The sequence below is a fragment of the Puma concolor genome, chromosome E4 (genome assembly GCF_028749965.1).
Source record: "Puma concolor isolate L17-30 chromosome E4, mPumCon1.1.hap2, whole genome shotgun sequence".
In the NCBI taxonomy this organism is placed as follows: Eukaryota; Metazoa; Chordata; class Mammalia; order Carnivora; family Felidae; genus Puma; species Puma concolor.
Genome location: NC_141683.1, coordinates 46,797,270 through 46,865,282, shown reverse-complemented (window position 1 = coordinate 46,865,282; position 68,013 = coordinate 46,797,270). Strand labels below are relative to the sequence as shown.

The 68,013-nt window shown below is 37.5% G+C and overlaps 1 protein-coding gene and 1 non-coding gene across 5 annotated transcripts; both read right to left on the bottom strand.

The window, feature by feature from the left end:
* Positions 1 to 11,889: 11,889 nt before the first annotated feature.
* Positions 11,890 to 60,788, bottom strand: RNF2 (ring finger protein 2). Of its 4 annotated transcripts, none has more exons than XM_086693376.1 (7): positions 60,705 to 60,788; positions 24,833 to 24,921; positions 20,729 to 20,889; positions 19,887 to 20,102; positions 15,029 to 15,301; positions 14,027 to 14,198; positions 11,890 to 13,735 (listed from the first exon to the last, which is right to left on the bottom strand). In XM_086693376.1, exons 2-7 carry the CDS (start codon positions 24,917 to 24,919, stop codon positions 13,634 to 13,636), a joined length of 1,011 nt encoding a protein of 336 aa, XP_086549502.1. In that variant the 5' UTR covers positions 24,920 to 24,921; positions 60,705 to 60,788; the 3' UTR covers positions 11,890 to 13,633. The 4 variants fall into 4 exon arrangements, with proteins under 4 accessions (XP_086549502.1, XP_025776852.1, XP_086549504.1 ...); XM_025921067.2 differs by lacking the exon at positions 60,705 to 60,788 and adding an exon at positions 60,113 to 60,252; XM_086693378.1 differs by lacking the exon at positions 60,705 to 60,788 and adding an exon at positions 59,257 to 59,281.
* On the bottom strand, positions 24,347 to 24,419 carry TRNAK-UUU (transfer RNA lysine (anticodon UUU)). The gene has a single exon. It is a non-coding gene; the product is annotated as a tRNA-Lys (tRNA).
* Positions 60,789 to 68,013: the final 7,225 nt, after the last annotated feature.

Sequence of the window (68,013 nt, the reverse complement as noted above, 5' to 3'; positions counted from 1 at the left end):
AGTCAGGAACTCTGTTAAGGTAATGTTATCAACCTAAAGAGGAAATACTTTTAAAATTCCAAATAATGCTACATTAGCGCCTTGTCCCCATTAACTACTGTGGTAGTTTGGGGCATGCAGATGTTGAGTGCATTGTAAAATAGTATCAGTTGTACTGCTCCATTAAATTTTGATTAATACAAGCAGCCAGTTTTTACTCTACCATCAGGAAACCAGTATGTTGACTCTGCTAGCTGCTTACGTCACTACTCTAACCATACACTCGAGAAATAGAAGAAGGAAGGAAGGAATGGGGTTGGGAGCCAACGTGGTGGATTTGGGTTAAAACCCCGTTTATCACCTGAGTTCAACCAGACTCCACTCTGAATAAATGCATGATGTTCTGGTTTCCAGAAATCAGAACTTAAGACCAGTTCAGTAATCCCAAAAGGTCTAGGAATTTCTTTCCTCGGTGCATAATTGCTCTGGCAAATGGCCCAGGTTACTCTGGAGAAGGCTAAGAGGAAAATACCTATCATAGCCTTGTGATGTTTTGGCAGGGTCCTTTCTCAAAGTGCTCTGAAAATACGAATTAAATCAGGCCTGGGAATTGCTAAGGTATCATGACAACTATTGTGGCTCAAGTCAGACCTGTAGTTTTCAGTTATATAAATCAAGTAGGGCCACTCTGGCCCTTTACATCACATGACCAATTAGCCAAAGCCAAAAAAATCCTATGTCAGACTATACTGATCATCCTGTCAGTCCTACTGGCTGACAGTAGGACTCTAACTATGTACACCTCTCTGGGCCAGCAGTTAAGGGAACTAAGTTTCTGACACACTGCTGCTTGGGCAATGTCCACTGAATAATCATCTTCCACAGGCATCCCTGGCCAACTGACACACTATTCAAGGATGCCCTGCTCACCACTGTATTTCCCAAGCCTAGGTAAAGAGAGCTGACCAGGCTCTTGTGAGATATATAGTGAGACAGTGGTGAGCAGATCACACATAATACATTCTCTCCAATATTCCCCCTTTTAAGTCTTTGATTTCCTTTCTCTACATTATATCACAGCATTTCTAGCATCTTCCCTCCAGTTTAGATGAGCCAGTCCTGAGTTTTTCTTTCAGTCAGTAAACAGAGCCACATCCCACAACATCCCACAAGCTGACAACTGAGCCAGAATTTCGGGTACAAGTGTACCCATATCAATAATTTAACCCAATTTAAAATTACATTCCTGCAAGACCCAACATAGTCTATTTCCACAGGTATACTCCACATATCATTAGTATATATGATCAAAAAAGCATTCTTTCAGGTCACACTTAGTACTTGTCCCCAAGGACATGCTGGGATCTGACTCTATATCCTGCAGGCAATAAAGGATTGTAGCTACCTATACAGCAAACGGGCTGCTTTTTGCAAGATAACTAACTCCTTGAAGTGCACTTAAGGGGTCATCTGCCAAGGCAGCAGACATCCAAGGAGCTTCTTCCATTTTCAGTGAGGGTTAGTGGCGTTAAGGATTTAGGATACTCATTCATCCAAATCTTTCCAAAATTTTTATTCCAATTCAAAGAATATTGCTGTTTACTGACCAGTATCTTTACTCTCACTTGAAAGACTCCACCACACAGCAAATTCAGCCAATTTACTAGAACAAACTTTCTATCCAGTATCTCAGGCTTAAAGCTACAGGGGAGGTTGGAAAAGTGAGCACCTCACAATTTTAGTCTCCATACAGAGATTGATTTTTCCTCTTTAGGGAATTCACAAAGCCCAGGAAGAGGTTACAAAGGCTGAACATCTTTAAAAAAAAAAAAAAAAAAAAAGTGGGGGCACCGGAGTGGCTCAGCTCAGTCTATTAAGTGTCCAACTCTTGATTTCAGCTCAGGTCATGATCTCAGTTTGTGGGTTCCAGCCCCACATCACGCTCCGTGATGACAGTGCAGAGCCTGCTTGGGATTCTGTCTATCTCTCTCTCTGCCCCTCCCCTGCTCACGCTGGCATACTCTCTCAAAATAACTTTAGAAAAGTATTAATAAAAAAAACAGTGACTGCATTTGTCTACAACACCTTGTCATCCACAGCTATATGATCCCTTTCTCTGCCGCCACCCTTTCCACACCCAGAAAGGACCAACACCCCCCCTTCTAGCCTAAAGATCCTTTTCTAGCTCTCAAGTGTAGATAAGACTGTTAACTTTGAAATGTGAGTAAACTGAATCTGAATTATCCCCAAACTGTAAACTTCAACCTACTTTATAGGAATATTTCCTATATTTCCTAGGAAGTGGCATATTAACTGCAATAGCTTGTATTTATGAGATTTAGCACTGCACAGTGTTGTTTCTACACAGATTATATCCTATAAATTACAGCAAGGCTAAGCGAGATTAATTTATTCAATGCCATTCTAAAACTGGCAGGTGAAGGAACCAGGACCCAACCCCAGGCCTTACCGAAGTGGTCTTGCTTTTAGCCACTTCATGATCGATCTTTAGCAAAAGACATACATATGTAAGACAAAAGTGGAATTGTAAAAAAAGTGTAATTATAAAAAAAAAAAGCAGTCCCATAGAAAATTCTGATACATAATTATTACAAAATTATAGTTAACTACTAGCCTCCTGCACATTTTCTATCTGAAACCCTTTTAACTAGTATACCTTATACTCAATAATTATCAATACATATGTGGAAAGCACTTTCAGCTTTGTTTCCATCTTCTACTGCCAAGATTTTCCCAGAACATAGTTTTTGATTGATAGCAAAATCATGGCAAACTACAACTCCAGCATTTCTAGGGACTTTATGCTGGAAGGGAACAGAGTCATCTCACCAGAAGTATGGGGCCCCCTCCACTATGCCTGGTGTCCCAAGTCTCACACAACTCTGGGTCATTTTCTATAGAGAACTAATTGCCCTTATGCTGCTGGAACAGTGGAAAGAGTAATCTGGTGGTAAGGGAAAGTTTCTGTGGGTCCAAATACTCCTCAGATACACCATTAACCTATCCCATTTTCACACCGATTTTGCTGGAAAGGCAAGCCAAAGTCTCCAATTGCTAAGCATTTTGTAGATGTTTTCAATCTTCCTCCAACCTGCTAAATCAGTTACCACCGTCCATGTGAAAACATCTCACTTCTCAATATGTTGACAACACCCATTATCTCCACAATTCTTTTTTACCTGAATTTATTCATTAAAAACCCAAAAGTATTCCTTTGGCATCTTAGTGGTGTTTGGTTTAAACTGCGCAGTTTAGGGGGCACCTGGGTGGCTCAGCTGGTTAAGCCTCTGACTTCGACTCAGGTCATGTTATCACACACACTTCGTGAGTTCGAGCCCCATGCTGGGCTCTGTGCTGATAGCTCAGAGCCTGGAGCTGCTTCGGATTCTGTGTCTCCCTCACTCTCTGCCCCTTCCCTGTTCATGCTCACACACTCTCTCAAAAAAAAATTTAAAAAAACATAAAAAAAAAATTTAAACTGGGAAGTTTTACATTTTAATCCACAGACTAAACAGAGAAAGTACATTTTTAGAAAATACCTTTTGCCAACTGGAAGCAGTACTGCCTTCAGTGTATTCTTATTACTGGTCACCAAATAAAATTTAGTTATTTTTTGTTAAGAGATTAATTTAGCATAATACAGTACTTTCATCTTTACCTTAGGAATTGCCTGCTAAATGTGTCTAGGCCCCTCAGTATTGATGTCTCTCTAAAATTCATGTTTAAGTACTCAGATGTTTGACTATCACAGAATGTGGCTGTATTTGGAGCTAGGGTAATTAAAGGTCACTGGGGATGGGCACTAATCTGATAGGACTGGTGTCCTTAGATTACAACACACAACATGCACAGGAGAATATGTGAAGACAAAGGGAGAAAATGCCATCTACAAGTCAAAGAGAGAGGCCCCTAAGGAAACACCACCACCTTTGATCTCGGATTTATAGCCTCCAGAACTGTCAGAAAATGAATTTCTGTTTAAACCACCCAAACTGTGGTACTTTGTTATGGCAACTCTAGTAAATTAATATAGCCACCTAAAGAAAGTAGAGACTGATACTGAATGTTATATACTGGAAGAAAAAGCACTTACGATTTTCAGGGGTTCAGGGGTTCTGGATGGCTCAGTTGGTTAACCGTCCAACTTCAGCTCAGGTCATGACCTCACGGTTTGTGGGTTTGAGTCCCGCATCGGGCTCTGTGCAGACAGCTCAGAGCTTAGAGCCTGCTTTGGATGCTGTGTCTCCCTTTCTCTGTCCCTCACCTGCTCGCACTCTCTTTCTCAAAAATAAATAAAACATTAAAAAAAAAAAAGTTTTCAGGGGCTCATTTGAAAGAAATTTAGTGGAACGTTAACACTGAAGAGAACTCTCCAATTACACCTTGCTAAAATAATCAGTTTAGCTACACAACTAATTTACTTATGAAGTCAATTCCTAATTAAAATCAGAAAAGGAAATTTGTGATTTCCAGCTTTAAACTTCCAAAAGTACAGCAACTAGGGGAGAATTTCTTTAACAGGAAAGAAATATAACGCCATATTCAAAAAGACCATAGTTTTACACCAAATAAATAATCTGTGGTATAAAGACATTCTAAGTATGAAAATACAACATTAAATGTTTAAGCTGGAAGAAACTCTAGACACTAATACTTACTTGGACCCAAAAGGCTAGTATGGTTAGACCAGAGTATGTTAAATGGCACAGAAAGTTGTGTCTGTAAAAGACTTTTCTAGAAAAAAGAAAAACTTTTAAATAATCTTATTGAGGGAGAAGGCATCCACCATAAAATGCACCCTTTTAAAGTATTAAGGAATGATTTCAGGGATTTAGAATATACAGAGTTGTGCAAGTATCACCACTAATTTTAGAATTACTAATTTTCACTACCCCAAAAAGAAACCCCATACCCATTAGCAACCAGTCACTCCCTATTCACTCCTCCCCCAACCCTTGGCAATGACTATTTTCTGTCTGCCTGGGAGAACACTACTCTATCTTCCTGGAAGAAGTCCTGTATTAACTGTTCTAGGTTAATGGATTTGGCGTGTTAGTGGGATTTTGTTTTTCAGATGTGTCTGCATGCACACGAGATACTGATCTGTAGTTTTGTAATGCTGGTGTCTGGCTTTGGTACCAGAATAATACTAGCCTCATAAAATGAGCCTCATCTTATTTTTGGAAGTACTTATAAAGAAAAGGTTTTAATTCTTCTGTAAACATTTGATAGAATTCACAAGTATCTGGGCCTCAGCATTTTTCTATATGGTAAGTCTTATTACTAATTCCATCTCTTATTCAGATTTTCAACTTGTTCTTAAGCCAGTTTCACAGCTTGTGTCTTCTTAGGAATTTGTCCATTTGATCTAGATTTTCTAATTTGTTGGCACACAGGTGTTCACATTATTCCCTTATAATTTTTCCTACAATGTGATAGCAATTGTTCCTCATTCCTGATTTTAGCAAATTTTTGTCATTCTAAAAGTTTGTCAATTTTATTGTCTTCAAAGAACCAGCTTTTAGTTTTGATTACTGTTTTCCTATTATCTATTTTACTCCTTTTTTTGTTTTGGTCCTTGTTTGGGGTTAGTTCTTTAGTGTCTTAAGTTAGAAGGTTATGTTATGGAGATACTCTGTTCATACCCACATCCACAGCTATAACTTCCCCTCTAAGCACTGCTTTAGCTTCATCCCGTAAATTCCAGAATGCTGCATCTTTTCATTCAGATTTTCGACTTTACTTTTTGACTTCTTTGACATACTAGTTTTTTGGTAGTTTAATTTCCATGTATTTGTGAGTTAACCAAACTTCCTTTTATTGATTTCTAAACACACTCCATTACAGCCAGAGACCATATGTTGGCTGTGTGTGTATACAGATCTGTATGTTTTTTCAATTTACTGAGGCTTAATGTAAACCTGTCCACCCTGGAAAACATTCCAGGTATTCTGCTATTGTGTGAAGTTTTTTGTAGATATGTTAGGTCCAGTTGGTTTTACTGTGCTGTTCCAGTCTTCTACTTCCTTGCTATTGTTCTGCCCAGTTGGAACTGTCCTCTATGACAATAGGTATTAACATCTTCAATTATCATTTTGAATTGTCTATTTCTCCCTTCAATTACACCAGTTTTTGCCTCATCTGGCAATGTACCTTAAGGTCCTGTTGTTTGAATACATGTTTATAATTATTACATTTTTCTGATGAACTTTCATCATTATAAAGTATCTGTCTCTAACAATTTTTGTCTATTTTGTCTGATATTAGTATAGCTATTTTGGTTCTCTTTTGGTTATTGTTTTATGTTCTAGCCTTTACTCTCAACCAATCTGTTTCTTTGAACTATTTTCCTACGGACAGTATATAGCTGTATCATGTTTTTAATCCACTCTGCCATATCTGCCTTTTTTTTTTTTTTAAATTTATTTATGTATTTTGAAAAAGAGAGGGCACACGCACATCTGAGCAGGTGAGGGGCAGAGAGGGACAGAGAGAATCCCAAGCAGGCTCTATCCACACTGTCAGGGCAGAGCCTGATGCAGAGCTCAAACTCACAAACTGTGAGACCATGACCTGAGCTGAGATCACGAGTTGGACACTTCAAAGACTGAGCTACCCTCGTGCCACCTAATATCTGCCTTTTAATGGAGCGTTAAACCCATTAACATCTAACATACTTAATGGCAACAAGATCTACAATCTGACAGTTTGCTATTTATGTCTTATTTCTCTATTCCTCCACTACAGCTTTGTGTTAAATGTTCCTTTTTATATGCCATTTTAATTTCTTCCTTTTACTATACTTGTGGTAGAATTATTTTCTTAGTGGCTGTGCTAGGGATCGATCACAACATCTTAATCTGAAATATTCTAGCTCTGATTAATACCAACTTGATTTCAATAGTCTAGAAAACCTTTGCTCCAATATTGCTCCATTCTCTCTTTGATGTTTTATGCCAAAAATTATACATTATAAGCCATTCAGCAGTTTTGCATTACTTGATGCAGTTTTCTTTTAAATTAGAAATGTAAACAAAGCACTGTTACAGACTGAATGTCCCCACCCCAAATCTACATAGTGAACCCTAAACCCTAATGTGATGGTATTTACAGGTTAGGCCTATGGAAGGTAATTTGTTTTAGTTTCGGTAACGGTGGGCCCCCTTATAAGAACAGAAAGAAACCAGAGCTCTCTGCCTCCCTCTACCATGTGAGGAAACAGTGAGAAGGCGATTGTACACCAGGAAGAGGGCCCTCACCAGGAACCACACCTACCCACAACTTATTCTTCGACTTTCCAGCCTCCAGAACTATGACAAATAAAGTGTAATGTTTAAGCCATCCAATCTATGGTATTTTGTTGTAGCATCCCAAGGCAATACAAATACATTTATAGTATCTCTTCTATTTAATTATGTAGTCAGCTTTACCAGTTCTACTTATTTGTGTAGATTCATGTTACTATCTAAGATCCTATCACATCTAAAGGAGTTCCTTTAATATTTCTTACAGAGCAGGTATACTTGAGACAAATTCATTGTTTGCGTGTGGGAGTATCTTAATTTCTTTCATTTCTGAGGAGTAAATGCTGTATATAGATATTCTTGGTTGACTTTTTCTTTCATGACTCTGTCATTCACAACCTCCTGACCTGTGTGACTTTCATGAGAAGCAAGCTGTTAACCATGGGGTGCCTGGGTGGTTCAGTCAAGCATCCCACTCTTGGTTTGGGCTCAAGTGATTATCTCACAGTTTGTGAGATCAAGCCCCACATCAGGCTCTGCATGGACAGCACAGAGCCTGCTTGGGAGTCTCTCTCCCTCTCTCTCTACCCCTCTCCTGCTCACACATGCACGTGCTCTCTCAAAAATGAACTTAAAGAAGTGGTTCATCTTATTAAAGATCCCTTGTATTTGATGAATCACTTTCCTTTTGCTGTTTTCCAAGAGTTGTTGAGCTTAGTTGTACAGATTCATGTTTTTCATCAAATTTTGAAAATTTTTAGCTATTATTTCTTCAAATACTCTTTGAGTCCCTTTTCTTCCTCTCCTTCTGGGACTCCCTTTATGTAAGTTAATACACTTGGCGTCCCACAGGTCTCTGCAGTTTTCCCTTCTTGTTCTCTGATAGGATACCCTCTAGTGGCCTGTGTTCACATTTGTTGAATATTTCTACCAGTTGAAAGCTGTTGAGCCTATTTTTTTTTTTTTTAAAGTAAGCTCTATGCACAACATGGGGCTTGAACTCACAACTGTGAGATCAAAGAGTTGCATGCTCTACTGACTGAGCCAGCCAAGCACCCCAGGAATTTTTAAATGAATTTATTTCACTGTACTTTTTCAATCCAAAATTTCTATATGGTTCTTTTGTCATAATTTCTCTAATGTTACTCTCTATTTGGTGAAAAACTGTTCTCACATTTAGTTTTTAAGATCTGGTTGCTTTTTGTTCTTTGGACACATTTTTTTAGAAGCTAACTTAAAGTCTTTGGGCTCAGGTCATGATCTCATGGTTCATGAGTTCAAGCCCCATGTCAGGTTCTGTGCTGACAGCTCAGAGCCTGGAGCCTTGCTTTGGATTCTGGGTCTCCCCCTCTCTCTCTGCCCCCCTCTACCCCTGTTCGCTCTCTCTCTCAAAAATAAACATTTAAAACTTAAAAAAAAAAATAATGTGCCAACTCTGGAGAACAGAATCCTTTCACTTCCTCAAGGTCTACTGTGTTTGTGGTTTCTTGAATGACCTTCCTGGACTAATTCTGTGAAGTCTGCATTCTTACCTATATGTGACCATTATACCTGCTTCATTAGCTGACAGATGAGGTAAGATTGAACAGAAATTCCCTTAAATGACTCGAAATAACTCCCATAACTCCCCTCGCCTTGCTGAAGTGCTCTGTAAATGTGTGGAGATATGCCTTCAACACCCCAACATGCAGTTTTTTCAACCCTACCTTCGCCTTCACTTCCTGCTTGCAGAGCCTCAAGTAATGCCACAGGTACAATTAGTGACTTCCTTTTTTTTCCCCGCCTTGGGCATGCATACAACCTTGAACATGTACATGGCCTTCTATATTCATAGAAATATGCTGAAGCTTTTCAGAGATAGGTCATTCCTCAGCTTTTCCTTTTATTTTTTGGCCAGCTTATTTTTAGTCCCAGTTGGTATCAATGCCTCAGAGAAGCTGCTATGTTAAATAACTGAAACTGTTTCTGAACAAGAGGTTGTAGATAGGGCTGTAAGGCAGAGTCACACAAAATATAAGACAAGTTCTGGGACTAGAGCTGTTCAGTGAAGAACCAGACAGGTCAGATAATGACAGTTCTATGGGGGTGGGCTTTTTAGGGAGCTGTAAACCCCTTCCAGTGGCTACAAGGCTGCTGGTTTCCACTGCTACCATAGTTGCAAGCCTATTCTTTTTCAAGGCAACCCAGGAACGTGGGAAAGGAGGGTAAGGCAATCTATAATGCTACAAAATTTATGTTACAGTTTTTACTGAATAAACGCTTTTTCGATTACTGACAGACTTTGGTTCAGTTTTAGAATTCTAAAAAACTTGATTTTGACAACGTTTACAATGTTCTCACTGCTTTTATGAAAGCAGATTTCCAGAAGTCCTTACTCCATGAATTGAGAAGAGTTCTCAAGTAATTTTTCCAGTGACAACAACTACACACTAATACTCCTTTCTTATAACTGTTTCTAAAATTTAGAAAAGTATAGTAAAACCTTGAATTGTGAGTAACTTGTTCTGCTAGTGTTCCGCAAGACAAGCAAACATTTCTAATAAATTTTAACTTGAAGAGATGTCTTGCCCTATGAGTAGTACGTGACACTGAACATCACATGATCACAACTGAGCCAATGATTCTAGAAATTCGCTTTGATAATATGAGTGGCTTAGGATTAAGAGCATGTTTTCGGAACAAATTTTGCTCTCAAACCAAGGTTTTAGTCTATTTCCAAGTAGAAATGTGAGGGGATTTGAAAAAGATGCCTTTTCTCATCTTGCATTTCAATTATTCCATATTTATTTATCCAAATCAGAATCCTGAACCTTAATTTCCTAAAATGTACAAGGGAAACATCTTCTTCACAAGGTTCAAAGGATTTAAAATTATAATTTTAAACTTATTATAACACTTATTATTATTATAACACTTATTAAAAAAACTTATAACACTACAATAATCAAAACAGTGTGGTACTGGCAAAGGGACAGTCATATAGACCTATGGAATACAGAGCCCAGAAATAAACCCTCATATATATGGTCAATTAATTTCAACTAAGACTGCCAAGACAATTCAATGGACAAAGAGCAGTCTTTTCAACAAATGGTGCTGGGAAAAGTGGCTATCCAAACACAAAACAAAATAGCATCCATGGACAAAACTCAAAATGGATCAAAGATATAAATTTAAGAGCTAAAACTTTAAAACTCTTAGGAGAAACAAAACATACAGGAGGATCTTCATAACACTGGACTTGGCAATTCTTTCTTGGATAGGACACCAAAAGCATAGGCAATGATAACAAACATAGGCAAACTAAACTTCATTAAAATGAAAAATTTTGTGCAAAGGACACTACGAAGAAAGTAAAAAGGCAACCCACAGAATGGGATAGAATTATTTGTAAATTGTATATCTGATAATAGATTAATATCCAGAACAGATTTTAATATCTCCTACAATTCAACAAGAAAACACAACCCAATTAAGAATGAGCAAGACTTGAAAAGATATTTTTCCAAAGACGATATACAAACAGCCAATAACCATATGAAAAGATGCTTAGTTAGTATCACAAGCCATTAGGGAAATGTAAATCAAAACCACAATGAAATTAACACTTTTTATTCATTGGGATAGCTATTAAAAACAACAAAACAAAAATAACAAGTGTTGGTAAAAATGTGGAGAAACTGGAATCCTTGTACACTGCTGGTGGGAATATAAAATGGTGCAGCCCCTGCAGAAAACTGGGGTTCCTCAAAAAATTAAACATAGAATTACCATATGTCCCAGCAACTTTGCTTCTAGATATACACTCAAAAGTATTTAAAGTAGGGACTTAGATACTCGTATAAAAATGTTGATAGTAGCATTATTCACAATAGCAAAAGTGTCTATCAACCTAAGTGTCCATCAACAGAAAAATGGATAAACAAAATATACATCAACACAACATGGATGAACCTTGAAAACATTATGCTAAATGAAATAAGACACAAAGGACAAATATTATATGATTCCACCTATAAAAGGTGCCTTGGATAGTCAAATTCAAAAAAAGAAAGAAGAATAAAGGTTACCAGGGGCTTGGGGGGGTCACGGTGGGGAAAGGAATAGGGAGGTTATTGTTTAACGGGTCCAGAGTTTCTGTTTGGGATACTGAGAAAGCTCTAGAATTAGACAGTGATGATGTACACAACACAATGTACTTAAATTAATGCCACCGATTTGTACCCATAAAAATTGTTTAAATTGTAAATCTGATTATGCATATTTTGCCATAATAAATTTTAAATTGAGAATGTATCCAAAGGCCCTTACCACATTTGGTGAGCCTTCTGTTCCTCAACTGAAAGAGTGGGTATAGAAGTTACTTAGAGAATACTTTACAAAACCTTGATTGGTAGTGATGGTAAAACAGTACCTAAGCCACCAACACACACACACACACACACACACACACACACACACACACACACACTACACTCAATGCTCTATCAAATACCTATTATATTTTGCAAAGCATTACAAATCTAATAAATTCACTAATGATGCAAAGTTTACATCCTCCCATACTGACAAAACACAAACATTCTCTAAGCACAAAGCTTATATTCACAAATAATTTTCTGCAACAAGACAAAATTTCAATTAATCACAATGGGAATTTAGTTATTTAATGCAACCACTAATCTAATATCACCAATAAAATGTAAGCAGTTATATCACAAAACCAGGGTTATATTCAGTGGACATGCATTAATAATAATCTATACAATTTTAACGTTACACCAGAAAAGGAACTGAATACAAAATTTCCCTTGATTTATGGTGGTCTTCAAATTTCATGGCACAGATTACCAATAAAACTGTAAAAACAGATTGTAAATATTTTCAATAAAATGGTAAAAAATTTAATGAGCCTTTAGGTTTCATATTGGGCTAAAGATTCAAAACATCAAGCTGGCCCCAATCTGTCAAAAATGACAGATAAATATATACAATGACTAGACAGGTTATTTAGTTACAATGGTACTGAAGGACTACTCACCCCTGTCCAAAAACAAAAAACAAACAAACAAAAAACCCATTGGGGTTAATTTCTCAATGCAAACAAAAGTATTTGTAAATACTGTGATTATTATAAACTTGGAAACATACCTGGAATCAGGACAGTGATGAAAGTAACACACAAGGTCAATCATATTTCTGATCTGTCTTCATAAAGCCTTCTTCTGGCTCCAAAAGCCCAACACTGTCCCTCAATATAAAACTAAGAAGAGAATGACTTTACCCTACTTGCTGACATTCTTCTACAGAATAATCTTTCACTAGGGCAGGGCTCAAGCTCCATTAACTTGCTTCTCTAGAGTGTGATTAGCAGAGCACCAAATTTATAAACTGATAGGGCCACCAAAAATGCTGAACACACTTTTCAAACAGAAGCAAACTCCCCCCACCCCTCAATTGTTAGTTCTATGCGCCATGTTATTCTTGAAACTTACGTGGCTACCAATAAGAATTAGGGAAGGTTTGAACATATCTTGTACTTTTCATCAAGGCTAAAGTGCAAAATATCTCCATATCTCTGATATTTTAATAGGAAAAAACATCAAACACACATAATAAAGAAACTGAAGTGACAGTAAAGCTAATACAAAAAAGACCTCTTTAAATATACACTTGAAGACTACATAAGACCAATTTTTCTTTCTTCAGTGAAATCTGTAAATGAACCAAGTTCTCACAGAACTTGACATTTTGTTTCTCTTTCCCAGGATCAGAAATTCCAAAATTAGAGGGAAAAAATGGAAAAAAATAACATTGCATGACAATGGACACTAAGTTCATAAAGAACCTTTTTAAAAAATGAGATTTTATGGAAGAAAATACCATGAAAATAATAATCCTATGAGAATTGTCTTTTAAGCACAGTAAATTTGAGCCTTGGTCTTCATGAAGATACTACAGCTTATATAGAAAACTATAAATATACAAGACTCCAGGAAAAAAAGTCAAAATACGTATTATTTAACATTCTGTAGGCCTAAAAAACTTTGGAGGGGAGGGAAAAGAATAGCCAACTGAATCTTAAGAATACAGAACTATGAAAAATTCCTGGGTCAAAAGGGTGCTCCAAATGGAACCATACTTAGTGAAAACATACAACTTAGATTATTTTTAAAAGGAAAGAAGTCTTGAATAATTGCAGTCCCTTCCAAAAAGGAAATCTTAAATTAAGGGGAAAAGATTCTAATAGTGTAAACGAGTCTGGCTCAGAAAGAAAACTGAACAACATATCCAAGATTCTGTCCATAAAAGTAAAGACGTTACATCTTTAATATTAAAGAAATAGGCTATAAAAAAAGTTCATTCTCAGACTTGGTTTTAGTAAAAGCTCATTTGTGCTCCTTTGTGGGTGCGTAATAAAGTTCCATGGGTTTGTTCACTTTCCAGTATTTCTCACTGACCAATTCCAAAGAAAAAGAGCCATTTAATACCTAAAACAGAAAAAGAAAGAATTAGAAACTGCTTAAAGCACAGTAGTGAGATGTACCAAACATAAAAGCCCTTTTTTTTTTAATCTTAGGATAAAACTTCCTGTCACGTATACTATTCATAAAAGAACAACCAAAAGATATCAAAATGGTAACTACTACCCCATTGCAATTTCTCATCCTGTCAGGGTCTCAGGGTCCTGAACCATTTTGATTAGGCCCCACCAAACCACCTGCCAGTCTCAGCTGGTGAATGTGCTTCCAGTTTTAATAGCTATTCTTTCAAATACTCACAGTGAACTGCCCACTGGCTGTTGCTATGTAAATGGTATACTGCTTCTCACTGGCTGTATCAAGGTTCATCTGGTTTGATTCTCCTTTGCTTCGAAGTTCTTCCAAAGCTAACCTCACAGCCAGATACTTGGATAAGTGATCAACAGTGGCATTACCTGAAGTCTTTATGTATCTGGAAAAATAAATTAAAAATTTAATTTCTACATTAATGATAAAAACATACTCAAACTATAGAATACATTTCTAACAAGCTAAATAAAATGTTAAGTGTCTCAATTACTCACGAAATAGTATCAGAAATTTATTTCTCTACTACCTAAACCTTTTTATTGAGAGGTACTGAAGAGCGGAAAGTACAAACTTACTATCTGTCTACAAGGACATGAAAGTTCTACCTACCTTATCATCCAAAAATGATATAAATGACAAATACAAACACATATAAGGAGAACTGCAGGGAGAAAAGAACATAACCCTCAACCCCAATGAGCAGAATTATGTCATCTACAGCAGCAAGAGGAATAGTAAGAATATGAGCAAATTTCTTGTTGTCTAAGAAATGATGGATTTTCTGGTTTTTAAGATAGAGCCTAGAAGCACCAACCTTGAAAAAAAAATTTTTTTAAGCATGGCATACCATTCAATCACTCATTGAACAAGTATTTGATACTTATCTGACCTCAATGACAGCAGTGTGGAGATAAGTGGTAAAACAGCCATCTTTGCCAGCATGAATTCTAGAGCCTACTGGTAACCTTAGTATCATTTAAATAACTCTTCTTCCCTCTACCTAGAAGTGTCATTCCTTTCAGATACACAAATGTGGATGGGAAGCACATGAGGAAGGAAGTAAATAACAATCTACGCAGCCAGAATATCCAAGTGAACGCTGGCAATCAATGATATAACAAATACTGCCCTTACTTCTTATGTAAAACTACCTTTTAATTCCAAATTAAATATTATAAATTCAGATAATCTAAGGCTAACCTACACACTTACCTTGTCTGTGCACTATCATCTTTTTCCATTAGTGTAGGATGAGGCCTGAATACTAATTCAATTTCACTAGCACCATCCATTACTGGATCAATTGCCACTGTTGCATTGTTATTATCAAGCTCAAGCCCGGAATCATCAGATGTTTTGGTCCGTTTGTTACTAGGTCCTGCTTCCTGATTACTGTGTGTGGATGCATTACTACAGTGAGAACTGTCACCATTGTCTTCTGCTCCACTACCATTTTCAATCTGTTGTTTCTTGCCTCGCTGTAATCTAGTTAAGGAAAAATAAGGGGGTTGCATAAAATTTACATTTGGACCTTTTCAACATCAATTTTAAAACACGTTTACTGAACTTCAGAATTCTAAAAAAAGTCTTCATAATTTGCTTCAAGTTGGATAATGGCATTTATTTCCCTCGTGTCCCAGAAAGTTCTAAAGAACCCCACTCATATATACATAGTTGAATAACTCAAACAAATGTTTATATTCACTTAAGAATTTTCTTTATTTACTATCAGAATTATTGCCATTTGTATTTTGATCATTTGTTATGAGATTTTAAATCTAAAGTCATGATTCAGAAATGAAAATTTAAAAGTTGAGGGAATATATTTGTGCCCCTTTTTAGTTAGTTAGAAGTTCATAAGGAAACAAGATTTAAGATGAATGGGAAGCACTCCCTCCCTGCCAACCTCACTCGAAGTCTGCTAATATAAAATTATTCTAATGAGAAAAACGAGATGGTATCTAAATGACAAGTATGGATAGAAAAGCAGTCTAACAAGCTCAAACACTAAACAACAGCAACAACAACACTAACTGGGCAAGGTGCTCTGGTTATACAACTGATTTACTCATCAAAACAACAGTCAAGGTAGTTATTATCATTTTATAGTTGAGAAAACCAAAGAAAATGAAGTTCAAAGCCTCATGGTTATAAGCTCGTAAGTGCCAGAACTAGAGCTAGGATGTGATACACATTCTACCACACTGCCCACCCCCAACCTGTATATGAAAAAAATTACATGTTTACTGCCAGAACAAGGAAATAACAGCCCGCTGCTTGGGAAAACAGCTCAAGAACTTTCACTTTTTAAAAAACAAAACACACACGCACACACACAAAATCCTGCTTATGAAATCTGTAGACCACTTTAAAATTAAGCAGGGATCAATAATAAAGGACAAAACTATGATTCAAGAATATATCAACAGATACAACAAAATATTTAGTCTTAAAAAGTTTAGAACTAAGCCAGTCACAATTCCACTTATATGAGGTATTTAAAGCAGCCAAATTTCATAAAAACAGAAAGTAGAATGGTGGTTGCCAAAAGCTGAGGGGAGGAGAAGGAAATGAGTTGTTTAATGGGTACAGAATTTCAGTTTTAGAAGATGAAAAGGATTCTGGAAATTGGTTATAATGTGAATGTACTTACACATTACTGTGAACTATATATTTAAAAATGGTTAAGACAGTAAATTTTATATTTTTTATCACAATTTAAAACATATTTCGAAACAAACAGGCCAAAATAATGAAACAAACAAAAAAAACCCAGTGAAAACATAAAGACCATACCTAAACATTTCCTAAAATCTGCAACTAAAACAAAAGCAAAGTTGTTTCAGTTGACTGTAAAGTAATCTAACAGGGTTACTTGTCTTACTGTATTTTTATCCCAGACTTCTTTCCAAAAAAGTTTCAGGTGACAAAGCTAGATTAATTTATTTCAGGCAGCATTCTTAGAATAATGTTAATATAGATTAATAGATTATATCTTGCATATATCAAATCATATCTACAATACTACATACTACTCTAATAGCATTTCAAGAACTACACCATCACACTTGAATGTCATAGGAGGAACCATAAAAGTATTTAGGAATGTGAATATTTAGCCTCTACTATTTAAAGAACTAGTAGAAGTAGTACAGAATCCAAAGGAAGTATTTTGACAAAGATCAAGACTGCTACACACAAGAAATTAATTTTAATTCAATATAAAGGTAGAACTTCAAAAAATTCATACTCAAAAATATTTACTGAGCAGCTACTTTTTAAAAAATGTTTACTTATTTTTGAGACAGAGAGAGACAGAGCGTGAGCGGGGAAGGGGCAGAGAGAGAGAGAGAGAGAGAGAGAGAGAGAGAGAAAAGGAGACACAGAATCTGAAGCAGGCTCCAGGCTCTGAGCTGTCAGCCCAGAGCCTGATGCGGGGCTCAAATTCACGAACCATGACTGAAGATCATGACCTGAGCCAAAGTCAGATGCTTAACTGAGTGAGCCACCCAGGTGCCCCATGAACAGCCACTTTAAGCCAACCATGGTTCTATGCACTGGAGTAATAAGAATCAATAATACTGACAGTCTCTACCCTCTAAGGGCTTATATTATTCTAGTGTAATTGGTAACACACAAATGTCAGAGAATAAGAGCTGTAGGGAAAAATGAAGAAGGGAGGGTAAAAAGGTATGGAGTGAAGTAGAAGATAGGAACTTAGCAACCTGAAGAAAGTGAGAGAGAGTGCCATGTGGATTATCTGGAAAAGGGTTCTTTACAGAGTACAAAAGCCTTGAGACAAAAGCATGCTGGGGAAGTCTGAAGAACAGCAAGGAAGCTGTAAAAAGCTACGAACAAATGAAAGGAACTCTTGTCATGTACTCACACCACTAGAAACGTTCAAGCAAAATCAAAGGACAATCTATAAAAATTTTGCAAAGGGGATTCTTTCTCCTGCTTAAAGACTAAAATGAACAACCATTAAAATCCCTCAAAGTCTTAGAAATTTATATAACTCTTTTAAAATATATGCATTCAGGGGCGCCTGGGTGGCTCAGTCGGTTGAGTGGCCGGCTTTGGCTCAGGTCATGATCTCACAATCTGTTGAGTTCGAGCCCCGCGTCGGGCTCTGTGCTGACCGCTCAGAGCCTGAAGCCTGTTTCAGATTCTGTGTCTCCCTCTCTCTGCCCCTCCCCCGTTCGTGCTCTGTCTCTCTCTGTCTCAAAAATAAATAAATGTTAAAAAAAAAATTAAAAAAAATAAAATATATGCATTCAACATTTTATTTTACTTTGTTAATCAGAGCTGTAGGCCAGTTTAATACAGTTAGAATGCAGCACATCTTCTTCAGAACGACTTCTAAAACTTTAAAAATAGCTATGCTTGAACCTCAATCAAAAATTCTGATTTACTTGGTTTAGGATGGTACCAGAGGCCCTAGAATTTTAAAACTTTCTGTGATTCTGATGTTTAACCAAGGTAAGAAACATCAGACTGGGACAGGGCTTTATTGGCATCTCCTACTTTGGAAAATGAGGACTCCCACTGAGGCCTAAATACATGAGAAAGTATCAGAAAGGACCATGGAGGAAAGGAAGGGGGAACAAAACCAGTTAGTTACAAACAGAGAGGGAGGGAGGCAAACCATTAAGAGACTCTTAAATACAGAGAACAAACTGAGGTTGATGGGGGGGGGGGGTGGGGTGGTGATGGGCACTGAGGAGGGCACTTGTTGGGATGACGACTGGGTGTTGTATTTAAAGAGATGAACCACAGGAATCTACCCCAAACACCAGGAGCACACTTTACACACTGTATGTTAGCAATTTGACAATAAATTATATTTAAAACAAAAAAAAAGTGTCAGGAAACAAAAATGAAGGTAAGAAGTATCCAAATAATGCAGGGTGTTGGAAGCCATCATCATGGTCTTTTAGCCTGAAAGTGAATAGAATATAGATATTAGAGACTTCAGAGCAAAGGAAAACCATGATCTGACTTTCAATTTAACAGAATCACTCTGGCTGCTGTGCTGAGAATGGACTTTGTAAAGATAAGCAGGGAAAGTAGAAAGACCAATTAGGAGGCTATTTTAATACTCAAATGAAAGATGGTGGTGGCCTAGACCAATTTGGATACATTATGGAAAAAGTTAAGACTTAACTTTCAGTCTGTTCACAGACTGAAATGCACAATGTGAGAAAAAAAAAAAAGAGAAGGTTAAGGCTGACTCCACAAAGTTTTTGGCTAAAGCAAGTGGAATGACAAGGTTGCCATCAACTGAAATGATCAAGAATGAAGAAAAGTAGGGGGTATGAATAAAAAGTTCAGTATGGGGGCCTCGGTGGCTCAGTCAGTTAAGCGTCCAACTCTTGATTTTCGCTCAGGTCATGACCTCATAGTTCATGAGTTCAAGCCCTACATGAGGGCTCTGCACTGACAGCACAGAGACTGTTTAGGACTCTCTCTCTTCCTCTCTCTCAAAATAAATAAATAAACTTAAAAAAATTAAAAGTTCAGTATTGGACATGTTAAATTTGAGTTAAGGAATAGCTAATTCATACAAAAGGAACCAGGAGATTATCGTCTCCCAGAAGCCAGGTGAAGAAAACTATTCAAAAGGAAATTTACTGTGTCAAATACTGTTAAATAAGATGGAAAAATGAGGTCTGAGAATCAGCAATTAGATTTTGCAATGTGGAGGTCACTGGAAAATTTGATGAGGGGATACGGGGGTAGGGGAGGGTGTGATAAAAGTCTGACTACAGGGGGTTCAGAATAGAATGTGAGAAGAACTGGAGACCATGAGCACAGACAACTTTTTAAGCAGTTGTGCTATAGAAATGAGAAAAGGAATGGTAAGTGGAGGGAGAAGTGGGTACAAGAGAGAATAGAATGGAATACCCTATTAAAAATGAAAGTATATATTACATGGAAAGGTAACCATGCAGAACTACTATTTACAATTGTATTTTATCTTTTCCAAAGTGGAGGCTGTTAAGTAAATTCAGTATTTTAATAAAAGTATTCAGAAAAACGGCCACCATCTCTGGCTTCCTTTTCCATATACCTGTTCATGGCCTGTATCTTCAGTCCTTCCTCAATGCTGTGACTGAGTGCTTGCTGATTATTGTGCTTGTTGATCCTGGCTAATACCCTCTCTTGATGAGCTTCATACTCATCACGACTTGGATAAATTTTGCTGATGAGTGCATCAAAGTTTGGGTCTGGCCTTAGTGATCTTTTAGAAACTAGCTTTTTCCGACAGGTAGGACATTCTTTATTGCTAAATAAAAAGAGGGGAAAGAAAATGTAAGCAATGTCAGTATCTTTGGGCTAACGACAAAAATATCCAATTTCTGGATAGTTATGTTTATTCCAATACCTTTAAGTCACAGAAATTTAACCTGAATTTCTTTGCGGGTAAGCAAGATTTTGGAAACTTGAGACATTCAACAGAACTTGTTAACAAAGAAAAATGTGAATACTCCCCAATGATAATTTATATACAATCATCTTAGAAATAAAAATCTATTTCTTGTTAATATAAATTCCCCAATATCCATGCCACAAGCAAAAGCTACCCACTAATCTAATACATATTAATTTATGTATCAATCCTTTTATTAAAATAGCATTCATAAGGATATTATTTTATATAATTCAAAAGTAGAAAAACCATGGTTTCATGCTTTGTAATTTCCTCAAAACAAATACTCATGCTTTTATAAAGCTTTTAAAATTCTGTAAAATCAACTGTTTCAAAACAAAGATTCTCCAATAATTAAAACTTAGACTTTAGAAGAATTTCTAGTTCTCAAATGAATACCTATTAGAGAATGTATTTCTCAATACCCATAAAGCACCATCCTGATATAATTTAAGTACCCAGTATAACTCATTTCAACGTACCCACTTCTAAGGGCTGTGATAATGCAGTCTGCACAAAAACGATGTAAACACTCCTTTGTAGTCATGGTGTTCTTCAACATATCCAAACAAATTGGGCACATTAATTCACTGTGTAGACTTCGGGGTGAAACCACAATTTCCAAGCCATCTGTTATTGCCTCCTGTAGAAGAGTCACTTTAAAATTAAATGCTACCTATTTTATTATGGACAAGTTCAAACATGCAAAAGCACTAAATATGACCAAAATGAACATTTATATACCCATGACCCGGCTACCACCACTGTCAACTCACAGCCAACCTTATTTTACCATAATTTCCCCCCAAATCCCCTCAACCCCCCACCACTGTTATAATATCAATGCTCTTATTTTAATGGCTAAAAATAATATATTAATGTGTTTAAAAGATAAGTAATGGTAAATCATCTTGGCCTAACAAAAAAAGCATTGAATTTGGAATCAGATGCCTTCGGTTCTAGTTCTAGACCTATTAATGTGACTCTAAATAATAATTTAACATTGTTTTGTTACCTGCAAAATGAGGAAGCTAAGGCTAAATAAAATTTAATCCTTCTATCTTCACAAATTGCACCATTCTGTTAACAAATTATATTATTTCACACCATCCATTAAAAGATTTTAAGATTCCAATACAAATATTCTCTAATTTATATACATGTTCACAGTAATGTGTAAGTACATTCACATTATTGTATAACCAATTTCCAGAATCCTTTTCATCTTCTAAAACTGAAATTCTGTACCCATTAAACAACTCATTTCCTTCTCCTCCCCTCAGCTTTTGGCAACCACCATTCTACTTTCTGTTTTTATGAATTTGGCTACTTTAAATACCTCATATAAGTGGAATTGTGACTGGCTTAGTTCTAAACTTTTTAAGACTAAATATTTTGTTGTATCTGTTGATATATTCTTGAATCATAGTTTTGTCCTTTATTATTGATCCCTGCTTAATTTTAAAGTGGTCTATAGATTTTAAAATCACTTCTTGAGGGGCACCTGGGTGGCTCAGTCAGTTAAGCATCCAACTTCGGCTCAGGTCACAATCTCACAGTTCATGAGTTGGAGCTGCGCGTCAGGCTCCGTGCTGACAGCTCAGAGCCTGGAGCCTGCTTCAGATTCTGTGTCTCCCTCTCTCTCTGCCCCTCCCCTGCTCATGCTCTTTCTCTCAAAAATAAATAAACATTAAAAAAAAAATTTTAAGGGGCGCCTGGGTGGCGCAGTCAGTTAAGTGTCCGACTTCAGTCAGGTCACGATCTCACGGTCCGTGAGTTCGAGCCCCGCGTCAGGCTCTGGGCTGATGGCTCAGAGCCTGGAGCCTGTTTCCGATTCTGTGTCTCCCTCTCTCTCTGCCCCTCCCCCATTCATTCTCTGTCTCTCTCTGTCCCAAAAAAATAAATAAACGTTGAAAAAAAAAAAAAATTAAAAAAAAAAAATTTTAAGTCACTTCTTGAACCTTAAGTCTTGATCCATAAAAGTAGTTTTATACAAAGTGCTCAGGTTCTCAGGTTAATCTACAAACTAATTTAATCCATAGTACCAGTACTAGTATTTCTAACTGTCACGTGTAAAAATGTTCCAATGCAAAAATGCATTTGGAGGTCCAATGTAGAATTCCAGAACACATCTCCCAGCTGCAGAGAAATCAGTGACTTCTTTCTTCATAACCACCACCACTACCCACCCTTCCCACAAGGTGGCACTGAGTACAAATTTCCCTAGCTCTAAAGTCACAACCAGGCATTCCTATGGACTGAGGAAAGATATCCAGTAGGTGGCTACTGAAGAGGAAGGTCAGAAAGAAATAAAGAGCTTTCTATGTTATTGACACTTTGTTTCCACTAGTTCTCCATACACGTTTTCTCTACAGGGCCAAAGAATGATGACCCTACAAGGAAAAACAAAAACTACAGATATTGTCCATAAAGGACTCAAGTAAAATGCATTTACAGTAACTACCACTATTTTTGAGTGTCTTAGTATGTTTCAACCTCTCTATAGCACTTTCAGTATTTTCTTTTACTTAATTTAATACACACACAAACTTCTGATGAAGAAACATCACTCCAAGTATGATGACTCAGCTAGTAACCAAGTCTGTCCTCTTCCTCCTTAGAACTTGCCTAGTAAAATCCCAGCCCTGGACTCAACCACCCATGTTCTCCATGTCTGTACCAGTGCAGGTGTGTAGCACTGTGGGAGAAAAGGGGGGAATCATACAACCAGACTAGTATCACTAAATTTCACCAGTTTTAAATGGGTGTTCAACACAGCTCAGCAATTCTCTCGTAACAAACTTGTTTTTTCTACGTGATCTTATACCTTGTCTTCTATCTGCAGAACTTCCTACACCTGAACACTGAAAAGCTTATCTTACCTCAAATTTCATTGAGAGCTCTCTCATTTTCTCTCTGTGACATCTTTCTTTTTAAATTATTTTTAATGTTTATTTATTTTGAGAGAGAGAGAGAGAATGAATGAATGAATGAATGAACAAACGAGCATGGGAGGGGCAGAGAGAGACACAGAATCCGAAGCATGCTCTAGGCTCTGAGCTGTCAGCACACAGCCCAATGAGGGGCTCAAACTCAAGAACTGTGAGATCATGACCTTAGCTGAAGTCAGAGGCTTAACTGACTGAGCCACCCAAGCACTCCTCTACGACATCTTTTTAAATCATCATCATCTTTCTTGCTAAAAGGAGAAAACATGCCTCTTTCTATCAAAGGGACATCCCTTCCTACCTTTTCAAGTATATTCTTTTGATTATTTTATTTGCTCTCAGGCTTCAGCATTCTCTGGCTCTCCACTAAACCAGCCTAGAGTAGCATCTGCATGGGGTTACTATCTATAGTGAAATATGAATGATACACCTTAGAGCAGTGTGGAGCCGGGGCGGCGGGGGGCATATCATTGGTACACCTCTATCTCCCATCTTATAAACAAAACAAAATTTTAAACTTCCCAGTTCCATGTTCCCCTCCAGTTTTTACTCCACTTCTTTGCTTCTCTGCACAGCCAAACTTCTCTGAAAAATTGCCTATATATTTTCACTTTTTTCCCCTTCAACACAGTACAATCTATTTAAGTGAACTTACTCCTGTCAAGGTCATGAAGTATACGTTGCCACATTCAAAGTACACTTTTGTAATCCTCATTTTACCCATCCTCTAGGTAGTACTGAACACAGTAGCTACATCCTCCTTCTTGACACAACTCCTCTTAGATTTTGATCCCCTATTTTTCTCCTATTTTTCTTTACTTTGGCTGTTTCTTTCAGTTTCCTTTGCTGGCTTCTTTTCCATTACTTCATTTCTAAATGTTGAATCTCCCCTGGATGAAGTTCTGGGGCCCTTCTGATCATCTCTCTCCAGGTTTCCAGATTATCTTATCCATTCTCACTGCTTAAAATTTGCTGACCACACCCAAAATCTTAGTTAGGCCAGACTCCTAGTTAGCATCTATGCCTGCCTGACTTACAGGCATTTCAAAATGAGTTCAATTTTTAGTATGTTTATCTCCTTCAAACCTGGAACCCCCCCAGTCTTTCCCCTATTCACCTTTTTTTAAAGATTTTATTTTTAAGTAATCTCTACACCCAACATGGGGCTCGAACCCACAACCTAGAGATCAAAAGTCACACGCTCTACTGACTGAGCCAGCCAGGTGCCCCCCATCTTCACCTCCTTGATCTCCCTTAATGCCCCCTCCCATGATTATCTGTTACCTCACTGAGGACTTTCCCCATTTACACAACTTCTAAAATGTATAATTCTATGGATATTTGTTTAATGTCTATAAACTCCATAAGCTGGTGCCACAACTATTTTATTCACCACTTCACCTAGTGCCTAGCTTAGGACCTGGTACAGACTATGCAAGCTTAGGACCTGGTACAGACTATGCACTTGAATTATTTGTTTAATCAATGAATGAAGTGTAAACCAAACATACCCAAGTCAAGATGCTTGCATATAAATTCATTATCACCGTTATGTTCTTTTAAGTATTCATTTTCTAAAAATGTATACCAGTTTACAGATGTGTCATATTTCCCCCTAGTTACCTTAGTCTACATTACCTGAGGTGTTCGTTGTAATTCATATAAACTGAGTTCCCATGTTTTGCTTAATGGTTGAGTTCCGTTTGTCTGCACAGCCTGAGACATTGCTAGGAATAAAAAGGAAAGAAAAACAATTTCAGTATCTGAAGGGGAAGTAAATCTCAAAACTGATTTTTTGGAATTGCGAATCCTAAGAATAATCAAAATAGAAATTACACACTGGCTCCTCAAAAATTAAAAAGAAGAAAAGCTCAAGAATCTTTTCATTTAAAAATACAAGCTACTTGAGAGCAAGAGACTACACTGAACTCTAAATGCTCTACAGGTGGCATAAAAAGCTTAAAATTATTACTGAATGTACAGAAAACTCTCTTAATCCTAAACAATAACTAAGTTTCTAAACATTTAGTTCTATGATTTAGAACTGAATAAAGAAAATGTAATAGTCTTCAGCATGGTCAATTCTTGCCCGACACAGTAAAATCTACTTTATAGTACTTTAAACTCATGCTCATTCTGCCTCTACTTTCACAGTTCCACTCATGAAAAATCCTCTACCTGATATAGTAAGTCAGCTTATAATGTTCAGAAAGCTCTTCCTAACGCTGAGCCTTAAAATGCTACCTATTCATTCTATAGCTGCCCTCTGGAGACACAATGATTAAGACTAATAATTTTTCTACATGACAGCCTTTCAAATATTTGGGGACTGTTATCATATCCCACCTGATTTTTCTTTCCTTTTGGCTAAATATTCTAGTTCCTCCTACTGCTCACCATTTGCATTATTTCAAGGTCTCCTCACCACCTTGACATTAATTCTGCCTCTCTCCTCTGGTTACGAATAAACTTAACGTTAAGGCCAATTTCTGTGCTTGTCTTTGAGTAGGGGAATGGGATCTAGGATACATCTGAGGAAGATGGTCTTAGAAAACTAACTCCTCTCCAAAACAGGCAGAAGAAGGGGCTCCAGGCATTAACATTTTTAGTAGGTATCTATTATTAGCCAACCTGAACTGCTCTACGTCCTTGCCTCAGAATTCATAGCCTAAAAAGGAAATCATGTAAATAAGTAAACTACAATCTGACAAGATAAATTCTAAGCAGCAGAATCAAAAAAACAATATGGAATTTCAGAAAAGAATCAAGGAATTTGAGGAGTAAGGGAAGGCTTCAGCAGAGATGGAGTAAGCTTTAAAAAATAAGAGATTACTACACCAAGATGGGAATAGAAAAGAAAGAGGGTTCTGGACAAAATAGAACACCATGTATGAGGACAGGCATGAAAACAGAATATGCCTGTACTTAGGAGCTACTGGAAGTTTCAAATGAGTGATGCAATCAAATAGTTTCACAGAAACTCAAGTAGTAGTTGCAGAAGGTAGAGAAACAAAGAGCAATTAGCAGTAAGAAAAGTGAGGACGCTGTTTCAAAAACCTGGTTAACTATCTGAACCAAAGCAGTTAAGCATGGACATAGAGACAAAATAGATAGACTTAGTGATACATTCGACATTGATGTAAGAGAGGAGGATCCAATATGACTTTGGGAAAACAACTATCCTTTAAGGAGATGGAGAACACAGAAGGAACGTGTGGGTGCCTGCGTGGCTCAATCAGTCAAGCGACTCTTGATTTCAGCTCAGGTCATGATCTCCTGGTTTGTGAGTTCAAGCTCTGCGTTGCAGAGCTTGCTTGGGATTCTCTCTCCCTCTCAATTTTAATAAATAAAGTTTATTAAAGCAAATGAATTTCAATAAATAAAACTTATTAAAATAAATAAATTTTAATAAATAAAATTAAAAGAAAAAAGAAGAGAACAAGATAAGTGGAATGGCTACAAATACTGAGTTGCAGTTATTTATGGCCCACTGAGGTAGAGTGGTTCATTAGACAGAAAAATCCCACACCTGCTTGAAGACACAACCTGCATATTTAAATCATATATTCTATACTGGCATGCAGACAATGAAGGACATGACCTATCTGTATCCAGGAAGCTGAACTTCCCACTTCCAGCAAATACCATTTAAACAGCTATCAAGAACTCACCCAATCGGCAATTAGCTCCACTTTGCTTTAAGAAGCAAAAGCACTTAATTGAAATTTAAACTATATTTAACCACTAAAATTCTACATACCTGTCTCTTTTTAACAAAAAAACCACACTCCACATGAAGTTTCTCCCTTGCCCAAGCAAAAATTTGAAATAAATTATGTTCAAACTTTTCATATGAGCAAGCTGTGACTTTTGTTTACTATTTCAAGGCTGCCCACTGAGTCTACCTCCAGTATTCTCACTTATTTTATTTACCAGAATTGGTGGGCTCCCAAACAAGCAAACGTTCCTTGAGCCTTTTGTTTCCTTGTAGATATATGTGCCATTATCTGTACCATAAATCCTACTACAACATAATGAATGTCTCAGAAAACTACAATTACTCAGGAGGAATTTCTAAGAATTCCAAATCCTAATCCCATCTCCCAACCTGTAACTGCTAACCTAGGGCCAAAGCTCTCCCAGCAAATTAACGGGAACCATCAAAAAAAATAAAAGCCTTCTGCTGAAAGCTCAGTTGTAGAGATATCAGTTCTCCTCCATATAACCAAATTGTATCTGATTTAGATATTTGTATTTCTTTGGCAAGCATGATTCAGGAAGTAATTCACAAGTTAGTTGTAGTTGCAGAATTTCCTGGTATTTGGAAAAACTAGGATCTCCATGGCCTTGAAAAGTTTTCCAGTCTCTCTGTGTATATCTATCTGTAATACACAGCATATGTTCTCTCTGGTATCTAGGGTCTTACATGCTACTGCAGGGATGCTATCTTACCAGATAATGCAGCAGGTAAACCTGAGACCAAAAAAAGGATACAATCGTGCTGATCATCAAAACCACCGTCTCAATTCTTAAGAACATATCAGCGCTGTAGATCTGAGTTATATTTAGTGGCCTCTCCTGTCACCTGGCCAAGAAGGGCCAACAGGGATCTAAGAATTAAAAATTCCATTTTCAGAGGCCTCAAGATACAATTGACACACACAGAGGAAGCATATACATATGCATGGTCTGAAGGACACGATCCATATGTATAACAGGAAGCTCAAATCTCCACTTTTGGCAGTCACTGAACAGATAAGCTCTAGAGAATTAGCTCCTCTTGCTTCAGGTCAATATACTGTGTCATTTAAATTTAATCTAAAGTTTCTACCCTTCCCCCAAAACACATATAACCCTTCTTTTACTTTCATTTGGTGAGAAGCTGCATTTTTGTCTTGATGTTCTCCCTTGCCCAAGCCAAGAATATGAAATACACTTAGTTTTTGTTTTTCAGATGAGAATGAATTGTGATTTTAATGAACATTATTTGGGAATTATCTATGTTCAGATACTACTAATACATAGAGTAAATAAGAATGGATCACCTAGGATTATAAACTGGAAAGACAGAGCATAGAGATGAAGCCAGTGAAGATGAGAAACGAGGTGTCAGAAAAAATAATCTTAGAGATTCTTTCCAGCAACAGGAATGTGCTACCTAGACTACTGCCTGATGATCCTTGCAGGACAACAGAAAAAGATCTAGGTCTACCTGGCCCAACCCCCAATTATCACACCTAAATTACACTTCTGAATAAGAGATTCCCCAACAAAACAGAAATGTTTCCTGCACAAAGTAAGCTCTCACTTTTGTGAAGAGAATATACAAATGAAAAGTTATTATTAGCTACGACAAGATAACTTGGCAAAAACAGAAACTCAATCTGATAAAAGACCTAGTTACAGGCAGATTTTGAAAGCCTGCAGCATCACCAACCAATGAGGAAGAAATATCAACACAATATTTAGATGTTCTTTTAGAGACTACAAATACCTGGCACTTTCATGCTGACTTTGCACATGTTCACATTTATGGCAGGCAGATCATGCAATCCTTTCACAGAGGCTCAATGTGGTTTCAAAAGCTTTTAAACACAGCACCTTCAAAAGTGACTACCCACAAAGAGCAGAATATGCAAAAGATGAAAAATTCCTGTGCATCTACACAGAAAGATTTAGTAAGTTTATATTTTTTAAAACAAGAAAAAGGTTAGACTTCCAGTTTCCAGTTCCACATGTTAGTCACTTTGCCCTAGCAAGTAAAAAATTGAAAAGACTAAAAAAATCAACAACTTTTCTTGGACCCATAGCAAGGGGAGGACGCAAGGTAAACCACTGTCCCCAAGAGTGAAAAGACAGAGTATATAGGAAATCTCAGCTTACCAGAGCAACTCGGGAGTGGAAACTCCAACAGGATCCAGTGTCAGAAAGGTAAATCTGAATTACAATTAAATTGCTAGACTCAGTGCAGCTAAGTCTGATAGCTGAAAACTCCAGGCAGACCCAGTCATAGAGGTAGCTCCAAAATATGAAATTTACCTCCAGAAGCTTCACCAGATTCCCACAGTAAACAGTAAAAATCCCTTTATGCTTGCCAGAGAAGTCTGTTCTTAACAAGGCCTGCCCTCAGGGAAAACGAGTTATTCAGAACCTAACATGCTAGGATATTATCAGAACCTGACTGATTGGGAAGGACAATACCCAATCCCAGCCCATTCTGGGCATCCTGTCCCACCTGAGGGAAGAGGAAATAAACTGAGAACTAGTGGTAAAGTTCACAGTCCAAAGTATTAGTCTCACTAAAAGACTGAGACTACAAGACTGTAAAGCCCTTCATCTCCCTCTACATCTCACCACCACATAACTGAAGGCCTATTTACAGCAGTTCCTTGTACCCAGTACACCATGTCTGACTATCTAGAAAAAAATTCTAAGTCATACCAAAAGGCAAAAAACACAATTTGAAGAGACAAAGCAAGCATAAGAACCAGACATGGCAAAATAGTACTGGAATTATCACATCAGGAATTTAAAACTACTATGATTACTACGTGAAGGGCTCTTAATGAGTAAAACAGACAGCATACAAGAACATATGGGCAATGTAAACAGAGAGATGGAAATCCTAAGGAAAAAAAACCAGTTAGAAATGCTAGAGATCAAAACACTGTTATAGACATGAAGAACGCTTTTGATGGGCTTATTGGTAGCCTGGATATGCCTCCAGCAAGAACTCTGAGCTAGAGGATGACAGATCAATAGAATCCTCAAAGACTGGAAAAGAACAAAGAAAAAACAACAACAACAAAATCCCAGAACAGAATACCCAAGGACTGTGGGTTAACTTCAAAAGATGTGATATACATGTAAAGGGAATATCAGGAAGAGAAAAAAGAAAGAAAGGAATAGAAGAAATAATTGAAACAATAATGACTGAAAATTTCCCCAAATGTCAGACACCAAATCACAGATCCAGGAAGCTCAGAGAACACCAAGCAGAATAAATGCCAAAAGAACTACACCATGACATATCATTTTCATACTACAGAAATTCAAAGATAAAGAAAAAAATTCCTGAAAGAAGCCAATGGAAATGGTTACTTACTAAAGTAAAAAAAAAAAAAAAAAAAAAAGAACAAAGTATGTCCTGCGCTTTAGACTTGTGTTGCATTACAGTTGCTTACATGTCTGCTCCATTGACTTAATATATCTTAATACTTTCCCCTACACCTAGAAATGAACCCACTTTTTAATAGAAGTTAAATAAGTGAAGATGTTTAGAAAGGAAAAAATAAATCTTAAATGATATATAACAGTAAAGAATTACTGCTTACTAAAGCTGATCTTACATGATTTAACCAGGCATCTTAAAATTGGAGTATGTATATATACTCCTGACCTATACAAAAGCTTTCCAGGGGGCTATACAGGGCTAGGATAGTTTTCAAATAATTTTAATTTACATATTATCAATTCTCCTTAAGTATTTCTACCCAAATTCATCTAAGAACAGGACTATGTATCTGCGCGTAGGTCTCTCTCTTTGCCCTAATCCTTTCATAAGATTACAAATCATTCATTCACTCATTCAAATATTGATTTATCTATTGCACCCCATGCACTGTACAAGCTGCTATGAATACCAACAATAAGGAGAACAAACATGCATAAAATAAGTTAATAATTCTTTAAAAATTTTTTTTAATGTTTATTTATTATTGAGAGACAGAGAGACACAGAGCGTGAGCAGGGGAGGGGTAGAGAGAGGGGGAGACACAGAACTCGAAGTAGGCTCCAGGCTCTGAGCTGTCAGCACAGAGTCCGACGCGGGGCCCAAACCCACAAACCGCGAGATCATGACCTGAGCCGAAGTCGGTCGCTCAACCAACTGAGCCACCCAGGCGCCCCAATAATTCTTAAGTGCTATATAAAAGATTCAAAAAAGGATCCTGGGCTTTTCAAAATGGGGGATCGAGGAAGGACTTTCAAAAGAATAGACATGCTGTCCTGCTTCCGATTCTGTGTCTCCCTCTCTCTCGGCCCCTTCCCTGCTCATGCTCTGTCTCTGTGTCTCAAAAATAAATAAAAACATTAAGGAAAAAAAAATTAAAAAAAAAAAAAAAAGAATAGACATGCTGGAAAAAAAAAGAAAGGTCAACGTGGCTGGTAAAGAGGAAAACAAGAAGAGGTTACAGAGCTAAAGAGAGGTGACCTCAAGAATCAAATGAGATTAAGAATTTATGGGATGTATGAGTAAAACATCCCTCAGAAATATTTATGATCTTCAATTTTAAGTAATAAAACCATAAAAACTGAAAAAAGCATTAGAAATTACAATATAAAATTAGAAAAAGGAAAAGTAATTATAAAAGCATAAAGCAAATCGAAAGAACACTTAAAAAATAAAAAATAATGGGACTTGTTCATGAAGCAAAATTTAATTAGCTTTGATAAAGATAATGCTATAAATTTCCCACAAAACCAAAAGGAAAAAAAGAAAATGCACATACAAATAGATTATTATACTTTTAAAATTAGACTATATTCTACTTTATATCAAATAAATTCAACTATTCCTAATTAAGTCTTCTAATATGTTAGAAACAGATGGAAATACTTTTTTTAACTTAATTTGTTTTTAATTTACATCCAAATTAGTTAGCATGTAGTGCAACTATGATTTCAGGAGTAGATTCCTTAATGCCCCTTACCCATTTAGCCCATCCCCCCTCCCACACCTCCTCCAGTAACCCTCTGTTTGTTCTCCATATTTATGAGTCTCTTATGCTTTGTCCCCCTCCCTGTTTTTATATTATTTTTGTTTCCCTTCCCTTATGTTCGTCTGTTTTGTCTCTTAAAGTCCTCATATAAGTGAAGTCATATAATATTTATCTTTCTCTAATTTCACTTAGCATAATACCCTCCAGTTCCATTCATGTAGTTGCAAATGGCAAGATTTCATTCTTTTTGATTGCTGAGTAATTCTCCATTATATATATATACCACATCTTCTTTATCCGTTCACCCATCGATGGACATTTGGGCTCTTTCCATACTTTGGCTGTTGTTGATAGTGCTGCTATAAACATTGGGGTGCATGTATCCCTTCGAAACAAAACACCTGTATCACTTGGATAAATACCTAGTAGTGCAATTGCTGGGTTGTAGGGTAGTTCTATTTTTAATTTTTTGAGGAACCTCCATACTGTTTTCCAGAGTGGCTGCACCAGCTTGCATTCCCAGGAAACATTCTTTTTTTTGAGAGAGAGAGAGTGTGAGCAGGGAGAGGCAGAGAGAGAGGCAGCCAGAGAATCCCAAGCAGACTCCGTACTGTCAGCACAGAGCCCAATGGGGGCTCAAACCCATGAACCCTGAGATCATAACATGAGCTGAAATCAAGAGTCCAAAACTGAACCAACTGAGCCACCCAGGTGTCCCTGAAATAGATGAAAACACTCTTAACTTGATGAAGATATATATACCAGAAGTCCCAAGGTTAAAACTTTTGAAAATTCCTATTTTAAAAGTCAGGAAAAAAAAACAAGACTGCATTTCTGCTGGAAGTCCTCCATATGCCACTCCCCCAACACACACACACACACAAAGAATAGGGGAGCAGGACACTGGAAAAGGAATTGACAAAAGTATCAGCTGTAGATAATATAAATACCTAGAAAATCCAGCAGAATCAAATGAAAATTTACTATATTAAAAAAAAAAAAAAAGACAGCAACATGGTGGCTTCAATAGAGAAAAACAAGCCAAAAAAGCCATAGATTTCTATAAACCAGGAATAAACATTTAGAAATGCATTTTTTTAGTGATCTGATTTACAACCATTCACAAGAGCAACAAAAGCTACAAAATATTTAGAAGTAAATTTCACGAAATATTGACAAACGAAACTACAACTTAACTGAAAGATATTAAAGAGAACATGAATTGGATAAACATATATGTAAACATAAATCCAATGTAATGCAATCCCAATCAAAATATCAACATATAAAATGATTCTAAGATTAACCTGAATGATGCACAAGAATACTCAGGATACTCTGAAAAAGAATCAGGGAGACATTCCTTATGTCTAATATTAAAGTTTCATGAAAAGCAACACTGGTCTGAAGTAAAGATCAGATTAACGCATCAAAACAAAGGGTTCAAAACAGATATGTGAATTTATGTAATTTAAGATATTTTAAGTCAGAAGAATTTAAATACTTAAATTAAAAAAATTAAATCAGACATACCTAAATAAATTGAAAACTCCAAAAGGATTAAGCATTCAAAAAAAAAAGCGCTACAATTTCGAAGGGGCACATGCACCCCAATGTTTACAGCAGCACTATCAACAATAGCCAAAGTATGGAAAGAGCCCACATGTCCATCAATGGATGAACGGATAAAGAAGATGTGGTATATATGTACAATGGAGTATTACTCGGCAATCAAAAAGAATGAAATCTTGCCATTTGCAACTACGTGGATGGAACTAGAGTGTATTATGCTAAGAGAAATTAGTCAGAGAAAGACAAATTATCATATGACTTCACTATTATGAGGAATTTAAAACACAAAACAGATGAACGTAAGGCAAGGGAAGCAAAAATAATATAAAAACAGAGAGGGTGACAAAACGTAAGAGACTTAAATATAGAGAACAAACAGAGGGTTGCTGGAGAGGTTCTGAGAGGGGGGATGGGCTAAATGGGTAAGGGGCATTAAGGAATCTACTCCTGAAATCACTGTTGTACTATATGCTAACTAACTTAGATGTAAATTTAAAAATACAATACAATACAATAAAATCTATATAAGATGAGGGTAGAATGCCTGCCTACAATTAAGATTAGGAAGGCAGGCTACTAAGACACAATACCAGAATACTTTAAAAGTAGTTCACGTTTCACCTCATAAAATTTTTAAACTTCTATACAAAAACAAGGAAAGTTATCACAAGCAAACTAAATTGATAAGCGAGAGGGAGAAAATATTTGCAATATCAATAATACAGGCAAATATCCATAACATACACTGAATCCTCTCCCAAGACAATTTAAAAGACAACTCAATATAGCAAAATAATTGTGCTTAACTTCACTAATAATCCCTAAACTGCAAATCAAAACACTCTTATCTACATAAGCCTCATTTCTTGTCTATGATACTGACAAATATCAAGATACTAATAATACAGTATGTGCTAAAGTATGCAGAAAACAGGAATTCTCAAATCCAGAAGTGTACAGCAGCATGGTTTTGGGGACAGAGGATTTACAGTATTTGGCCTTAGGAATGTATGCCTTGAAATGGAAACGCACACCTGTTTTTAAATTTATTATTTTCGATCAACATACAATTAAGAACTTACTGGTGATAATCATTATTTTATCCACATTCTTTAGAAGTGTTATAATAGACAAATTAGCTTGGAACTTCCATACAATATGTATTCTAACATACATAGGTACCTTAAACTCTAAACTAATCTCATTTGCTTATTCTTTTAAAAAATTCAATTAGGGGCGCCTGGGTGGCGCAGTCGGTTAAGCGTCTGACTTCAGCCAGGTCACGATCTCGCGGTCCGTGAGTTCCAGCCCCGCGTCGGGCTCTGGGCTGATGGCTCAGAGCCTGGAGCCTGTTTCCGATTCTGTGTCTCCCTCTCTCTCTGCCCCTCCCCCGTTCATGCTCTGTCTCTCTCTGTCCCAAAAATAAATAAACGTTGAAAAAACAAAACAAAAAAAAATTAAAAAAAAAAAAATTCAATTAAATTAATAGTTATAAAATCAAAAGACAGTATCCGTCAAACACAGATGCCAGTGAAAGAGAACATACCAAAAGAACGGTCTCTGCTCTTTGGCCAAATCAAAATATTAACACTGTACTGTACTGGCTGAATCTTCAGAGCAGCCTGAATCTGTCAAAAATGTTTAATGCACTTAAGTTTGGCCTTATAATGGTTCTCTTAGGAAATTTATCCAACAAATGTTCTCATACAGGTATGCAATAAATATATATACAAGAATGGTGATCACAGCATTGTTTGTGATAGCAAAAAATCATAGAAATATATATATATGTCAATAGGAATATGGCTAATTAGGATATAGCCAAAGCACACAGTATTATGTAGCTACACATACTGACATGGAATTCAACATATGCACACAACAAACAGTAACTTTTTAAAAAGCTGTAAGGCAAAATATAGAATATGATCCTATTTTAAAAAATCCAAACACCTAATGTAGGTTTGTGATTTTGAGTTCTGTTCACTATGTGTCAGCCATATTTGCCACCTTTCTCTTTGTCAATCTTACCAAGTTCATTCTCATTTTAGGATCTTTTTTAAAATTTTTAAAAAACTTTTATTTTTTGAGAGAGAGCATAAGCTGAGGAGAGATGAAGAGAGAAGGGGACAAAGGCCCCAAAGGAGGCTCTGCGCTGACAGGCTGACGGCAGTGAGCCCAAGCCTGACATGGGGCTCGAACTCAGATCATGATGTGTGGAAGACGAACGCTCAACCAACCAAGCTACCCAGGCACCCCTCATTTTAGAATCTTTTTACTAGTGCATCCCTTCCATCTGGAACAGAATGCTTTCTTCCCCTCCCCTTCAAGATTTTCCCATAGCTAGCTCCTTTACGCATTCTAACAAAATTCTAACTTTGCTGTTTTCTCATGTCTTTTTTTCTCTACAACACTTTTATAGCCTCTAAGCTCCTTGAATGCAGGGTATTTATCTACCTTATTCACCACAATACCCCCAGTACCTTGCACTGTGCCTAGCATATAGTAGTTACTCAATAAATATCCGCTGAAGAACTTAACAGTGGTGATGACTAAATAAAGGAGCTCAAATGAGGCAATCTTAACATTTCACATTTTCATGACCAAACATATATTTCAAATTAACATGGGGAAAAAGTAAGACAAAAGGAGTAATTATCAGTTGGTCTATTTTCTATGTATAAAGAAAATATTTTTAATGTATCTGCATGGTCAGGGCTATTTGAGCAAACCAATCTGTCCTTCAAAAAAGAAGTGTTGAAAAATTAAATACAACTGAATTGAAATGTTAGAAATTTACCTCCCTAGAAGTATGTGTTGATAGCTCAGGGGGTGTGAGACTACAGAGACATTCATGGGTTATAAATTCTGACATGTCTGATCTGTCCATACCCCTTACCCACATTCATTTACATTCCAAAGATTAAGAACCTAGGACCCTCCCCTTCTGTAACTGAGGAGGTTTTGTTTATACTGAGGAACAAAGGTTTCCCTTCCTCTTTCAGGAAGGGGTAACACCTTACAAGCTCCCAAATTCATATTTTTCAGGTTCCTTACCTACCAAATGAACATCCAGGTCTCAATGCATCACTCTGAGAGGGAAGAACTGGGGCAAAGGGGTTATTGCTATAATAATTAATCTATCCTTGCCCCAGAAATTGTGTTTACTTTCAGGATAATATGAATGAATATAGCCATTAAAAACTTATCATTTGAACAAAATTTCGTTCATAAAACTTGTCTTGTGATTCAAGCTTTAAAAATAAATTTTTAAAAATGAATGTAAAAATTATTTTTTCAGGACAAAAATACATTAAGTCCCCAACTTAGAAACTAAAATTTCCATTCTAAGCTTTTCCACTAAAAACATACTATGCTTAACTAATGAATTTAATGAAGTGTATGAAGTATTGGAAAGTTTGTATTTATATACTAGGTTTAATGACGTTATGGATTCGTCTTTTGAAGACTAGTCTAGAAACCTAACCATTAATCCCAACATTGTTCCTACATAAATATTCATTTAATAGTACCTGGCAAATAACGTAGCGGACCCCTAATGTTCCATTTTTTTAAATCCCAGCCCTAATCTACAATCTTTACACTGGTTGAGGGGAGTACAACAAAATCATAATCAAATCTATTAGAGGTTATTAGATGTGGCAAAGAACAGGTTTCATGTAAAAATTGAAAACAAATACAGTTTCCCATTCAACTCTTGAGACTCCCAAGACCCTCAAATCCCCTGAGTGGGCCACACATTTGCTCCCAACACCATTCTCTAGATCCCCTAGAAGTAAAAATAGATCCACTAAACCATAAATTCCTCAAGAATAAGGGCAAAGAACTTTATATTTTAGGGATGTCTTTATGTTATGGTACAACAAATGAGACAGCTAGAAAGCACGGTAAGTGATTTTTGGAACTGGATTAGCTTGCATTTGCATCCTAGTGCTGGAAGCTACTGGTTATGGATTGACACCCAAATTTCTTGAGGTTTTTTTTTTTTTTTTTTAAATCTGCAAAGCGACAAAAATTTTCAAGGTCATTGGCAAAGTTGAATAACATGTTCATATAAAGTACCTGGCATATTCCACAAATGATGGTCATAAAGTGGAAAGGGTTTAAGAACCACCCCCCCCACCCCCCCCGCTGCCCAACATGTAAAAGATTAGGAAGAAAAATTACTTAGCCACTCCTTAACATACTAACAACTGCACATTAATCCCCTTTCAAAAAGAATAATTATTTTATTTATTAAAAAAATTTTTTTAACATTTATTTATTTTTGAGAAGAAAGAGACAGAGGATGAGGGGGGAGGAGAGAGAAAGAGGGAGACACAGAATCTGAAACAGTCTCCAGGCTCTGAGCTGTCAGCACAGAGCCCGACACGGGGCTCAGACTCACAGACCGTGAGATCATGACCTGAGCCGAAGTCAGATGCTTAACCGACTGAGCCACCAAGGCGCCCCAAGAATAATTCTTCTAGAAAGTAACAAAAAAATGGTTATGTGCCTCATGTGATTAAAAAAAAATCAATCAGTAGGCCAATTAATCCAAGACTACTCTTTAATAAGGCCTTTTCAGTAACAAACAAAAAACTGCCAGAAAGAGATTTGTCAGTTGTCTACAGCTAGTACACTGTATGTGGCTCAATAATAAGTATAGTTCCCAGAAGCTTAAAAGAAAAAAAGAAATACTGGATAGAGACATGTCTGGTCTATAAATCATTAGAAACTTGTGGTATCTTTATAAAAGGGGCACAAAATGACATAAAGAAGTGCATCTTGAACAAGAGCTTTGCAGAACATTCGAAGACCTTTAAATGGATGTTTCTTGAATCATCCCTCATCCTCCTAGAACACAATCTTTGAGGGGATTAAGATAATACAGGCCAGGTACACTAGTGTCTGATCATTAAGGATACAGGGCAAAAGTGTTAAGAACCTACATGGCCTTTATCCTTTGGTCAGATTCCCAATACACCAAAATCTTAAGTGAGACCCCCCCGCCCCCAGCACCATTCTGGGTCACAGTGAACTTGTAACTTAATTCTCAACAAGAGCCTCACATGTACATTTTCTATAGTATGGCTGAAAGAAGAATTCATATTAAATACCAAATTGGCAGGCATAAAGGCTGATGTTGTGGTATAAAATTTTAGGAGTCTAAACTGTACTCTTACCAAAGTATAGCTATAACAGAGCAACCACAAGGGAGCTTCCAGACTGGATAAAACAATTTTCCAAAAAAAAAAAAAAAAAAAAAAAAAAGAGGGCTTTAAATATATTTTGAGCTAAAACTTCAGAGTTCTGTGCCTAGAAATATTCACCAGTTGCTTTAGTCATAAAAATTGCCTGGTCTACTAAGAATATCTGTAATAAAACTAAAGACAATATGAGTGAGCTATAAAATATACACCCCCAAAAGGAGATGAGTTTAGGTCAATGGGGTTGTTTAGAAATATCCATTTATACTTTGAAAAATGACTGCTGTAGGGGCGCCTGGGTGGCTCAGTCGGTTAAGCGTCCGATGTCAGCTCAGGGCATAATCTCACAGGTTCATGAGTTTGAGCCCCACGTCGGCCTCTGTGCTGACAGCTCAGAGCCTAGAGCCTGCTTCTTGCTTCAGACTCTGTCTCTGTCTCTCTAGCCACCGCTCGTGCTGTCTCTCTCAAAAATGAATAAACATTAAAAAAAAAAACACACAAAAAACAGATGAAAAAATGACTGCTGTATTTGTTTCCTGTAACTCTGTAGCAAACTACCACACTCCTTCAGTTCTGGAGGCCAAAACTTTCACTGGGACAAAATTAAGGTGTTGGCAGGGCTGTGCTTCTTCCAGAGGTTTTATGGGAAACCCTGTTCCTTATTTCTTCCAGCTGGCATTCCTATGCTTGTGGCCACATTGCCTCCTCTTCTGGGTATGTTATCTCCCTCTGCCTCTCTCTTTTATGATGACATTTAGAACCCACCCAGATAATCCAGGATACTCTCTTCATATCAAGACCTTTAATTTAATGACATTTGCAAAGACTTACACACACACAGGCGCGCGTGCACCCCTGCCCCAAAGTATAACATCACAGATTCCAAGGATTAGAATGTGGGCATCTTTTAGGGGCTCATTTTTCAGCCTACCATACTTGCCAAAAGTAAGCTTAACTGTATAACCAATTCCTTGCAGCCAACACTTATTTATGTCTTTATTCTATAATTTGTTTCCTTAATTTGTTTTTTAAGTTGAGAAATATATATCAGAAAATACAACCATTATCCCATCTTCCTATGAAGCACTTTTCATTTGAGATTTGTTTCCCTAAACACTATAAAACAAAACCAAGAAACTTTTTATTTTAAAACCAAGAAATTCATCTTTTTTCTTACACGGTTATTGTCCCCTCTAAACATGCAGTAAATAAAGGTCACATCAAATTAACTCTCTCAATCTTTAGCATTTTTGTTTTCCTCTTACATTATACAATACATAAATGAGCAAATTATTTGTTCCTTAATTAGAATACTGCTTGCTTACCGGATACAGGTGTTTGATTTTTAGAAATTTATTCAAGACTAAACAAACCAGACAGCAATAATAAATTCTGACTAAGCAACCTAATTGCCATCATAACACCTGCAGTATCACCTCATAAAAACCACTTGCAGCAGTTTAATGTAAAATTACAGCTGTAAGACATTAATTTTTGCAAGCTTCTAAAGACATAAAGAAAGTCTTCCTTATTGAAAAAGATGCCATTCTGCTAAACATCTGGAATACTCACCTAAATTAATTTTAGTAACAATAATAGCATCTTTATTTAAAAACGTAATATAATAAATTCCTAATTGGATTATATCTTTTACATATTGTGGAGCACAGAGCAGGAACCTTTCAAATATGATTAACCAAGTCTTCATTATTCAATCTTAAGTTTTCGAGTATTGGTAACAAACAGTAAGTATTGCTAACAAATGTTTTCTAGTCTTACATAACTGAGTTATTGTTACAGGGAAAATAATTGTTTCAGGAATTTTTAAAACAGCAATTAAAATGCAGATCTAGATTATTTATGTGATCTGTGCCCTCCTACCATACCTATCACCCATCACTATCTCACCTCCTCTAACACTACTCCTTCATTTTTCCCAACCTCTACTCCCTCAAGGTTCTTAATGGCCTAATTAAGTCTTTCCCCAGGCTTCAGAATGCAGCTATCAAGGTCTAATATTAGTCAACATCAGTTACATCAGGAACGGCCTTGTTTTCCTTCTGTCCCTCTGCCTATCCATATTAGAAGCTAATAGACCCATAAAGAAAAACAGATGAGTTCAATAGTTTAGGAAACATTTGAGAACTACCATGTGATAGGAAATGAGACCCTACCCCCCACCCCGAGTTTATTGGCTAGTGGGCCCTGAACATGTTTTCAATATAATTTGGTAAATGTTATAAGAGCACAAAACAAAACAGTCAAATGGAAAAGCGGAAATAGTTTCCCAGAGAAAAGAGACCCCTCCTTGAAAAAAGAGACTTCAAGGTTAAATGGAAGTTAACCATCTGAGGAAAGGAAAGCAATCCAGAAAGACCATCATAATAAGCAAAGGTACAAGTCAGTATGGTGTATTTGGGAAATTCTAAGTAGTTCACTATTAAATGAGTGAAAAGAGAGAGGTGGGGGAGTAGCACAGAGTAAAGCTAAAGAATTAAACTGTGGACCAGATTGGGGAAGCCTAAAAGCCATGCAAAGGTGTCAGGAAAATCCACAATTGAATGACAAAGTGAGATTTGCATCTGAGACAGATCAACTCTGGTACTAGCGGAGGGTGGACTTGCAGGAGGCAAGAATACTAGTTAAAGGGCTATATCCAAGTGCAATAATCCAAGTAAGAAATGTCTATAGTGAGTCTGTTAATAGTAAGAATGAATTAGGAGTGGCAGAGCTGCAAAATACTTAGGAGGCAAAATACATGGGGTGTAAGACATGAGAGAGAAGAAAGTCACAAGCTTCCAAGCTTGTGGTTGTTTAGATGCTGATGCAAAAAAGAAAAAAAAGTGAGCAAAACAGGAAATGGTATTTTTGACACTTCTGTTCATTATATTGGAAGTTCTAGTCAGATCAATTAGGCATGAAAAAGAAAAGGCATCCAAACTGGAAAAGAAAAAGTATCTGTTTACATATGATATGATCTTACATATAGTGAACCCCGAAGATTCCACACACAAAAGTTACAACTAAACTGATTAAATGAATTCAGCAAAATTGCTGGGGGAGGGGGGGATCAACACACAAAAATCAGTTTCATTTCTATACACTAACAGTCTGAAAAGGAAACCAAGGAAACAATTCCATTTACAAAAGCATCAAAAAGAATAAAACAAACTAATTTAACCAAGAAGGCAAAGATTTATACACTGAAAATAAAACACTGCTGAAAGAAATTAAAGACATAGGTAAATGGGAAGATATCCCATCCCATGTTCACATATCAAAAGACTCAATATTGTTAAGATGACAGTACTACACAAAGCAATCTACAGATTCAATGTAATCCCTATCAAAATCCTGATTTTTTTGCAGAAACGGAAAAACCCATTGTAACATTCATATAGCATCTCAAGGAACCCCAAACAGGCCAGGATAACCCTGAAAAAGAACAAGTTTGATGCCTCCTACTTCCTGATTTCAAAATTTACTACAAAGCTACAATAATCAAACTAACTTGGTATTGGTACAAAGACAGACATATAGACCAATCAAAGGAGTAAAATACAAAGCCCAGAAGTAAAATTCCTTACTTGGTAAATTATTTTGACAAGAATGCTGAGACTATTCTTGGTCAGTTTTTTCAACAAAAAGTACTGGGAAAACTGGGTATCCCCACATGCAAGAGAATGAGGTTAGACCATAGCCTTCTTCCATTTACAAAAATTAACTCAAAATAGATCAAAGATCTAAATGTTAACTGAAACTATAAAACTCTTAGACGAAAGCATAAAGGAAACTCTTCAGGGCACTGAATTTAACAATTTTTTCTAGTAAGACACCAAAAGAACAGGCAATAAAAGAAAAATTGATGAATTGGATTTATTACATCAAAACCTTTTAGGGGCACCTGACTGGCTCAATAAAGCAAGCAACTCTTGATCTCGAGGTCATGAGTTCAAGCCCCAACCACATTAGGTGTAGAGCTTACATAAAAAAAAAAAAAAAAAAAAAATTAAAATCTTTAGTACATCAAAGGTCACTATCAAGAAAGTGAAAAGGCAACCCACAAAATGGGAGAAAATATTTGCAAATCACGTATCTGATAAAGGATTAATATCTAGAATATATGAAGAATAAAACTCAACAACAAAAAAACTCAATTAAAAAAAATGAGTGGGTGGGAATGCCAAGTTGGTGCAGCCACTCTGGAAAACAGTATGGAGGTTCCACCAAAAATTAAAAATAGAACTACCCTACGACCCAGCAATTGCACTACTAGGTATTTATCCAAGTGATACAGGTGTGCTGTTTCGAAGGGACACATGCACCCCAATGTTTATAGCAGCACTATCAATAGCCAAAGTATGGAAAGAGCCCAAATGTCCATCGATGGATGAACGGATAAAGATGTGGTATATATATATATATACAATGGAGCATTATTCAGCAATCAAAAAGAATGAAATCTTGCCATTTGCAACTACGTGGATGGAACTGGAGGGTATTATGCTAAGTGAAATTAGTTAGAAAAAGACAAATACCATGTGACTTCACTCATACGAGGACTTTAAGAGACAAAACAGATGAACATAAGGGAAGGGAAACAAAAACAATATAAAAACAGGGAGGGGGACAAAGCATAAGAGACTAATAAATATGGAGAACAAACAGGGTTACTAGAGGAGGTGTGGGAGGGGGGATGGGCTAAATGGGTAAGGGGCATTAAGGAATCTACTCCTGAAATCATAGTTGCACTACATGCTAACTAATTCGGATATAAATTTAAAAAAAAATAAAGTATTATGTTGAAAAAAAAAATGAGTGGGGTGCCTGGGTGGCTCAGTCGGTTAAACGTCTGACTTCGGCTCAGGTCCTGGTCTCATGGTTTGTAGGTTCAAGCCCTCCATCAGGCTCTGTGCTGACAGCTCAGAGCCTGGAGCCTGCTTTGGATTCTGTCTCTCTCTCTCTCTCTGCACTCCCTTGCTCACACTCCTTTTCTCTCACTGAAATAAACATAAAAAAAATTTAAATATTAAAAAAAATTTTTAATTAAAAAATGGGTAAAGACTTGCATAGACACATTTCTCCAGAGAAGATACACATATGACCAATAGACACATGAAAAAAAAAATGTTCAAGATTACTAATCATGAGAAAGATCAGGGGCGGGTGGGTAGCTCAGTCAGTTGAGAGTGTGACATTGGCTCAGGTCATGATCTCATGGTTCGTGAGTTCAAGCCCTGCATTGGGCTCTGTGCTGACAGACAGCTCAGAGCCTGGAGCCTGCTTCAGATTCTGTGTCTCCCTCTCTCTCTCTGCCCCTCTTCCACTTGTGCACACGCTCTCTCTCTCTCTCTCTCAAAAATAAACATTAAAAATAAAAAGATGCAAATCAAAACCACGAGACATCACACTTCACACCCATTAGGATGGCTATAGGACTATTATCAAAAACAAACAAACAAACAAAAAAACACCAGAAAAATCACAAGTGTTGGTGAAGATATGGCAAAACTCAAACCTTAGTGCATTGCTGGTGGGAATGTAAAATGACACAGCCATTTTTGAATAAAGTATGGCAAGTCCCTCAAAAAAAAAAAAAAAAACACAGAATTACCATATGATCCAGCAATTCCAATTCTAGGTATATATCTGAAAGAATTGAAAGCAGGGACTAAAACAGGTATCTGTACACCCATATTCTTAACATTTATTCACAATAACCAAAAGGTAAAAACAATTCAAATGCCCATCAGTAGTTAATGGGTAAACAAAATGTAGTACACACATATAATGAAATATTATTCTGCTTCAAAATGGACTGAAGTTCTAAGGCACGCTACACATGGATGAAACTTTCAAACATTATTCTACGTTAAAAAAAAAAAAAAAAAAAGGCCAAACACAAAGGGACAAAGATAGTACGATTCCACTTACATGAAATACCAGAATAGCCAAATTTGAAGAAAGTAGAATAATGGTTACCAGGAGCTGGGGGGAGGAGCTAATGAAGAATTCGTATTATTAAATATAGAGTATCAGTTTGGGATGAAGAAGAAGTTCTGGAGATGTAGAGTGGTGATGGTTATACAACAATGTGAATATACTTAATGCCACTGGATTCCACAATTAAAAACGGCAAGTTTTATATTATATGTATTTTACCACATAAAAAAGATTTTTAAAATGCTTTTAAACAGGAAATGGTATGCATTTTCTAGGAAGGGGTGAAAAGTTGAATTCGGTTTTGGATCTGTTGCATACGATAAGGTATACACAGGTCATCTATAAGAGTTAACACATCTGAAGCACGAAAGGTTCTGGTGGAAAATTTCACCCTATAGTAGTCAAAACTGTAAGAGAAAAGAACATGAAGTATGAAAAGAAAAGTGGAATAAGAATCAAAGAAAACTCTGGGCTTGTTAACTGAACTCACAGGCATAAGAAGAGTACTATTCAAAATTATTCCACCATATCAATATTATGAATTATCTGCATCTGGTTCAAAACACCTCATCAGCAATACTACTCAACAGGAAGAAACCTATTTGTGTCCCTCAACCCCGCTATATAAACTATTCTTTGAACACAAGACAAAAATCAAAGTATAAAATCCTGCCAGGGCTCAAATAAAGTACCTATTTCACAGGATCCCGTGAAGAATATGATAGCTATTCTTGTTACAGTAAAAATGAGACAATGCAGCCTAACCTATCCAACCTACATTTCTAACAACAAAGAAAAAAACTGTGTTATTGTTCCTGAGGGATAATAAACAGGAATCATAATTTATTATATAGAGCTAATTTACACTTTGGGCTATGATACCAACTTAAGATACACTAAAATATTCCATTTATAAATTTTTAGTGGCCTTCTGAATTAAGTCTCCAACTGTGGTACGCTGAATGATGGGGCCTAAAGATGCCCACGGCCTAATGCCCAGAATTTGTGGCTATGTTACTTTACATGACAAAAAGGACTTTCCAGTGTGATTAAATTAAGAATCTGAGATGGGGATACTATCCTGTATTATTTGAGTTTGGTCCAATATAATAATCACAAGAGTTCTTATAAGGGAGAAGGCAATGTGATAAAGGACAAAGGGATAGTAGTCAAGAGCAAAATCAAAAATGCTATACTGTTAGCCCGAAGATGGAAGACGGACGCAGGAGCCATGAAGTGTTGGCAGCCTCACTACAAGCGACAAAGGAAAGGATATGAATTCTCCCCTAGAGCTTCCAGAAGAAATGCAGCTTCTGTCAGAACTGTAATGTAATAAACTTGTGTTGTTTTAAAGCCCCTATATTGTGGTAAATTGTTACAGCAACAATAGGAAACTAACATACCAGGTGAACCATATTATCATGAGAAGCCAAGGGCAGAGAGAGAAATTGAAAAAAAAATAAGTTCATCAGTTTACTTGCCCAATGGAGTCTTGGCTTCTGCCAAAAGAAAAACACATCCACAAGAAAAACAGTCTTCCCCTCGATAAGTTCTCAAATTTGGCTGAATATAGGTATCAACTGGAGAGCTTTTAAACAATTCTGGTACAAGGTCCCATTTCAGGCCAATTGAATCATTAACTCTTGGGGCTCTATTGTTAGAAAGTTAGCCAGGTGGTTTTTATGTACAGCCACAGTTGAAAACTTGCTGTTCTAGATAAAGATTGGTTTTTAGTGACCTAAGAAACCCATGGCATTTCAAAATACTACTAGAAGTTCCTGAAACTGTCCCCACAAAAGATGAGGTTCACCATTCATTCATTCATGGGTTTCATGTATGTTTTCCTAACTTTACCTTTGACGAAAAGTTATCCTAGGTAAGAAGTTGCCTAAGTAAATTACAAAAGTAAAAACTACTGGATTAAAAGGCAGGTAAATTTTGTTGTTCTGACAAATACTGCTAAATTGCTATACCAATTTACCCTTCGACTAATTAAATTAACAACATTTTTTTTTAAAGCCTATCCAATCTAATGGGTAGGAAAACGATATTTCATTGCTGCTTTAACCTGCAAGGCTTCAATCATGAGTGAAGCTAAGTATCTTTTCATTTCTTTCTTGGTCTTTTTTTTTGGTCTGTCAGTTACTTACTACATATCCATTTCTATTCCTTTTTCTTAAAGCTGATTTGAAAAAACCCTTTTTCTGTTAAGGAAATTGGTCTTTTTGTTAAGTGACCCATTGTCCATGACAGTTAAATATTTTTTCCCAATTTGTTTTTCTGTCTTTTTGCTTTGACTTCTTAAGGCCATAGGTTCTATTTCGTATTTATTTTTTAACATATTTATTTTTTCCTCTATGGCTTCTTTAGAAACCTAAGCCACACTCTAAATCCATACTATAAAATTATTAAAACCACCCCCCCATACTTTCTTCTAATATTTTCAGAGTTTCATTTTTTACATTTAAGAACTCAGGAACTGCACTCCTTTCCCTGCCACCATGTAACTAACTGGCAACATCATTTACTGTTTAGTTTATCTCTTTTCCACTGACGAAGTTACCATGCTAGCATTTTAACTCATAACAAAAAATGGAGGAAAAAAAATGTATAAATGTGGGTATATTCATATATGCTTATATGATGTGTATATATGAAAATTCTAAAATACAAGCTTAACATACTAACTTCTTACAGTTAACAATGAATGTGCTGCCGAACTAAGGTATACAGAATCTACAAATTCCTTAATAAGGTTATGGAATATGAAAGTAATCATCAGGCACACTGTCTCCTCCTTTCTCTTTGCAAAAGCACTACAACTGTCACCAAGACTAACTTTTCCTCAAAAGCTGTGATGAATAGTTTCCCCTAGTAGTTTTTCCCATGTTTATACTCAGCTTTGCAAAATATTTGTTGCCACTAGGTGGAGACAATTTGATAACAGGAATATTGGTTACTGAAATAAGAGTAGCCATAAATTTTCTACAAATATTCTCCAATGGTAAACTAGGGCTACCCATTTTAGCTGAGGATCCAGTTTCCTCATTTGTAAATTTAAGAATTCAAATAAAGTATTATCAAGAGCCCTCTTAACTCCTAATATTTTGTAGATCAAAAAGCTTGCTTAAATGTCCTTTAACAAGTACAATGCCTGGAGTACTGTCCTCTTAAGCTACAAAGGTACGCTACCTTTAGAACTTCTTTCAACTTGAATACTTCACCCAATCATAACCAGTTTCCTCCCATCTTTTCAAAGCAGGTCAAAAGAGGCATATTGTTCACACATCTAGCATTCCAAGTCACAACCAAGGCTATCTGCACTATTTTTCCTTCTCTTAAAAAAAATAGCTGATATCCTACTTCTCCACATCCATCTGGCCTGTTTGCACACATATTTTAAACAATGATGTAGCTATATATTTTTCTTTGAAACTAGTATCCAAGGTACTATAAACCTGAGGGATTTTTTTTTCTCTTGTGCTATTTATTTTTTGCCACTTTTGGTCAAAACCTTCCATTTTTGTTGGTTTCCTGAATTATTAACTGTCTGTCCCTCTGTCAAGACATTCCTCACACTGACGCTACACCTCCTGGTTCTCATCTGCCAGTCTAGATTTTATAACTCTTCTAAAGTCTCAACCTCTGCTTGCCTAAGGGGTTTCCAATCTGCTTCATCCAATTACTCGAATCTAGTGACCTACTGCCAAACCACTGACTCATTAGCAATTAGAGCTCAGACTTTGGCATAATCTAGGCTCTCAGCCCTGTACACACACCAACTCCATACCACAAACTAACCACATTCTTAGAGAGGGACTACTTTTCATTCTCCCAGTACCCTAAGACCAAGAGACACAAAAGACATTGATAATTTCCTGAGCAGAGCAGAAAAAATCAAGTTCCTAAAGTAGAACAAGGTAGGTTACCAACTTCTTTCACATCCCTCCCCAGATTACAGGAAACTAAACAAGGGACCATACTGATATGGTAACAGTAGCCAGGTTACTATTGGGCTGTAGACTGCTGCTCAGTATCATCAGCATACATGGTCAGCCACCCCAAAACATTGCAGATTTAACGACACAGAGAGATCAGTACCTCTACTTTTGAGAGGAAGATGTCAAACACAACTAAAACATAAAGCAATGCTTAAAAATTTACACTTTGTTTATCATTAATGACAAGTTTATCATTAATGACAAAGCTAAAAAGTCTAGTAACTACGGAGTTTTTTAGTCCAAAGCCCCATATGCCAGAATAGAAGTTAACTATTGAAAAGTGGTAAACCAAGGTCATTATCCTTTCCTGGGATGAGAAATGTCCATTAAGTGTAGATTCCTGCCAGAAGCAAAAGTGCCAAAAAACACATACATTAGCTTTAGCAAGTAACAGTGTAGGAAATCACAGCAACACTCCTGTGTTACGAAAATATAGCAACAGGGTCTACGTTTGCAGCCAGAGCATATCTGATGAAAAATTAAATTTGTGGTAAGACAATGACAAAAGAAAATGATTAGATTAAGAAAGGTAAGACAAAGCTGAAGGCCGATGCCACCACATTCTCTTTCAACAGCAACTGGAATGAATAACCCTTTCAGAAAGCAGTGAGGGCAATTCATTTCCAGAGACACAAAAACGTGTTTTTTTGTTTTTGTTTTGAGAGAGAACAAGCGTGAGCCGGGGAGGGGCAAATAGAGAGGGAGAAAGAATCCCAAGCAGGCTCCACAGTCAGCGCAGAGCCCAACACAGGGCTCAATCTCACAACCACAAAATCATGACCTGAGAGGAAATCAAGAGTTGGACACTTAACCAACTGAGCCACCCAGGCGCCCCAACATTTGTATTCTTTTACCCAGTCCTAGGAAATAATGTTATTAATAACAGATAACATTTACTAAGTGTTTACTACTTTCCATGAAATGTTGCTTACTCCTAACAACCCTATGAGTAGGTACTATTATTTTCCTCATCTAAGAAATAAGGAAATTGAGCCAAAATATGAATGAATGAATGAATGAATGAATGAATAAATAAGCAAGCAACTTACTTAAAGGTCTCACAGTAAATGTCAAAGGCAAAACTCAAACCTAGGTCTGTTGGACTAAGAAGGCCATACCCTTAACCACCATACCAAACACTACTGTTAATACTTCAATACCATCACCAACAGCAGGGAGGCATTTGCAACATCAACATCAGGAAATTTCTTCAACCATTAAAAATAACAATTATTAATGTGATATGTAATGACTAGTAATACCTGCAAGGTAAAGTGATAACAGAGGCACTAATTTGCATCTGTGCTACAATTGCAGTTATGTAAAAGTTATGTTCTAAAAGGTAACAGAGTTATTTAAGAGTTTGCGGAGGGGGTTTCCATTTTTCAACTCCCAAAACAATAAGCACAGATTTTAACAGTTTTAAGACAACAACAGAGGGGCGCCTGGGTGGCGCAGTCGGTTAAGCGTCCGACTTCAGCCAGGTCACGATCTCGCGGTCCGTGAGTTCGAGCCCCGCGTCAGGCTCTGGGCTGATGGCTCAGAGCCTGGAGCCTGTTTCCGATTCTGTGTCTCCCTCTCTCTCTGCCCCTCCCCCGTTCGTGCTCTGTCTCTCTCTGTCCCCAAAAAAAATAAACGTTGAAAAAAAAAATTTTTTTAAAGACAACAACAGATAAGAACAAAGGAGTAAAGAATGTGTTTCTGGTATCCCTTTGCTACACAGCATAAATTTTCTCTTGCAGAAAGAGAAGAAAAACAATTATGTCCCTATATATTTTCCATAGTAGCAGCCAGACTGGGACTCAGGAAACCCCAATTTTCATTTGGGGTTCTTGAAACAATTCCAAAAGATAAACATTTTTAACCTTTCTTCTGTTTTGGCCTTTCTTATCTCCTAGTTTCTGCAACTTGCATCAAAAAGCATCAAAAAAAGTTTTAAATTGAAAAAAGCAGCTCCCGGGGTATCAAAGCCCAGGGTCTTAGAAGAATGAAAAAGAAATCAGAAACTCTGGGGCACCTAGGTGGCTCAGTCGGTTAAGCGTCTGACTTCAGCTCAGGTCCTGATTTCACGGTTCAGTTGGTGGGTTCGAGCCTCAAATCAGTGGAACATGTGCTGTCAGCACAGAGCCTGGAGCCTGCTTTGATTCTCTCTCTCTCTCTCTCTCTCTCTCTCTCTCTCTCTCTGCCCCTCCCCCACTCACATTCTTTCTCTCTCTCTCAGTCTCTCTCTCTCTCAAAAATAAAATAAACACTAAAAAAAAAATTAAAAAAAAACAGAAACTCTGAAGATAGAAGTTTTTATATATAGCTCTAACAAATCCAAAGATTAGCAAAATCTTTAGGTCCATGAAAAAAGCAAACAAAAATTTGACACAGCTCATATAGACACTGGAAATCAGTATGATTTTGAGTTAGTCAATATATAGATCTAACCCTCTTTATTTAAAAAAATTTTTTTTAAATATTTACTTGAGAGAGAGACAGAGACAGCACACATGTGCGTGAGAGAGAGCCCAAATAGGCAAGGGGCAGAGGGAGGGAGACACAGAATACAAAAGAAGCCTTCAGGCTCTGAGGGGTCAGCACACAGCCCGACACAGGGCTGGAACTCACCCACGAGATCATGACCTGAGCAGAAGTTAGACACTTAACCGACCGAGCCACCCAGGCACCCCAGATCTAACCCTCTTTACAAAACAAGTATGTTTTAGGTGAAAAATAGCTGTAATACACACGCACACACACACATATGTAAAATGTCCATTAAGACAGAGTTCTTATTAGAAACAAAAATCTATATAATTAAATATGTATATATCAAAATAGTTTTTAAAAACTACTTGTTAGCAACTCAACTCTGACAAACTTAATGGGAGTTCTTCAAATAATGGTAAAAACAGAAAACCATAATCATAATAAAGAAAAACTTTGGGTGCCTGGCCAGTTCTGTCAGGGGAGCACACAACTATTTATTGGGTCTCAGGACTGTGAGATCAAGCCCCATGTTGGGTGTGGAGATTACTTAAAAACAAAATCTTAAAAAAATAAAATAAAAACTTAAGTAGCTAAAGTAGTGAAATCATTCACTACTAAGTGAAAGTGATTTTATATTATTAAACAATTAACAAAAACCAAAACTGACATTAATTCAATACAAGATACTGTTTGCAGGCACTTTTCATACAGTTTTCCCTCTACTACTTTTTAACAAAATCCTTTAAGTCTACGTACGGTTCTTAACTTTGACTCCACACCCCCACTGAGAATCTGATCAAAGTTAAGAACTCTTACTTGGTGGCTGGGGAGGCAGGAAGCGGGGGAGATCCCACACAAAAGAACACACGCCCCAAATCTCAGAAAAGTCGTGGTCCCTTAAGAGATCCCAGGACTGAAGACCAAGAACACTTGTTCTAAAAAAGAATTCCAAAACGTAAACAGAAAAACCAGAGGCTATCTCAAAATCCTTCTCAGTTTTATCAGCTATACTGTAACAAGCTACTGCCACTGAAAACAATTACAGATTTGTTCCTGCAAAGGTAAACTTATGGAGACAATAGGTATTGCTTGTTAATCACTTCCATCTGGCTGCCACAGTGAATTTTGGACCTCCCTACCACAATGTAAATACAAAGCTAAAAGGAACCTCAGGATCCAACCACTATTTACATCCGCTTGAAGTATTATGCCATTTTCAAAAATGTTACCAAACTGGTATGGCATAGAAAATGTTTGTGATATCAAGTTAACTTTAAAAAACACACATAAACTCAGGTCTATATATAAAATACAACTAAAACTATGTTTTAAAGAAACAAACAGGGGCGCCTGGGTGGCGCAGTCGGTTAAGCGTCCGACTTCAGCCAGGTCACGATCTCGCGGTCCATGAGTTCGAGCCCCGCGTCAGGCTCTGGGCTGATGGCTCGGAGCCTGGAGCCTGTTTCCGATTCTGTGTCTCCCTCTCTCTCTGCCCCTCCCCCGTTCATGCTCTGTCTCTCTCTGTCCCAAAAATAAATAAAAACGTTGAAAAAAAAAAATTAAAAAAAAAAAATACACTTCTGAATCATTTATGCAACATACTGTCCAAAAAGTTTCAGAATATATTAAATTGGCATTAATGATCATGTTATCTATATTAAACATAGCTGTAATATTACCTTTCAAAAAGTTACGGAGGCTTCTGGGAAAAAAAATATTTCAGGAGGCTACACTAGTAAGTAAATACTGGTTAACCAAAACTGGCAATGAGACCTATGTTTAAATACAAATGTAATCAATTATAATAAAATTAAGGACAAAGAAATGGAGTCTTAATATTTTAGACAATGCTCAACTATCATTATTAGAGAGCCTTTATCCTATTCCATTACTTCAGAGTCACATGAGACAACAGTTCTTGGAGGACACTACCTCATAAAAATTAAAAACTAGAAAAAAGCATCTTTCCACTAATTCAACGAGGCATGTTTTCTTCACAAATATGCCAATTAACATTTTTAAGTAAGTTCATTAAAAGTAACAACAGATATAATTTCTAATTTTGTTAAGTGTAATGTTAAAAGCAGGTATTTTCTGTAATTGATATCATAAAATAACATAGAAGTAAAACAAAATCACAATAGGTTAATTTCCAGTCAAAATAGTAATAACATTGGTTTCCCTACTCCCCCAGGCCCTAGTCATTTAAACAATCTACAGAGTGGTAGTTTTGTTCTTAATGTTTAAGTAAAATTTGGGGTACTACTGTCTAATGATATAAGCAAGATATTTAACCCTGGTGCGAAGAAATTAACGAGGAATGTCAACCTTAAGATACAATTATTTAAGTGATAGAAATACTATATTGTAAACCAGACTTGGGCAAAGTAGGGTTGTAAGATGTCCACAACTCTTCCCAAACCCCATTTCCATTTCCACCCTGACAACTTTTAAACATGAAAACTCCTTTTAAAGTAGGCACAGAACTATAACCAGGACCCATGTAAGAGATCAATCCATCTCAGTCTTTCTTCATACACCCCGTATATTTACAAAGTTCTTTGCTGTTTACAAAACCTCCTACCTACACTACCTCTTAGGGTCTTTACAAATAACCTGTGAGGTCAAAAAGGGTGGGATTTTTTTGTTTTTGTTTTTAAATAGAAAACAGAAAGGCCAATAATCTTGCTTACAGTGAAACCAGACCTAGAAACCAAGACTCCTGCCTTCAATTCTGAAACTCTTTCCACTATACACAACACTACCCCTTCTGTAATACAGTAAAGCCTTCTATAAAACATCTGGCTGGATTCCAAGACAGCAGTCCCAGACTGAATTGGACTCTATATAGCAAATAGTGTAAATAGTGAGGGTTTAATGCAATTACTGGCATGGAGGCATACATCTTTTTAAAAGTGAAGAATCAGTCGATTTTAAGTTGGTTTAAGTTAATAGTGTAAGTATGATGGTGGAAACAAACAGAACACTCTTCTAAAAAGAAGTCAAAATGAAAATACTACAGATATGCAAGTTTTACAATAGCTAATAGAAGTAGTGGTCAGCAATACAGGGAATAGGAAAAACAGAGACAAAGAATGGATAATTAAAAAGAACAGTGTAAAGAGACACTGTATGATATTTTTTATTTTTAGGAAATAAAATGAGGGGCTTCTGTCTTTTCTTTCCCTCAGAAGTAACTGTGAGACTTCAGAACATTAGGCTATATAACAATAAAAGAGGTAGAAGAGGATTTTACTTAGCCGCTAAATGAATCCCTGCCAAAATTTCTGGCTCTGGAACAAAAAACCCAGTCATATTTCTAGATCAGCTGCTGGTACCATACAGTTTGAGTTAACCGATTATTTTAAACTTTCAATTCTCACATCTGTAAAATCAAACAACACTACTTAAACTATTTTCTTTTTTAAGGTTTATTTATTTATTTTGAAAGAGAGGGAGGGAGAGGCAGACAGAGAGGGAGAGAAGAAATCCCAAGCAGGTTCCGCACTCTCAGCGTGAAGCCCAATGCAGGGCTTGAACCAAAGAAACAGGAGGTCATGACCTGAGCCGAAATCAAGAGCCAGACACTCAACTGAGCCGCCCAGGCACCCCAACGTAAACTATTTTCTAATGACCTTGGAAGAAGGAACAATGCTTGCAAAAGTAATGAACATTTTAATTCCCATTATCCACTGCAAAAATAAATATTTCTCAAACATCTTATATATTCACAGTACTAGGCTACGCTAAAAGTGCAGAGAAAGTAATGGTCTTTACAACCTAAATCAATAAGGCACAGAGATACGCTTAACTAATAATTATGATTACATAACAAAATTGAGGCATCTCAGAGAAACAGCTTTCATAGGAGTTGAGCTAAACACAGCAGAGAATGAAGTTGGATTCGATCAAGATACAAAATAAAAATAGTCATTAAGTTTAGCCAGGCAGAGAAGAGGCAAGTAGGTTGCAACGTCCTTTGGGTTCCCAAAGCACATCACTCGTCTGTTATTGGACTTAACACACTGTAAGATGGTTTATTTGTCATCCTCACTTAGACCGTAAATTCCTCTATGACCGAGACCTTGTTCAATTCGTTTTTCTATCCCTATCCCTAGCATAGGGTCTGGCACACAGAAGATAACCAACACATTTTTTTTTGAACAGGCAAGGACAAGATTCCCTATTTAAACTACTGTATTTTAACCTACACTAATCTGTGCAGATCATTTACTCATTGTCTCTCAACTCCAAAACCACCATTTTAGACTCTGCTCTATGGTGACAAGGCTAGGACTGTACAACTGTATCTCAGGACTCTTCTGCCAGCTCTTCCAAGGAGCTCCCTGTTAGGCTTTGACAGTGGAGGTAGTAAAAAGAGGCTGGAAAGCAGGAAGAGGACTTCCTTTCAGTTCCTGGCAGCAGCAACTGATTCCAGACTCCAGCTTCTTTGGGTACTTTTGGGTACTTCCAGAACCTGATCAGCAGCTGAACAAAGATGACCTCCTCAAAGGTTCAGAACCAGACCAATGGAATCTGCTTTCTGAGCTCTTAAATCAATTATATTGTACTGTTCTCTTTTGCTCTTACAACCATCTAACCAACTCCCTATATTACATCACCTCTGTTGAAATCCTTATTGAAGTCTGTTTTTTCTACCCAGGACTAATATATCGTCAACAGTGATTCCAACTGCTCTCCTTTGAGAGATCTTACTGCTTCACTGAAAGGGAAAAGTAAAGAAAATTGGGTGTTATTCCGAGAGATAAAATCTGTTCTAGATTCTATAATAGATAACTCAAAACCCTTTAAATTTGTTGAGGGTGGGACGCCTAGTTGGCTCAGTCGGTAGAGCATGCGATTCTTGATCTCAGGTTGTGAGTTCCAGCCCCACGTTAGGTAGGCATAGAGATTACTTAAAATCTTTTTTTAAAAAATTGTTGAGTTGCAGCATAAAAATCGTTATCTTTTGTGATTTAAACTATCCAACTTGGAGGGGTGCCTGGGTGGCTCAGTCAGTTGAACATCTGACTTCAGTTCAGGTCATGATCTCAAAGCTCAGCTCAGGAGTTCGAGCCCCGCCTCAGGCTCTTTGCTGACAGCTCAGAGCCCGAGCCTGCTTTGGATTCTGTGTCTCCGCAACCCCCCCCCCCCCATCTGTCTCTCTGTCTCTCTGTCTCTCTCTCTCTCTCTCTCTCTCACAAAAATAAACATTAAAAAAATTTTTAAACTGTCTAACATGGAAAGAAAAAGAGAAAATGAGAAATATTTCAACAGTGCAGGCTATTCCAAGCACACACAATCACCTTTTACTAGAGCACATATCCTAGGGAAAATGTGAGATGGTAGAGCTGATCTGCTGTTCTTCAAAGGTCTCAGCTCCCACAAGCCTCTCCTCGTAAAAGCATAATACCATGCTGAATGTGATTCTTACAGTAAATAAATACATTTGGGAGCACCTGGCTGGCTCAAGTAATGGAGCATGCAACTCCTGATCTCAGGGTCATGAGTTCAAGCCCCACATTGGGCAGAGTTTACTTAAAAAAACAAGTAAAATATTTTTAAAAATAAATAAATACATGTTTTTGCTGTTGTTCAACATGGCTCCTAAAGGCAACTTTATCCAGTGTTCAACAAAAGAAACAGCAATCTGTTCTAAATACTAAAGCTGAGCTGAATGTATTGGTACAGCATTCTCCCTTCCCTACAGATCTTCAAGCATCATTGTTGTTGTTTTTTTTTTTAACCACATGTGACTTTCATTTTACGCATAGACTTTAGAATCTAACCTCTTCATAAAATACAACTCTACAGTGGAAACAAAAAGAAATCTCCCTTGAAGGAGGGTCCATAATCAACACATCTGTTGAAAATAAATGACCAAAATGCTTTGATAAGTTTTCATATGGTCTGTTACTTCACTTAATTAAATGTCATTAGACAATTTAACCTCAGGTTAATTTCAAAAATGTTTTATTATTGTACTTATTTTTTTCAATTATGACAAAATGGCAGATATGTAGAAGCAGCAAACATGTTGTTACTCCATCTCTAAATGAAATGGGAGAAAGCAAATTCAAGCAACAGCACTCTTTCTCGGATTTTAGCCACGCATACATCGCTGCTGAGCTTTCAACATGAGTATGCTTAGGCCCAGACAAACTATACTAGTCCACTTCAGGTGCCTAACATCTATAAAACAAAACAGAAGTGAAAAGAATTTTAAACTTAAAAGTCCATGGCCAGTTCCACAGAGCATAAAACTGGATAGCAGACCACCTCCCCCCACTTACCATCTACATCTATAAAGTCAGTTATATTCATTACCCACCTCCTGCTACAAACATACTAACACCAGCTTCTACTTAAGTGCCAAGAGTCTGATTACCACAGTCAGTATGTCCATGTAAAATCAACCAAAATGTATTCCTTACAACAAGAAACACCAAAGGACCCATTTGACACATTAGGTGGAAGACTACAGGGTGGGGATAAAAGAATACTTTGACCTACAGAGAGGGAATGGAAAGGGCAAATATTATTGTACCTCTTTGTACCCCCAAATTATAGGGGGATCTACTCAGTCAGATGCAAATAAATATTCAACAAGTTACTACGATAACTAAGATTTCAGAAAACGGAAAAAAATGAGGAAATTAAATAACTGGTGTCTAAGGACAATGTCTTCACATCATATGTAATAAACAACACTAATTAATCAAGTGTAGATCTGTATGTGGGCAGAATGTGCATAATTTCACAGTATTTTTCCTTTTTTAAAAATGGCAAACTCTGATGTATTTAGTTTCTCCAGATTTAATAAATGAGTTGCTACAAAATTATGAGGTACTTTAAGTCATACTAAAAATGTGTCCATAACTTTAATAAAGTGCATTTTAATATTAACTCACTTCTCTTGCTGGAAGGAATTATGCTTCTTTGATAATGTATAGAAACTGTCACTAAAACATATATTATTCATCAGACACACATCACCTTTACTCCAAAGACCGCATAATATAAACACAAATCATGAATAAATCAGATTAAAGAGATAGACCTGACACTACACACTGAAGGTCAGTAATGGAAAAATGAAATTCCTAAGATGTTTGCTGACCTGCTGTACACAGTATCCATGTCCACAAAAACCTGGGAGCTAGCTGTCTGGGTATTCAATACAGGCAGAGAGAAACTCAAAATTCTCACAATGTCTCAGTATTTTCAATGTCTGCATTGTTCACATAATGTTAATGGCTCTAATTTGAAATTTTTCTGTGTAGCACATTTGAGGACCACCAGCATATTTTTAAATACTCAGACTAGCCTACTGAGGCAGTTTTCCTTCATAAAATTCTCCATTTCACTCTCACACCTACTATAATTAACCTCAAATGTGGATTCCACAAGCGTACCTGAAGGAAACCACTCAAAACCTCAGAAAAAGTGAGGGGCCATATTTGCTGTGCTATCTCTGGAAAATGGAGTCTTATGTAACTACCCACTATTTTACAAAAAAGCACGTTAAATGTACAATCAAGATTTAAAAGATACCTGTTGCCTGTGACAAACAAGTTTCAGGGTGAAAAAGGAATAACCAAAAGTCTTACTGCTTCCATTTAAATTCTTTGTAAATCAAGGGTCAAATATTCACTGTAAGAAGCTGGATCTGACATCAATCTAAGTTATTAAAAAATTCAACAATTATACCCTAATGCAAGTGGGGAAAGGAGATTATCTACCAATTACACTAAGTATTCCAGCTTACCGTCTTGGAACTCACCAAAAGTAGATTATGTAATGCAAATCACTCATATGTTAGTTTTAAACATAATTCTCAGTCTAAAACACTAAAGCCGTGTCTCACTTATTTTTAGTTTTTAAAAGTAAAGCCTATTACCAAAACACTGAATGCAAACCTATCCTTTTCATAGCAAACAAATTTCTTCACACACCTCAAGGAAACCTATCAATTTCAAACCACTTTACCCCTTAAAGGCACACGTTCTCTCAAACTTCTGACAGCCATGCAGTACATACCCAAAAAGGTTTGAAGGAGATAAGACTATAAAGCCATTATGGTCTTAACAGGCAAATAATCGGAATGAATCTCGAAGTTTGAAAGACGAATTTTTACTAACAGTATCTCTGGAAGGAAACAAGGCGGCTACTTCTATAGGAGGGTAAAGATCCTGACAACCGGCACTACCGCTCCCTGGCGACACCCGGTACCAAACATCTCAGCGTCAACGACAGGGTTCGAAACGCGAAGCTTCCATCAGAAACAAACCAAGACACCCCCTCCCCCCACGACTCTCCTCCGGGGCAACCTCGCGGTTTTAGAAAGCAGCAACAGATACTCCCGGGGAGGCAGGCGGCACTCCAGGAATGTTTTAACCGTGAGGGGGTCTCTCCGCAAGCCCACAAGATACCCCGACGCCGAGTAGCGCCTCCATACCCGAACCCCGACTCCAGCACCGCGGGGGAAAGGGGGTATTTTGCACAAAGCGCCCCTACCCCACCCCCACGGTGCAGACACATACCCCCGGCAGCGAGGGGGAAGTCCGGAGGAAAACCCCCACATTCCACGCCGCTGGCCTCCGAAGAGAGGCCCCCAGAGAGGATGGGGCCCCAGCCCCGGGAGACGAAGGGGCCGCAACGCAGCCCCGGCCTCCGCGCTGAGGAGCGGAGAGTGAGGGACTCCCAGCGAAGGAAGGAATCCAATCCCCGAGCTTCGCCCACCGGGTCCTCCGCAAACCGGACCCACCACCTCCGCCGAGACCCTCGAAGAAACGGGAACAATGAGGAGCTGCCTCCCCCGCCATCCCCGCCCCGAGAGCGGCCGGGGGCGGCAACGACGCCATCTCCCCTCACACCCCCGCGGGCAACACACCCCCGGCCCCAGGGCCGCCGTCAGCCGCCCGCTGCCCGACCAAGCCGACGCGTGTCTCGGCCCGCCGTTCCCGCTCCCTTCGCCTCCCCGCCCGCCCCACTCACCGGCTCCTGCTCCAGCCCGGGACGCCGCTGGCCGCGGCCAGACCGAGACTCAGGTACAAGCCGCCGCGGCCGCCGGCGCCGCCGCACAATATGGCGAGCCTCGGCTTCCGCAATGGAGCTCGGGAAATACAACAGGGGCCGCTCAATATTCATGAGAGACTGAGGGGAAGCCGGCGCGGCCGGCGCTGCGGGGAGGGCGGGAAGGAGCGAGTGAGCAAGGGGGCGGAGGCGCGGGACGGGGGCGTGCACGGCGCGGGGAGGCCCGCGGTGCGAGGGGAGGGGGCGCCGCCGCGTGCTGGCCTGGAGGACGCGAGCCGCCCCTCCCAGAGCCGGCCGGCCCCGCCCCCCCGGCGCCCTCCGCGGGGTCGACGCAGCCCCCGGGCAACGCCCGGATGTCGACGGCGCCGCTTCGTCCTCGCAGTTCTGCCTCCTTGAGCTCTAGTGCCCCTGCCTCGGCCCACCCATTACACCTCCTTGGCCGGCTGCGGGGGTTGGAGCTCAGAGTTCTGCCCTGTGTGACTGCCTCCTGTTTTTACACCCATCCCTCCACCCGGTAGAAATCCTCATTAGGCATTCAACTCTAGAACTTCACCTGAACTTTGGCATCCTGTCTCCCCGTTTAACAAACACAAACCATCCTGGCCGAGTGAACCTACAAAATCTCATTATTCCAGGGAAAATGACCTTCTATTCTAGATTTATATTGTTGGACGTCTGTAAGCATTCTGATTGTTTTCATCAGCTCTATTAGACCTTGCTGCTATTTTATCCCTACCTCCTTGGCCCCTTCCAGTATTCTCTTCTGAACTTGAAGATATAAGAATGGATTAAATAGATGTAATTATTTCCTGAAACACAACCAATTAGTCTACCAAAAAATTATATAAAATGCGAATAATCTATAAGCTGAAGAAGTAACAAGTGAGAGTTCCCTGACCTCAAGGTGTATCATTGGTGAGATGTCATGTTCTCTTGAAGATAACCAGCAATATCAGACAGATAGTAAATATGAAGGCATTTGTGGCATAAAGAAACGGACCACACTGGGAATTGGGGAAACTAAGTTTATAGCCTCCAATGTGTCTCTAACTACACGACATAAGTCAATTGCATAACTTCTCTGGACTTAATTTCCTAAGGAACTAGGATTTGAGTAGGACTGTGGCAGTTTGGAACGGGTAGAAAAAGGACAGGTGCTAAAATAGTAAAGACAACACATTATGTATCCTAGCAAATCCATTAAAGTAAACGAGCAAAACAAGAGCAACTCATTACTCTTTTTCAGTGACTTGAAAACTTTCACCTATTATCTGTAGCTTTAAATAGGAAATGACCATTCTTTGGAGCCTGGCTGGTTCAGTTAGTAGAGCATGCAACTCTTGATCTTGGAGTTGTGAGTTCAAGCCCCATGTTGAGTGTGGAGCCCACTTAAAAGGGGGAAAAAATGACAATTCTCAAACTCTACAAAGCCCCTCAAGGTCAAAAAATCAAAATACAGACGGTCCTCCAACTTACAGTTCCATATATGACTTTTCAACTTAAAAATGATTGCAAGTGTTACTATTCAGCAGAAACCATAATTCAGATTTTGAATTTTGATCTTTTCCTGGGCTAGCTATATGTGGTAGGATACTTTTGTGATGCTGGGCAGCAACAGTGAGCCACGACTTCCAGTCAGCCACTTGATCAGGGGGTAAACAGCTGATACTTTAACAATCGCTTTGTACCCATACACAACCATTCTATTTTTCACTTTCAGTACAATATTCAATTACATGAGATATTCAACACTTTATTATAACATATGCTTTGTGTTAGATGATTTTGCCCAACTGTAGCTAATGTAAGTGTTCTGAGCATGTCTAAGGTAGGCTAAGCTAAGCTATGATGTTCAGTAGGTTAGGTGTATTACATGGATTTTTAACTTAAGATATTTTCAACTTCTGCTGGATCATCGGGACATAACCGTGTCTTAAGAAAGAACTGTAATCAGGGACTGCTTCTGATTTTCCTTTCCTTTAAGGGTCTGCTTTCTAGAGAGAGTGCAGTTGCAGAACCATCCCCCTTCTTTATTCATGACAACTGAATGTGTAGTTCAATTAAGGATGTTCATAATTCAGAACCTTTTGCTCCAGTTATGCCTGTGAAGATAATGATGTGTGGTTAGATTAAGAAATTCAATTGATGTTGCAAAAAGTGATCATTTGTAGAAAGCACAGGAACTTTATGGATGAAAGTTAAATATAGTACTTAAAAAAGATTCACAGGAGAATTAGTGGGAAAATGGGAAACTTATGGGATATCTGGATTAAATGTGATTAAAAAGCTAGACCTCAGGCTAGCATCCTTAATATGAAAGACACTACTGACAAATTAATGGAACTCATATTATCTCTTTTATCTCTTACTCAAAAACTTGGCATTGAGAGTACTATGGTCCTTTCCTGACTACATTAATCAGGAAAGATTATGTTATGGAATAGTAACAAAATTGCAAAATCTCCATGCCTTAACACAACAAAAATTTTATTGCTTTCTTCATGCTTCATGCTTCATATGGCTCAGACTCACTCTGTTTGAGTCACTCCAGGACCCAGATTGCAGAGGGTCCACCATCTTGTAGCTGTATCACCAAGATCACAGCAACTGAGCCTCTGTGGCAGAGGAGGTAACTAAAGAATCACAGCCTTAGATTGGGAAAAAAGCAAATTACTGATCTCATTTCACTGGCCAAAACTAGTTACATAGCCTCCCCCATCTGCAAAGAGACTGAGTCATTGAACCAAGTGAGGAGAAGTAGGGATTTTGGTGAATAATACTAATGTCACCCACCCTGACCCCACCAGTGAGCTCCTGTATATTATGAAAAACTCCAAGAACTTTTATTCCATAACACTGGAAGTTGTGCTTTCAAAAGTAAACTCTATGTACTTGTTAAGAATTGGCTATCATGTAAATAAATGGACTTTCCATTTACTTCCCCTTTGTTTTAATTGTTTATTAAATCAGTGTCAGCCTATGTATAGTGATTTGACATATCCAACCTGCATTCCTTTTGCTAATTTTTTGACCTGACATAAGGGATATTACCCTTAAAAAATTTTTCTACTAATACTCTGCTCCCATGTTAAATGAACTAGTTGGAAATGATAATCATATTTTGAATAGAAAACATTAAAGTAACACTACATAATACAAATATCATACTATAGGTAGATGACTGCATGCACTCTAGTTAAAAAGATTCTTTTTGGGGCATCTGGTTAGCTCAGTCAGTACACACGCAACTCTTGATATTGGGGGTGTCAGTTTGAGCCCCATGTTGGGAGTAGAGTTTACTTAAAATGAAAGATTATTTTCCCTCTAAACTTAAGACCCTGTAAACCACATGGTGAATAGATCACAAAAAATCATGTCTGATCACAAAATTCATGGCTCTACTAGCTTTCTGCTATGGTAATTCTACAAAATTAGATTAGTTCAGTCCAGCCAACTTTTATGGAACATGTACTGTGTGCCAAAACTTTTCCAAGTTTCTGGAATAAGGATATTAATGCGACTAGGTCATAAGTTCCTTGATAGCAGAAATCTTGTCTATCAGTGTCTATGTAGAGATTAGTGCAATGCTTAGCACATATATCAGATGCTCAATAAATAGGTGTTAAGAGAATGAAAGACTGGGAATCTTTGATCCCAGTGTGTATATGAAATAGCACAGTACCAAATGAGCTTGGTTTGCCTCACTTTTATCACTTAAGAGCAGAAATTTCTATTAAGATTGCAGTTAGTCCTTCCAGAGTCTTTCTCTATTTAGGCAGTGTGTTTTAAATGGAAATTTATGCTTGCCTATTCTATATACACCACATGGATATCTTTTCTAGCTGTTCTCCAAATATCCAATTGTTATCTGCTCTTCTGAAATGAAAGATTTCAGGACACCAATAGCCTGTTAATAATAAGCTATGTTTGTGTCACAGTTTATATAACACATTTATATTAATTATTTCACTGAATCTTCAGATCAGTCCTCCAAGGTATTATTCCTACTTTACAGACAAGGAAAATGTGACTTCTGTAGTTAACTAGCTTTCCCAAACATTGAGCTCATAAGTGGAAGAGCAGAGGCTCAAAGCCAGGTCATCTGAATTCAAGTCCAAGGATATTTTCCTTTATGCCACATGTGCCTTCCCACTCAAGGCTGCATAGACAACTCCAGCATTTTTCTTCTTTCTAATGGGTAAGCAGCATATAAAAAAAACATCTCCAGAGCTTTCTTTCAACACTTGTATTCCAATCCTAAGTGTGGTCTTTTTAAGAAATTAGAGATGATGCTAAATGTAACGGTATATAAACCTGATCCATTGACAGAAAGCCAGCAGGTCTTGTTTCTGTTTTCTTAGAAAACTTGCTTTAAGGAAACAAAATTAAAAGTTAGGTTAGAAGACAGAAATAGCTTGGGATTTAATCACTATATATATATGTATATGTATATAATACCATTGTCAAAATATATCTTCTACCAAAATCTTTATTTGCCATCTTTTGGATGTGTTGTGCTTTCTTTGAAAGGGTCAACTTAAGTAGAGACGTTGTAGAAAGGCCTAAAGAGACCTATAATTCAAGGTGGCTTCAGGAAGCAAGCAACTCAAGATTTACAGCCTCTTCAGCTGAAAAAATATAGCTCTAGCCACAGGCCTTAGTGAAGTTTTATTTGTATTTCAACATAGCGTATTTCTTTTTGTGATGCTTCACTTGGCGTTTTAGTTCAATGTTCCTTTTTATATTCTCAAGACAACCAAGATAATTGGTGCTACCCTTAACTGTTCAACTTGAAGGAGTTAAACAGATTAAATGAGATGGGCTAGTGAGACTTTTGGGAAGAACTAAACAATATTACTATTTCCCTCCTATGGAGAGTTGGAATGTATTTTATGTGTCCCAGATGTGGCCACATTCTGCCTAACATCTGTTAGTGCATTTTATTAAAATAATGAACTAGCATGTGTTTGAAAAGTCAAAAGAATGAATAAAGTTTTCATTCTGATGCAGCACAAATAGCCAACTGTTTCTTTGTAGTGAATAATAGAGCATATAAATGGGAGATTTTATTGTGATATCCAACTTCAAATATAAATTGAAATATGATTTAATAATTACTGGTTCAAGTTTTCTAGTATGAAAAAATATTTATTCCATTCAAATAAACCATATAAGTTTTTTTCCTTTCAAAATGTTTACTGCAAGGGAAGAGATTTATGCCTTGGCACTGATATAGGAACACCAAGAATCATCCTGGAAACTAGCAAGGAATAGATAATGAAGATTGAAACTCAGAACTAAAATGGAGATTTATCTGGAAGAGAAGTCTGGAAAATCTTTGTGGGGATGTACAGTAGAAGAGTGCAAAATATTTAAGTCAAATTACAGCTTACTCCAACCGCCTTTCTGGACATTTTAATTTTTTCCACTTAAAACAAGCGTGGTTCTAGAATTGTTTTTTGTAGGGTGAGAGAGTGGACGGTAAAGACATCTTTAGCTAACACATTTCTTGGAAATGTTTTTAGTAAAGAATTTAAAAGAACTGCCAAGTCCCACCCATACAAAGAAAATTTTATTTTATTTTAGACTACATCAAGATCTGGAAACCCCTGCAGTATCCATCTGCTGAGTCATTAGCATTTTATACTCTACAGAAGCAAGCCATATTTAAATGTACATTGAATTAGATACTAAAGTAGGTTTTAATTCAGGTAAATCTGAAAACGATTCTGGTCAACCCAGAATAATGAGGTTTTATGTGTTACATCCAGGAAGAGATATTTTCTAAGGATTTTAATCTGTCTATAGAAAAGTTTTATCATTTTTTAAATAAACACATTTCACAGACCATGCTTATAAGATCAGAATTGACTGTTCTCCCCTAAGAATTATGAAGTCTGTCACATATGAAGTAAGATGGCATAGAGGTGGCTGCAAAAGAACCTTTTTTCTTTTTAAGCTTATTTATTTTTGGCTTAAGTTTCCTAGTATGAAAAATGTTTATCCATGCAAATAAACTTTGTATGTTTTTTCCTTTCAAAATGTTTACTGCAAGGGAAGAGATTATGCCTTGGAACTGATGTATTTTTGAGAGAGAGAAAAAGCACGAGTGCAGGAGAGGCAGAGAGAAAGGGAGAGCGAGTCACAAGCAGGCTCTGTTTATAGCGCAGAGCCCAACACAGGGCTCAATCCCATGAACCATGAGATCACGACCTGAGCAGAAATCAAGAGTCGGATACTCAACCTACTGAGCCACCCAGGTGTCCCTGCAAAAGAACCTTCTTGTCATAGTATCCTGTTAAGGATATATGGGTGACCAAACTTGCCCTAGTGTGTCCCTCTCCAACATTTACTCCTCTGTTCTAATTAGTTCTTGTTTTAAGACAGTATTGATGTTCTTAGTGTATTGGCAATTCCTTGATTTCTTGACATTTACATATCCTTGGAGCCTCTAGTCTTCACTCTTGAATTTGATTATTCAAGAGTGTCCTGGTTTAACCCTTTCCTAAAATATAAAGGATGACTGTGGGCCTGACCTCAACACAGCTGTCCCTTCTTCCACATGATCCAGTTCTCAGCTATTTGCCAATCTATTCATTTCCTGACTTGCTATTTAATTAGGCTTGACCATATTCTTATCCCAGCCTTTAGCTTGGGGCTTGACACATAGTGAATGAAAACTGCATTACAAGAAGATGTCAAATGTAACCTGTAAACACTGTGGCATTCATGGTACAGAAAAAGACCCACCTCTATCAACAAATGTGGAAAATTCAGAGCTCTTTAGTAGAAAAGAATAGAGAAGCAATGAGGTTGCTACCTCTGGTATTGAATACTCCAGGAATGATCTTGGGTCAGGAGAACCCATGTTAGGAATGTCATGCGATATTGTTGCAGCCATCTCCCCCCTACAAAATAATGACCAACAGGAAAGTTTGTTGTGGTGGACTTTCAAGTAGAACCGTATTTGGATGTTGATTTTGTGGGATTTAAAAACAATTGTTTTAAATTTATTTTAGAGAGAGAGAGAGCATGAGCAGGGGAGAGAGGTGGGGGGTTGGGAGGGGGGAGAATCTCAAGCAAGCTCCCTGCTCAGCACAGAGTCTGACACAGGGCTGGATCCCACAACCCTGGGATCGTACCTGAGCCAAAATCAAGAGTCAGACGTTCAACAGGCTGAGCCACCCAGGTGCCCCTTGGATGTTGATTTTGAAGAGTCCTGTCAAAACACAGTAATGTTTCATACCAAAAGTAAAAGTTTAATATACGTTAGTCCTAATATTCCAAATGGAACTTGAAATTTGATTAGTTCTCAAACCACATTTAGCATCTTTCTCCTCCATTCACTTGCCTAAATTAGTTGTATGCAAATATGTCCCCCTTACCCACCCACCAGAATGAAAGTAGCATGAGGGCACAATGTCATTATTCATGTTTCAACACCAGTCATTATTCATCTGTAAACGGGCCTCAGTACTTGACAAAATGTAATGTATAAGCATTAAACATATATATATATATATATTTTATATATGTATGTATATACACATGCCTTGTTCTTAAGATACATCTGGCATGCCTTTAAGTAATGAAAATAACTACAATTTTTATTTATTTTTTTTTTTTTTTGTTTTTTTGTTTTTTTTTTTTTTTAATTTTTTTTCAACGTTTATTTATTTTGGGGACAGAGAGAGACAGAGCATGAACGGGGGAGGGGCAGAGAGAGAGGGAGACACAGAATCGGAAACAGGCTCCAGGCTCCGAGCCATCAGCCCAGAGCCCGACGCGGGGCTCGAACTCACGGAGCGCAAGATCGTGACCTGGCTGAAGTCGGACGCTTAACCGACTGCGCCACCCAGGCG

What these genes read in the sequence shown, in the direction of transcription:
- RNF2 (XM_086693376.1), bottom strand. Translation starts at nt 24,919, where the DNA reads ATGTCTCAGGCTGTGCAGACAAACGGAACTCAACCATTAAGCAAAACA. An exon ending in ATCACAGCCCTTAGAAGTGG is followed by an intron (nt 20,103 to 20,728) that starts GTACGTTGAAAT and finishes CTTTTTATTTAG; the next exon opens with CAATAAAGAATGTCCTACCT. An exon ending in AAGATACAGGCCATGAACAG is followed by an intron (nt 15,302 to 19,886) that starts GTATATGGAAAA and finishes TTCCTTAACTAG; the next exon opens with ATTACAGCGAGGCAAGAAAC.